General features: G+C 45.5%; 1 protein-coding gene and 2 long non-coding RNA genes across 4 annotated transcripts; 1 reads left to right on the plus strand and 2 right to left on the minus strand.

The window, feature by feature from the left end:
- Positions 1-10308: 10308 nt before the first annotated feature.
- Positions 10309-14461, minus strand: LOC149119609 (uncharacterized). Its single transcript, XR_016228174.1, has 3 exons — positions 14198-14461; positions 10839-10955; positions 10309-10524 (listed from the first exon to the last, which is right to left on the minus strand). It is a non-coding gene; the product is annotated as an uncharacterized LOC149119609 (long non-coding RNA).
- Positions 14462-16605: 2144 nt separating this feature from the next.
- LOC149119610 (uncharacterized) lies at positions 16606-20294 on the minus strand. Its single transcript, XR_016228176.1, has 2 exons — positions 20180-20294; positions 16606-17066 (listed from the first exon to the last, which is right to left on the minus strand). It is a non-coding gene; the product is annotated as an uncharacterized LOC149119610 (long non-coding RNA).
- Positions 19759-58799, plus strand: GNL3L (G protein nucleolar 3 like). Of its 2 annotated transcripts, XM_008272661.5 has the most exons (16): positions 19759-20464; positions 22431-22560; positions 33092-33132; positions 34948-35055; positions 35674-35790; positions 36448-36531; positions 37048-37183; positions 38428-38531; positions 43818-43962; positions 46497-46584; positions 47093-47267; positions 47357-47499; positions 47830-47966; positions 49651-49778; positions 53805-54024; positions 56087-58799. In XM_008272661.5, the coding sequence occupies exons 2-16, from the start codon at positions 22542-22544 to the stop codon at positions 56167-56169; spliced, it is 1728 nt and encodes a 575-aa protein (XP_008270883.3). In that variant the 5' UTR covers positions 19759-20464; positions 22431-22541; the 3' UTR covers positions 56170-58799. The 2 variants fall into 2 exon arrangements, with proteins under 2 accessions (XP_008270883.3, XP_051683095.3); XM_051827135.3 differs by lacking the exon at positions 22431-22560 and having other exon boundaries at positions 20313-20464.
- The last annotated feature ends 12221 nt before the right edge of the window (positions 58800-71020 follow it).

Raw genomic sequence — 71020 nt, forward strand, 5'->3', positions numbered from 1 at the left:
CTGAGCCACAGCACCAGCCCTGCTTCCATCTTTCAAACTGTTTCTTGATCCCTGTTGCTTTGTCTTTATTGCTGTTCTCTATCTGTTCCCCATACCTATCTTGTTTTAAAATCTATTTACTTTAAAAAGTCTCATGCCATTCTTTGTCCCCATCTGTCTGAGCCTTCCTCTGGCCACTTTGAACAACTTAGATTGGAATTGGGCTGGTAGATAATGTGGAGCTATAAAAGGGTTCAGGAGGAAGAAGTAGGCCTAGCAAGAGGCGAGTGGCAGGGTGTGGAATTTCATGGCTCTGCCAAAACCTCCTGAAAGACGTGGCCTCTGAGGTCAAGGTTAACATAAACCCCCTCAACTTAGGCTCTTGAAGAAAGACAAAGAATGCTGCATTTATTGGGAGGACCAGGAAGGGGGGTATTTTTTTTTTTTTTTTTTAGTGAAATTCCATCCGGAAGCTGGAATCCAGAGCATTTCCTGTTGTAATGTTTCTTCCAGACTTGGAGAGTCTGAACTTGCCACGTAGCATGTGCACTTCATGCATATATTTTTACAGCAGAATGCAGAGACACATACAGAATCCTCCACCCTTACAGCCCCAGACATGTGCAAAGACATAAAGACACACAGAGAATCACGGACTGTCAGATAATCAGCAGACGCAGATAATCAGCAACATGGAAAAGCACATAGACTCACCCACTGACCGAAACGCAGACATGCACAGGGACACTGAGAGACCACAAGTTTACCCCCTCACAGCTCAGGGACCTGTGCAAACAGATACAGAAAAACAGCTACGCAGAAAATCATCCAGCCAATTTCCCTTTGAAAAACTGTTCTCTTTCAGTCTTCTATTTTTGTATAAACAGAAGCACAGTAGAGCATCGTGTGTAAATACACACATTCAGAGATGTGTACACAATCATATACAGTCACAAATATCCAAAGCCACAGAAAAATCAAACATAACCATTGCTTTGCTGGAAGTGCAAAGGTAGCCAAACTCCCTCTGCCCCCAAATGACAAGCATGCTGCTCCTCTGGCGCCCCTCTCTCTGGGAAGGCACTGCCAGGCGTTCAAGCCAGAAACCTGACAGTTAAGAACTAGACAGAAATAATCTGAAAGTCTGGGTAAGACTTTTTTTTTTCCTAGAGAAATATAAAATGACAAAAATGGTTAGGAACAAGTAGAGAACTTGAATAGACTACAAATATTAATGAAACTGAAATAGTAATCAAGGACCTCCCCTTCCCCTCAGATCCAGGCCCAGATGACTTCACAGGTGCATTGTGCTAGAATCTCAAAGAATAGTTAATTCTCTCTCTTTATTTTTTTAAGGGGCTGGTGCTGTGGCATATTGGGTTAAAGCCACTACCTGTGATACCAGCATCCTATAAGGGCACTGGTTTGATTCCCGGCTGGTCCACTTCCGATCCAATTCCCTACTAATGTGCCTGGGAAAGCAGTAGAAGATGGCCCAACTGCTTGGGCCCCTGCACCCACATTGGAGACCCAGAAGAAGCTCCTGGCTCTTGGCTTCGGACCAGCCCAGCTACAGCCATTGCAGCCTTTTGGGAAGTAAACCAGTGGATGGAAGATCTCTCTCCCTCTCCCTCTGTCAAACAAATAAATAAATCTTTTATAAAGGCAGTCTGACAGAGGGAGAGGGAAAGAAAGAAAGATATTTTGTCTGCTGGATCACTCCTCAAATGGACACAACAGCCAGGGCCAGGCTAGGCTGAAGCCAGGGGCCAGGAACTCCATCTGGGTCTCCCACATGGGTGGCACGGACTCAAGTGCTTGAGCCATACACTTGTGCTTCCTAGGCACGTTAATGAGGGGCTAGGTCAGAGATGGGGCAGCTAGGATCCAAACTGGTGTTCTGATATGTCCCATGCAGCAGCTTAACCCACTGTACCACACCACTGGCCCTTATTTCTCTTCTTATATAAGTTATTCTAAAAAATAGACAAGGAAAAAAATCTGTCCAGCTCATTTTATTAGCCTAGTATAACCTTAAAATCTTTCTAAAAGATTATTTTATTTGAAAGGCAGAATGAGGTGGGAGAGATATCTTTCATCTGCTGGTTCAACTCCTCAAATGGCCGCAACAGTTGGGGCTGGGCCAGGCTGAAGCTGGGAGCCTGGAGTTCCATCAGGATCTCCCATGTGGGTGGCAGGGGCCCAGGCACTTGGGTCAGCTTCCGCTGCTTTCTCAGGTGCATTCACAAGGAGCTGCATTAGAAGCAGGGCATCTGGGAGTCGAACTGGTGCTCCTATACAGGATGCTGGCATCACAAGTAGTGGCTTAACCTGCTGCACCACAATGCTGGCCCCTAATCTTGAGATACTGATTCTCCAAAGCCAGGAGCCAGGAGCTTCTTCCAGCTCTCCTACTCAGGTGCAGGGGCCCAAGCCATCTTCTACTGCTTTCCTAGGCCATAGCAGAGAGCTGGATCGGAACCAGTGCAGCCAGGAGACTTGAACTAGCGCCCATATAGGATGCCAACACTGCAGGTGGGGGGCTTTACCTGCTACAGCACAGTGCCGGCCCCAAGAAGGGAAATTTCTTAACTTAGTAAAGGTTAATCCCCAAAACTTACAGCATATTTTATAATAGTTGGAGAAATTTAAAATACATTTAAGATTGAGAATAAGAAGAATCACATTAACTACTAGTTAACACAGAATTATAAATCTTTTTTTTAACTGGAAGTCTTGATTCATACTATAAAGGAAGAAAAAGAAGTAATAGATGCAAAGACTGCAAGAAAAGAAATTTTAAAAAATTCAACAGACATACTTTTAGAATTAAGAAGACTTCAGCAAGGATGCCAGATACAAAATCAGAGCATAAAAACCAATGGTGGCCGCCGCGGCTCAATAGGCTAATACTCCGCCTGTGACGCCGGCACACCCGGTTCTAGTCCTGGTCTGGGTGCCAGATTCTGTCCTGGTTGCCCCTCTTCCTGTCCAGCTCTCTGCTGTGGCCCAGGAGTGCAGTGGAGGATGGCCCAAGTGCTTGGGCCCTGCACCCGCATGGGAGACCAGGAGAAGCACCTGGCTCCTGGCTTCGTTCAGCGCGGTGCGCCGGCCACAGTGTGCCGGCTGCAGAGGCCATTGAGGGGTGAACCAACGGAAAAAAACAAAACAAAACAAAACAAAACAAAACAAAACAAAACAATGGCATCTGTTTACCTTACCATTAAAAAATTAGAAAAAAGTAATAAAAATAAAATTTATCACCGGTCAAAATATAAACTTTCTAAATGTGAGAATAATTACAGACACAAATCACACTACATAAGAAAATGCTTTTAATATATTAACGTACAGGGGCTGGCGTACAGGGGCCAGTGCTGTGGCCTAGTGGGTAAAGCCGCCGCCTGCAGTGCCGGCATCCCATATGGGCGGCTGCTCTACTTCCAATCCAGCTCTCTGCTATGGCCTGGGAAAGCAGTAGAAGATGGCCCAAGTCCTTGGGTCCCTGCACCCACGCAGGAGACCAGGAAGAAGCTCCTGACTCCTGGCTTCAGATTGGCACAGCTCTGGCCATTGTGGCCATCTGGGGAGTGAACCCGCAGATGGAAGACCTCTCTCTCTCTGCCTCTCCTCTCTCTGTGTAACTCTGACTTTCAAGTAAAAATAAATAAATCTTAAAAAAATTAATGTACAGATTAAAAAAGAAAATAAACTGTGACAACACTGACCAAATATCTTTCATATCAATAAATGTAAATTGTCTTAACTCACATATTTAAAGAAAAATATTCCCTCATTGGATCACCAGGCAAAACCCAACTGCTGGGAGGTGGAGGGGATCCCAACTGCTGTCTTCAAGAGGGTCAACTAAAATGAATTGATTCAGAAAGATTAAGAAGACAAGAATGGGCAAAGGTGTACTGGTTAAATGCAAATAAGGAAAGCAAAGATTGCAATGTTAATGTCTGACAAGTTAGGAACGCAGAACAAAAAGTATTAATTGACTGTCAGTGTAATGAAAAAAAAGAAAGACTGGGGAATGGTTACTGATTGGAGGAGATAGGATGCCTAAATACAAGTTAACCTGAACTGGAGCCTGAGATAGAAAAAAGATACTAGTGGAAAAACTGGTGAATGTGAATAAAGTCTGGAATTTAGTTAATAGTAATATACCAATGTGAATCTCTTAGTTTTGACAAATGTAGTTATATAAGGTGTTAACCCAAGGGACAACCAGGTGAAGGGTATGTAAAAACTGTACTATTTTTTGCAACTTTTCTGTAAATCTAAACTTATTCCAAAATAAAACATTTGCTACAAAAAAAAAAGGATTGAGAAAAAAGAAGGATGAAATCACGATGAAGATACAAAGTTATACATATTTTTGTACCAAATAAAAAAACAACTTACACAAAACAAATGGTAAACAATATAAGGAAAAATAGATAACAGATCGAAACATACTAAATTGGGAGAAATTTTACTCATCTTTCTCATTCTGAAGTAGGCAGGCATACAGGTTAAAATTGATCAGATTTGTGAACTGGAAGACCACGCCCCTGTGTGACCTCATGCTCCTACCTGATGCCTTTGCCACGCCCCTATGTGGCCTCATGCCCCTACCTGGCCACACCTGGGTGCCCACCAGCCAATCAGGTTAATTAACCACTCCCCTTTGGAAGTGGGTTAAAAGCCAGCCACGTTGTGGCCTGGCCTGCTCTTTTTCCCTGGCTTCTTGCTAGGAAGGGGCTTGCTATAGCCCCGTGCCTCCGGGGCGCATGGCCTCCGGGCCATGTGCTCTAGGCTTCCTGGCCTAGATGCTCATCCACATTGCTGGTTCCTGGTGCTCGGTATGAACCCCCATTCACCTCTCTCTCCTAAGTAAAGCTCTCACTCTCCTATGCATCTTTCTCACTAAATAAAAGCTTAAAACGTACCATGCTGCCTCATTTATCTGTGCTGGTATTTAGAATTCATCTCTAAATATTAGGCAAGAACCCTCTTGGGCTTATTAATATCGGGGATTTAGTAATAAGCCTGTGGTGAAATCGTAAGGCACCCCAAATTCCGGTAGTACAAGCCGGATAGCATTTCTAGGGAACTTCAAGGGGCCACATTTCAGGGTAAATTTTAGGGGGTCTTCTCCAATTTCAATTCTTGGGCAGTTCAAAGGAACACAAAACTTGGTAAGAATTCCAAAATCAATATTATGCCTAGAAGAAAATCTCAATAAATTCCAAAAAGTAAAAAAAAAAAAAAAAAAAAAACTTTTAGACAAATTTATCTGATCACAACTGGATGAAATGAGAAATCAATGTAAACTGGTTCTACCATATGAATATGCAAAACTCTCAAAACATCTCTTGGATCAAAAGGGAAACTCAAACCAATGTTGTTGAATGTCTAGACAATAATGAGAGTGAAAACATTACATATCATAATGTATGGAAGCAGCTAAAGCAGTGGTCAGAGCAAGTTCATATCCTTAAAATAAAAAAACATTAAATCAAACAGCAAACTCAAAAATTTAGAGAAAGAAAAGCAATAAATTTAATGGGAGCAGAAGCAAAGAATTAAAAAGAACAAAAATAGAATAAAGAAGCTGGAGAACATTTAGATAACAGTACGACTAATAAATAAGTGAGCAAATGATTGGAAAATAAATATATAAATTATTAATATGTTTAAATATTAATGTAATCCATAAAACGTACAAATATACAAAATAAGGAATGAGAAGTTGGACATAATCCTAGGAAGAGGCCATTTTAAACATAAAAGATTTCTTGGAAGCCAGCGCCGTGGCTCAATAGGCTAATCCTCCACCTTGCGGCGCCGGCACACCGGGTTCTAGACCCGGTTGGGGCGCCGGATTCTGTCCCGGTTGCCCCTCTTCCAGGCCAGCTCTCTGCTATGGCCAGGGAGTGCAGTGGAGGGTGGCCCAGGTACTTGGGCCCTGCACCCCATGGGAGACCAGGAAAAGCACCTGGATCCTGGCTCCTGCCATCGGATCAGCGCGGTGCGCCGGCTGCAGCGGCGGCCATTGGAGGGTGAACCAACGGCAAAGGAAGACCTTTCTCTCTCTGTCTCTCTCTCTCACTGTCCACTCTGCCTGTCAAAAAAAAAAAAAAAGATTTCTTGGGGTGAATGTTTGACACAGTGGTTAAGACATTCCTTGGGACACTTGCATCGCATATCATAGTGCTTGAGTTCTAGTCCCAGCTCTACTTCCAATTCCAGATTCCTACTAGTGTGCATCCTGTGTGGCAGCAGAAGCTGGCTCAAATGCTCACGTTCCTGCTGCCCACATAGGAGACCCAGATGGAGTTCCAGGTTCCTGGCTTTGGCCTAGCCCAGCTGCAGGTGTTGTGGGCATTGGGAAGTGAACCAGTGGAAGTAAAATCTCTCTCTCTGTCTCTACTTTTGTCTCTCTGCCTTTCAGTTAAAAATAAATTAAAAAGTTTTTGAAGATTAAAAAAAAGGGCTTCTTCATACACCTCTATGCAAATTGTTTTAAATACTGGGAAATGGATAATGTCTCAGGAAAACACAATATACTAAAACTGACCCTAAAAGAGAAGATTCCATATAGATCAATTTCCTTGAAAGAACAGAGAAAATTAGAGGGCTATCCATTCCCTAAAAGCACCAGACCAACATTCTTTCACAAAGGGAAGTCTATGACGCTGGTGCTGTGGCTCACTTGGTTAATCCTCAGCCTGTGGTGCCAGCATCCCATTTGGGTGCTGGGTTCTAGTCCTGGTTGCTCCTCTTCCGATCCAGCTCTCTGCTGTGGCCCGGGAAGGCAGTGGAGGATGGCCCAAGTGCTTGGGTGCCTGCACCCACGTGGGAGACCAGGAAGAAGCACCTGGCTCCTGGTTTCAGATCGGCGTAGCTCCAGCCGTAGTGGCCATTTTGGGGGTGAACCAATGGAAGAAGACCTTTCTCTCTGTCTCTCCCTCTCACTGTCTGTAACTCTGTCAAATAAATAAAATAAAATAAAAATAAAAATAAATAAAAAACAACCAAAAAAGGGAAGTCTATTACACTAAACAACAGATAATCCCAATGCTATTTTTATTTTCCCAGATAAAGAAGGAACACATCAAAAGCTTTTTATGAACTATGACACTCATACCAACATCTGACAGATTCTACAAGAAAAATAAAACCACACTGAATCCTTGCTTATAAACATCAATGCAAAAATCTTAAATAAAAATATTAGCAAGTGTCCATGACTGTGTGGGATTTATTCCACAAATGCAAAAATCATTCAATGTTAGGAAATCCATTGATACAATCTAACATATTATTAAATTTATAGAAAATGGTATCTCCAGAGATACCAGAGTCACTTGATATAAATCAACACCCATTTTTTATAAAAACATTCAATAAAAGAGGAATATATGGATATATGGTTTCTTCCTTGTGGAGATATTCTCTCTCTCAACAGATAGAGTCATCCTCAAATCTAACATTTTTTAAAGATTTATTTATTTATCTTAATTTCAGAGTTACACACAGAGAGAAGGAGAGGCAGATAGAGAGAGAGAGAGAGAGAGAGAGAGAGAGATCTTTCATCCGTTAGATCACTCCCCAATTGGCCACAACGGCAGGAGCTGTGTGTGGATCTGAAGCCAGGAGCCAGGAGCTTCCTCTGGGTTTCCCACGTGGGTGCAGGGGCCCAAGGACCCAGGCCATTTTCCACTGCTTTCTTAGGCCACGGCAGAGAGCTGGATTCAAGTGGAGCAGCTGGGACTTGAACTGGCACCCATATGGGATGCTGGCACTACAGGCAGCAGCTTTACCCACTACGCCATAGTGCTGACTCTATGAAATCTAGCATTTTACTTAATCAGGAAACACCAGCATTTATATGCTAAGGTCAGAAGCCAGGTGCAGGTATTGCTCTCTTCACTATACTTTTTAAAAGATTTATTTATTTATTTATTTATTTGAGGGAGGGAGGAAGGGAGAGAGAGAGAGAGAGAGAAAATCTTCCATTTGCTGGTTCACTCCCCAAATATTTTGGCCATATTTCCAAGCCAAGCCAGGAGCCAAGAATTTCATCCTGGTTTCCAATGTAGATGGCAGGGACCCAAGAACTTGATCCATTATCTACTGCTTTCCCAGGTGCATTAGCAGGGAGCTGGATTGGAAGCAGAGAGCCAGAACTTAAGCTGGCACTCCAAAAGGAGATGCTGGCATTGTAAGCAGCAGCTTAACCTGCTGCACCACAATGCTAGCCCCTCTTCACTATAATTTAAGAATGTATTGGAGGTAGCAATCATGGCAATTAGAAAAAGAGAGATAATAGAAGTCTGCAATTGGAATGGAGGAGGTAGTGATCAGTATTTGTAGTTGGTAAGATTGCATAGCCAGTGGGTGGGCATAGTGGGTAAAGCTACCACCTGTGACACCGGCATCCCATACAGGTGCTGGTTTGAGATCCAGCTGCTCCACTTCTGATCCAGCTCCCTGCTAATGCACGTGGGAAAGCAGCGAAAGATGACCCAAGTCCTTGGGCACCTGCATGCACATGGGAGACATGGAAGAAGCTTCTGACGCTTGGCTTTGGACTGGCCTAGCTCTGATCATTGTGGCCATTTGCCAAGTGAACGAGCGGATGGGAGATTCTCTCTCTCTCTCTCTGTAAACTGTTTTTCAAATAAATAAATAAGTCTTAAAAAAAAAAAAAAGGAAAAAGATTGTATAGCCAGAATACATAAACCAACTTCAAAACTAGACCAAACCACAGAATTCAGTAAGGTAGCAGGATATAAAATTAACACAAGTATGCATGGATTTCAAATTTTTTGCACCAAAATAAAACTTACCATTTACTGAACTAAATAACATTTCAAGTAAAGGAAACCTTGTAAATAGAGAATCCTTACTATGCACGGGCTCATTGAGGACAATAAGGGAGATTAAGGACAGAGAAACCTTGCAGCAGGCGACAGTGGGAAAGTTATGCTGATCTACAACATGGAAATAACTCAAAAGATTAACTTCATTTTAAAAATTTATTTATTTATTTGAAAGGCAGAGTTACAGAGAGGCAGAGAGAGAGAGAGAGAAAGAGAGAGAGGTCTTTCATCCACTGGTTCATTTCCCAAATGGCAGCAATGGTCGGAGCTGTGCTGATCCGAAGCCAGGAGCCAGGAGCTTCTTCTGGGTCTCCCACGTGAATGCAGGGGCCTAAGCACTTGGGCCATCTTCTACTGCTTTCCCAGGCCATAGCAAAGAGCTGGATTGGAGGTGAAACAGCTAGGACTAGAACTGGCAACCATAAGGGATACCAGCACCACAGGTGGTGGCTCTACCCACTACACCACAGCACTGGCCCCAGATCGACTTCTTGATGCAGACAAATCGAGCGGATCCATGGCACGGCTGCTGAAGCCTGTGTATAGAAGGCCCAGGAAGAAAACCTTTGTCCATTTTGTATCTCCGCCTCTCATCTTTCTCTAGTCCCATTTTTTCTATCTTTATCTACAATAAACTCAAGCACATACATGTAAGAAAGCTTGCATATATAGCAGCAATCTCACTAGTCTACTATAGTGGACTCTCTTTTTTATTAAGTGAAATAGAAACTGAGTCTAAGTACTTTAGGAATAGAGTGATGGTTGCCAGGGCTAGGGGAGGGGGCAATGAGGAGTTACTGTTTAATGGGGACAAGAGTTTCAGTTTGCAAAGATGAAAGAGTTCTAAAGATGGATGGTGATGGTTGTACAAAAATGTGAATGTAATGCCACTGACCTGTACACATAAATTGTTAAAGTGGTAAATTTTGTTAAGAGTATTTTACTACAGCAAAATTTTTTAGGTCAAGCAATAAAGAGGTGAGACAGAGAGAGAGAGAGAGAGAGAGAGAGAAAGGTTTTCCATTTGCTTGTTCAGTCCTCAAATGGCCATAACAGCAGAGCCAGACACTCTATCCAGGTCTCTCATGTGGATGGCAGGGGCCCAAGCACTTGGGCCATCATGTGCTGCCTTCAGGGACATGAGCTGGAAGCTGGGCTGGAGATAGAGCAGCCAGGATTCAAACCAGCTGATATGGGATGTTGGTGTTGCAAGAGGCAGCTTAACCTGGTGGGCCACCGTTCTGGCCTCTAAACTTACATTTTAGTTCCATTTCCACAAACTTTCTGAAGTTCTCTCACAATATGGAAATCAGTCAATTAGAAGATACCATACTTAGTCTAGGGAAAGTAAGACTCCATGTATTATAACAACAAAAAATTTGGAAACAACAACCGTAACAAATGTCTAAAATATTTTTTTAAAGATTTATATATTTATTTTAAAGTCAGAGTTACACACACACACACACACACACACACAGGACAGAGAGAGAGAGAGAGAGAGGTCTTCCACCAGCTGGTTCACTCTCCAGTTGGCTGCAACGGCTGGAGCTGTGCCGATCCGAAGGCAGGAGCCAGGAGCTTCTTCTGGGTCTCCCACGCGGGCACAGGGGCCAAAGGATTTGGGCCATCTTCTACTGCTTTCCCTGGCCATAGCAGAGAGCTGGGTCTGAAGTAGAGCAGCCGGGATTCGAATGGGAGCTCTTATGAGATACTGCCACCACAGGCAGAGGCTTTATCTGCTATGCCACAGTGCCAGCCCCTGTCTAAAATATTTAAGAGTAACATTTACATTTAAAAATTGTATTTACTTGCACTTTATTTGAGAGAGAGAGAGAGAGAGAGAGAGAGAGATATCAATTTTCCATCAACTGGTCCAGCAACAGCTGGGGCTGGGCCAGACGAAAGCCAGAAGCCCAGAACTCTATTTGGGTGTTCCATGTGGATGGCATGGATCCAAGTACTTGTACCATCATCTGTTACCTCTTAGGATGCACATTAGCAGCAAGTTGGACTGGAAGTAGAGATGGAACTTGTTCCTAGACACTCAGGTGTGGGATGTGGGCCTCCCAAGCTGTGACTTCACCATTGAGCCAAATGCTTGTACCAAGGGAACAAAATGAAAAGGCACCCATTAGACGGCAAGACTCAGTCATAAGGAGGTCAAATTAATTTATGAATTTAGCATAAATCAATTTTTAAATGACTTTTTTTTAATTTGAAGGGCAGTGTTACAGAGAGAGTGTGGGAAACACAGAGAGACATCTTCCATCCACTGGCTCACTCCCCAAATGGCCACAACAGTCCAGGCTGGACCTGTAAGTGGAGAAGCTGGGACTTGAACTGGTGCTCATCACTGGGATGCCAGTGTCACAGGCAGTGGCTTAACCTGCTGCATCACAATGCTGATCCCAGTTTTTTTTTCTCTTTTTCTGAAACTAGACAAGCAGATTCTGAAGTTCATATGGAACACCAACAAGCAAGCATAACCAGGACATCTCTGAGAAGCAAGAACGACTGATGATGGAGGATCACTGCCACGATCATGCTCTGTAAAAACCAAAATGAAGGGGCTAGCATGTGGTGTGGCATGGCAGGGTTAAGCTGCTGCTTGTGATGCTGGCATTCCATATTTGAGTGCTGGTACTCTGCTTCTGATCCAGCTCCCCAATAATGGACCTGGGAGGCAGCTGATGATGACCCAAATACTTGTACCCTGGCTACCCATATGGGAGACTCGGATGGAGTACCTGGTTCCTGGCTTTGGCCTTGCCCAGACCTGGCTGTTGCAGTCATTTGGGGAGTAAACCAGTGGATGAAAGATCTCTCCTGCCCTCTCCCCCTTTTTCTCTTGCTCTGTTCTAGAAAGAAAGAAAGAAAGAAAGAAAGAAAGAAAGAAAGAAAGAAAGAAAGAAAGAGGGGAGGGAGGGAGGGAGAGAGAGAGAAAGAGAGAAAGAAAGAAAGAAAGGAAGAAAGATGAACATTTACGTACTTAAACTTAAACATATCTGTGAACAGCTGGGAGGTTCTACAATTTGGACCAGGTTCTGTTTATCTCAACTATACTAGCTCATGTGTTTGTAGTCATTTGGTATCAGTTAGAATGACCAAACTCATTTACACATGTCTCTTACATCCCTCCAGCAGACTAGCCTGAGTATGTCCCCGTAGTCATGGCAGGGGTCCAACAGAGGAAGCAGAATCTAAGAGTTTTTTTTTCTCTGCTCCTGTTAAATTTGCTATTATCCTATTTGTTAAAGCAAGTCATATGGCCTTCTCTGGGTCAGGGTGAGAGGGCACTACCAAAGGGTGTAGATACAGAGATGCAAGAAAAACTGGGGTCATTAATGCCATCTGTCACAAAAATTATGACCCCAATCTAGAATTCATAAAGGGAAATAAAGATAAATTTGTTCACAGAAATATAAAATTTGCTTGGGAAAAATCCATTAGCAAAGTCAGAAGAACGACAAACTGAGAAAAAACACTGACAATTGATATCAATGACAGAGGTCTAATCTGTCTAATTACATAATAAGGTTCTAGAAACCAAGTAAAAGGCCGGCGCCGTGGCTCACTTGGCTAATGCTCCACCTGCTGCTCTGGCAGCCCGGGTTCTAGTCCCGGTTGGGGCACCGGGTACTAGTCCCGGTTGCTCCTCTTCCAGTCCAGCTCTCTGCTGTGGCCTGGGAGGGCAGTGGAGGATGGCCCAGGTACTTGGGTCCCTGCACCCACATGGGAGACCGGGAGGAAGCCCCTGGCTCCTGGCTTCGGATCGGCGCAGTGCCGGCCATAGCAGCCAGTAGGGGAGTGAACCAACAGAAGGAAGACCTTTCTGTCTCTCTGTGTCTATAACTCTACCTGTCAAATTAAAAAAAAAAAAAGAAGAAACCAAGTGAAAGCCAACAGTCCAACAGAGAAAGAGACAAAGGATGTAAATAGATAGCTTGTAGAAAAAAGTATAAATGTGTCCCTTAAATATATGAAAAAAAAATGTTCAACCTTACTTATAAGAGAAATGTAAATTGAAACAATGACTGTTGAAAGTTGTGGTGCAGTGGGCTAAGCTGGCTCTTATGATGGCCACATCCCATATCAGAGTGCTGGTTCGACTGGTTCGAGTCCCAGATACTCTGTTTCCAGTTCTACCTCCTGACAATGCATCCTGGGGGGCAGCGGATGATGGCTTAAGTGCTTGTGCCCTGCCCCCTCCATAGGAAAGCTGGATATAGTGCTGGGCTCCTAGCTTCAACCTGGCTCAGCCCTGGCTGTTGTGGGCATTTGGAGAGTGAACCAGCAGATGGAAGATATCTGTATTCCCATCTTTTCTTTTCTCTCTCTCACTCCGCCTTTTAAGCAGATGAAAATAAATTTTAAAAAAATTAAAACACCGACACACGTCATGCAGTGGCATAGCTGGTAAAACCACTGCCTGCTGTGTTGGCATCCCATATTCATGCCAGTTTGAGTCCCAGCTGCTCCACTTCTGATCCAGCTCTCTGTTATGGCCTGGAAAAGGAGTAGAAGATGGCCCAAGTGCTTGGGTCCTGCATCTGTGTGGGAAATCTGGAGGAATCACCTAGCTCCTGGCTTTGGATTGGCACAGCTCCGGCCTTTGCAGCCATTTGGGGAGTGAACCAGCAGATGGACAATCTCTCTCTCTCTCTCTCTCTCTCTCTCTGCTTCTGCCTCTCTGTAACTCTGGCTTTCAAATAAATAAATAAATCTTTAAAAAAAGAATAAAAATGGTTAAATTCCCAATTCTCATTAAGAAAATGAGGCAGATGTATCAACGTACAATTTATCAATGATATCAATGTATCACATTGTCAAATATTCAAGAGTCTAACAATACACTTTTTTGTCTATGAGGCTGTGTTGAAACAGACACCTCTATACAAGGTTGGTAGAAATGCAGAATGGTGGGGGCCAGTGTTGTGGCATAATGGGTTAAGCTTCTGCCTGCAACACTGCTGGCATCCTATATGGGCTTCCGCTTCCGATCCAGCTCCCTGCTAATGTACTTGGAAAAGCAGAGGAAGATGGCCCAAGTCCTTGGGCCCCTGCCACCCACATGGGAGACCCAGATGAAGCTCCTGGCTCCTGGCTTCAGCCTGGCCCAGCCCCAGCCATTGAGGCCATTTGGGGGTGAACTTGCAGATGGAGGATTCTCTCTGTATCTCCCACTCTTCTGTCTGCCTTTTAAGTAAATACAATCAATCTTAAAAAAAGAAATGTAGAATTGTATAACATCTACGGAGGGCAGTTTTGACAATACCATCAAAGTTACAACAGCAATATCAGCATATGGAGCTAGGCATTTTGTATAGCCATTAACATACCTCTTGGGATCCTCTTATCCAATATCAGAGTACGTGGGTTTGACTCCTGGATCTGCTTTGGACTCTAGCTTCCTGTTAATGTACCCCCTGGGAGGCAGCAGATGATGGCTCAGGTGATTGGGTCCCTGCCACTTGAGCAGGAAATCCATGCTCCTGGCTTTATCCTAGCCCAGCCCTGGCTGCTGCAGGCATTTGGGAAGTGAACCAGTAGACAGAAGATCTTTCTTTGTGTCTCTTTTGTGCCTTTAAAATAAAAACAAATAGGAAACATCAGCACATGTATGAAACAGTTATTCATTGTTGCATTGTTGGTGATACCAAAGACTAAAAATACCTGAATTATGTCAATACGAGACAACAGTCCTTAATGAAGAGATTGTACATCCACATAATGTAGCACTTTGAGGAAGTACTTCATGTGTTTTCTTAGAGAAGCTTTCTAAGTACTGGAAACTCTCTAATGTTCTGCTATGGACAGACCTTCAGGATGCATTAAGTGAAAAAGGAATCTGTATAACAGTATGTATAGTATGGCACCTTTTGGATAAGAAAGGCTGAAGGTAGAATAGGCTATACCTTTCTATCTGTATCGGCATAAAGACTCATTAAAAGAAGACAAAATAAAGTAATAAAAGTGATACTTGTGGAAGGTTAGTGTGGGGGCAACTAAGTACAGTGGACAAGAGTGAGTGAGATGTCTTAAAGTATAATGTTTAATAGTTTTGATATTCAAAATGTCATGTATTGTCTATTAGTAAATAAAAATATTCACAATAGTAATAAAAAAGCAACTAGAAATTAAAGTATACAATTCTGTATAAGTACCTTGAGCTAACTGACTGCTACTGGAGCTCCTAGTGTACAATTCTAAAAAGAAAACTTTAATAAAGAGCACAGAGAGATGAACTGAACAAATGAGATATCCAATCTTGTATGGAAAGAGTTGTTATTGCAGCATCAACTTCTTTTCCTCAAGTTGATCCATAAAATCAGTGTGATACTAATCAAAATCCCAGCTGGGTTTCTGTAGACCTTGATAGACTCATTTGAAAATGTATGTGGCAATACAGCTAAGACCACCTTAAAAGAAGACTAAAGAGGCAGAAACGTCCTGACAGTATGACACATTACAAAATATTAAAACCAAGGTGGAATTAGTACAAGAACAGAAATAGACCTGTACATATTACATATGTGCATATCATAAAAGGTATATGATCAAGGTGATATGGTAACTCAATGGGAAAATCTTTAGTATTTGAAGTGGGAACCTTGGTTCACTATGTGGAAAAAAATCAAAATGTATCTCTCTTCATGCATGAGAGTGGATTTAGATGGATTGAAACCTAAATTTAAAAAGATCATACCATATAGTTAGTAGAAAAAATATTAGGAGAATATCTTTGTGACATAGAAGGGTGAAGAACTTTTGAAATAAAACTCCCAAACCAAAAACCACAAAGCAAAAAATTGATCAATTTTATTTCACCCAAATGAACAATTTCTGTTCAAAGAAAGCTGTCACGGGTCAAGTTAAATGAAAGGATATTTGCAACTCTTTTTTTTTTTTTGACAGGCAGAGTTAGTGAGAGAGAGAGAGAGAGAGAAAGGTCTTCCTTCCTTTGGTTCACCCTCCAAATGGCCACTATGGCTGGTGCACTGCGCCGATCTGAAGCCAGGAGCCAGGTGCTTCCTCCTGGTCTCCCATGTAGGTGCAGGGCCCAAGCACTTGGGCCATCCTCCACTGCCTTCCCGGGCCACAGCAGAGAGCTGGACTGGAAGAGGAGCAACCGGGACAGAATCTGGCGCCCCAACTAGGACTAGAACCTGGGGTGCCAGCGCCGCAGGCGGAGGATTAGCCAAGTGAGCCGAGGCGCCGGCCGCAACTTTTGAAACCAACTAATGGCTAGACTATAAGGAACTCCAGTAAATTAACAGGAGAAACAGGAACATCAACGGAAAAATGGACCAAGCAAGCAATTTACAGAAGATGTGTTCAAAACACATATGAAAAGACATTCAAAAATTCATTAGTAATCAGAGAAAAGCAAGCTAAAACAAAACAAGATATCATTTTATACCTGTTAGGAAGGCGGAAATTAAAAAGTTGGAACATGTTGAGTGTTAATGAGGATGTGGAGCTACAGATATCTTCATGCATGGATTTTAAAAATTCACTGCACCAAAATAAACTCATGTTTTAATTCCATTTTTCTTGAACTTTTTGATGTACTCTTGTACATGGTGAAAGAAGTGTGGACTGGTACAGCCATCTTCAAGAACCATCTAGAAGTATTGATGTTCTTAGTCAAACTAAGTATATGCACACTTTATCATTCAGTCATTCTGTTCTTGGGCATATGCTCCCAAAGAAGTTTTTTTTTTTTTTTCAAAGAAGGCAAGAAAACTTTGTTTTGTTTGTTTGTTTGTTACTTTTTAAAGGTTTATTTATTTTTATTTGAAAGTCATAGTTGCACAGAGAGAGGAGAGGCAGAGAGAGAGAAAGATCTTCCATCCGATGGTTCACTCCCCAGATGGCTGCAACGGCCAGAGCTGCGCTGATCCAAAGCCAGGAGCCAGGAGCTTCTTCAGGGTCTCCCACGTGGGTGCAGGGGCCCAAGGACTTAGGCCATCTTCTACTGCTTTCCCAGGCCATAGCAGAGAGCTGGACAGGAAGGGGAGCAGCCGTTTCTCGAACTGGCGCCCATATGGGATGCAGGTGCTTCAGGCCAGGGTGTTAACCCACTGTGCCACAGTGCTGGCCCCGGAAGAAGTTCTTATAGAGGTCAGTGAGGGGACATACACCAGGACGTTCACTGAAGTGTAATTTGTGGTATTGAGGAGCTGAAGGCAGTGATGCTGCCCATCACTGGAGAAAGAATTCAGAGAAAATGCTGTCAAGGTATACTAGTTATGATGAGCAATTAGAAGCAATGGATTAGAAGTATACACATTGATATGCATAGACCTTAAAAACACAAGGATAAAAGAAAATGAAACAATGAATGAAAATAAATGAAAAAAGTAATAAGTAGAACAACCTATTGAGTTCCAGTTCAAGTCCTGGCTATTCCATTACTGATCCTGCTCCCTTCTAATGTGCCTGAGAAGGTAGCAGAAGATGGCCCAAGTACTTGGGCCCCTGCCTTCCACGTGGGAGACCCTGATGGAGTTCCATCCTGGCTTTGCACTGGCCCAGCTCCAGCCATTTGGGGAGTGAACCAGTGGATGGAAGACATCTCTCTCTCTTTCCCTCTAACACTGCTTTTCAAATAAGTAAATAAATCTTTTTAAAAAGTATTTATTTATTTGAAAGGTGGATTTACAGAGAGGAAGAGGCAGAAGCAGAGGCAGAGAGAAGTCTTCTATTCCCTGATTCATTCTCCAAATGGAAACAATGGCAAGGGCTGTGCCAGATCCAAAGCCAGGAGCTTCATTCAGGTCTTCCACCCAGGTACAGGGACCCGAGCACTTGGGCTATCCTCCGCTTTCCTAGGTGCATTAGCCAAGGAGCTGGATGGGAAGTGGAGCAGCCAGTACTCAAACCAGTGCCCATATGAGATGCTGGCACTGCAGGTTGGGGCTGTAACCTTCTGAGCCACAGCAGTGGCCCCATAGCAATTCTTAATTTTAATTGTGTCTAACTCATCACTTTCTTCCTAGTTTTTATTGATATGAAAGATTTCATTACAGTTTTTCCCCTTATAGTTTGTGCACTTAAGATTTTGTTTCAAAAAACCCTTCCTGGTTGGTAGATTAAGTCACTGCATCCCATATCAGTTGTCTGAGATCAGAGGCAGAAATGTCTTTTTTTTTAAGATTTATTTGAAAGTCAGAGTTAGAGAGAGAGGGAGAGACACAGGTCTTCCATTTGCTGGTTCACTCCTCAAATGGCCACAACAGCCAGGGCTAGGTTAACTGAAGCCAGGAGCTTAATCCTGAACTCCCACATGGGTTGCAGGGGCCCAAACACTTGGGCCATCCTCCACTGCTTTTCCTACGCTCATTTGCAGGGAGCTGGATTGCAAGTGGAGCAGGCAGGACTCGAACTCGCATCCAAATAGGATGCTGGCATCACAGGCAGCGGTTTTACTTGGTAAGCTACAACTCTGACCCCCTCCTTCAGCTTCTGATCCAGCTACCTGCTAACACGCACCCTGACAGGCAGATGATGGCTCAAGTACTTGGGTCCTTGGTACTACGTGGGAGATATAGATGGAGTCTTGGCTCCTGGCTTCAGCCCAGGCTGGGCTGTTACAGGCATTTGGGCAGCGGATGGGGGTGGGGATTGATCCAGTGGATGAAAGATCGTTGTTGCTCTGCCTTTCAAATAATAATAATAATAATAATAAACTTTTAAAAAAGTATGAGAACACAAAGGATAGGAAAAAAAAATTTAAAGGTCTTTCCCTAGTCAGTTCACAAAGAGATTTTCCTGTACATTTTATATTAACTGTACAGCTTCATAGTCCAATCTCTTATGTGGAATAAGTAGGGACCCAGTTTTTTTTTTAAGATTTATTTGAAAGTCAGAGATACAGAGAAACAAGAGAGAGGAGAGAGAATCTTCTACCTGCTGGTTCACTCCCCAAATGGCTGCAATGGATGGGGCTGGGCCAGGCCAAGGCCAGGAACCAGGAGCTTCATCTGGGTCTCCCATGTGGGTGGCAGGGGTCCAAGTACTTGGACCATCTTCATTCTTTCCCAGGTGTATTAGCAGAGAGCTGGATCAGAAGTGGAGCAGCTGGGACTTAAATTGGCACCCATATTGGAAGCTGGCACTGCCTGATGGAGGCTTAACCATCTATGCCACAGCTCTGACCCCCTGTTTTATTTTTCTTCTTATGCTGAGCCAAATTTCCCAATGCTATCTCTGAACCGTTCATTTCCCACCGTTTTGTGGTGAAAACCAGTAAACTCACCCACTTAACATTTGCTGAAGCCTGCTTTGTACCAGTCTTGTGTTGGCTGGTTCTTATTGAATGCTCTAGACCTATGGTCCCTGCTCTCAGAGTTCCTTCTCCTGTGGAAATACAATCACGGAACTACAGTACAGTATCAAGTGACACCTGCTACCTAGCACAGGCAAGGAGCACTGAGTTTCCAACTCATCTGGGAAAGTCAGGGAAGGTTTCCAGGGAAGGGCAGGGGAAAGGTGAAGGTGCTCTGGGCTGGCTTGGGGTCCAGAGGAATTTTGTGTCTCTCCGGGGTGAGAGGTTAGAAGCCTTCCATGGATGTAGGGACACTAAATTCTAGATATGCAAGGGACAGAAGGGCAGTGGAGGGTGTGTGTGTGTGTGTGTTTTCAGTTCAAGTGGAGGAACATACCTTTGGGATAAAGCCCTTTTCCACCCTGTACCCCACTTTAAGGTTTAGGCGTGAGGTAAAGGAAGGGCTGGAATTAAACCATCAGGAAAAATACATTTTTTTCCACATTAATATTTTACTACTTTAGGGGAAGACCTCATTCCCCAACCAGGTCAGGAGTTCCTCGAGATGCAAGTTCTGCAGAATCCCTTACGTGTCCCCGCTCCGGAGACAGAAACACATTCCCTCTGCAGATGCTGATCCGGGACCGACGGCGGGAAGGAGGAAGAGGGGAGCGCGAACAGGTGGGAGAGGCTGCCAACCGTTCCAGCTCCTACTCGAGTCGCGCCTGGCCATGAATCTCAGCTGCTGCAGAGGGAGTAGCTGGCTCAGGGCTGGGAACAGCTAACGGATCCACTTCATGTGGAGAATACTCCATCAGACATGTGACCCGGGCGGCCATTTTCTCACACGCTGCCCGTCGCCATCTTCCAGGCAGACAAAGACACCAACCCCCACTCTCGTCTGAGGCAGGCAGGGTGATCGCTTGGTCACTACGATTTGGAAATATCCAAATCCAACCCCAGGCAGCGGCTCGCACACAAGATTTCCGTCTTGCAAATACGATAAACGACCCCACAAGTCACCCACCGCTTCCCCTCGCCACTCGCCCACCTTCCTCCTTCCCCCTCCGCTATTTCCTTACGGAGCAGCCAGGAGGCGGGGCTGGCGTGGGGGTGAGGAAGGGACCGGCGGGCGCGAGCCGTCAATCCGAGGCTCCGCCCCCCGCGTAGGGCGCACAGAGGGCGGAGACACGCACACAGGGGCGGGGCTACGCACAGAGGGCGGAACCGTGCGTCCTGAGCGTGGGATCCGGAAGTCGGAGTCGTGCCGCATGAGCGTTGTCGCCTGCGCCAACCGTGTGCTACACTGTGTGTCGGGCCCCCGCAGGAAGTATAGGTAAGAGACTACTCTTCTCTTTTCCCGGCAAGGCTACAAGGCCTTTGTATCTGAAGTGAATCCAGAGATGCCCGTTAGCCTGAAGCAGAGAAGTAATAGCCGGCCCCCTTCCAGGGCAGAAGGGTCCAAAAAAAGGGCAGGGATTGCTGTACACATGGAGACGCGCCAAACTGGCATCTCGGCGGGTAAAGGGGCAAGGCTCCACCCCGTCTAGAAAGATGTAGACTCCGGACACAGCGTGTTGAGAGGCTCAGATCTTATTTTGTGTGGAAGACCGTCTTTCACCCTCTGGCCCGCAGGACACTGGGGCACCACTCGGCATTCCTCTGATGTAGACAGGAGGCAAGGCTGAGCAGTGCAGACCTCCTGCACTAAGACACCGATGCGCTTCTAGGTTCCCCATCCATCAGGACAGATGCTGTGATGTATTTCCCCTCACCTCTTGCCCTCCCCAACCCTACTAATTCAGAGGGGTGCAGAAATGTCTACTATACAGAGAGGGAGGCAGCCTCCTTGGTGTAGAGACTCAGAGACCTCCTGGCGTCTCCGTGACTCCTGAAGAATAACTCGGTGACAGAAGCCCCACCCTCCCTCCTGCGGAATCCTTAGATCACCCCTCTCCAAAGTGGTTAGAGGCACAAGTCTCAGCTGGTGACCACGCTGACTTCCCCCTCCGCCTAGGCTTTGTGGAGAGTAGACCCAACCCTTAACCTGTAAAGAGATGATGTTTTAATAAATTTGTATTAGGCCCAACCCCAAAAGTGCCCATAGCAAACAGGCAGATCTGCTCCTGGAGGCTTCCCCTCACCACCAGGGCCCAGGCTAACTCTTCTTTTGAGGAAGACACAGAACCATCTCTCCAAGATTTATAATCATCAGCTATAGTATGGGAGAGACTACACAGGAGCAGAGAGATGCAGCTCCCCTTCTCTGTGATGTGGAGAGGCAGCACCATCACTGATGGTCCCACAGGGAGGTGCATCTGGACTCTCCCCTTACCAAAGTAGAGGAGATCAGACTTGCTTCTGTCCTCTTAGGGTGAAATCACAGACATTCCTACCCCCAAGAGTAAGGGGCAATCCTTTGAACTTTGGCCTCTCAGTCCCTCTCCCATGGGGAGAACCAGATCCCTAGTTCCTTCAGTGTTAGTGTGTTGATTTCAACCCACATAAAAAGATGCACAGATCATCCCAGCCCATGTCTCATGGAACAGTCCAGAATAGACCCTTGCAGGCAAGGTGCTGACCCCACTTACTCAAAGCTTCACAGTTTCACTCTTTGTGTGGCCCTAATGTCACCTCATGGTAGGATCAGGTATATCAGTCTTGCCCCACAGCCCTTTCCAGTGTGAAGAGACCCAGGACTCCTCTCTTTAATTTAGAAATATAGGGGCCTGTGCTTCTCTCCCATGCAGCAGAGATGCCACAGCCAGTGTGCTAGTTTCCCTAGGTTCTCTCCACCCCAGAGTAGAGGAACATGTGGCAATCCTCACCCCACTTATCACGGTCCAGAGCCAAGCCACACATGGAGGCACAGATTTTTCTTCCTCTCCTCCAAGATTATGCACTGAGCACAGTCTGTATAGACATAGAGTTAAGAAGCCCTGTTTGAGGCCCCTTTTCCTTAAGATAGACACTTTGTATCTATTCTTTCTCTCCCGGGGTAGATGAGACCCAGGACCCCCTACTTGGGAGAAGAGATACTAGTGTCATTTCCTGTAGAAACAGATGAGGCTTCGAGCCCCTTCCTGCTTGGTGTGGAGGGGTTTAGCACTATTCTCTTACCTAGGGTATAAAATACATGGTGCCGAGTGGTTAAGGACCAAGGATCCAGTCTGACACGTTGAGGCCCTGACTCCACCCAGAAAGAGAGGCTCAAGCACTCGCTCTAGAATAGCCCCTTTGCCCCATTTCTGTGATTGTTAAGGCTTCTTCATCATCTTTTTTGATATTTTATTTTCCTTTAGGGATCTTGCAAAGGGTCTGTGGCATTGTGATTTCCACGTCTGTCTTCAAATCACTTCTGGCAGGAAGAAAGAGGACAGATCTGAAACCTGCCTGCTTTCTAGCTGGTCACCATGATGAAATTTAGACACAGTGAGTTTCCTTTACCACCCCATTGCATCTTGTGCTTTTATCAGATATTCATAGTATTTCATAGCACCTTTTTTTTTAAAAAAAAAAAAGATTTATCTATTTGCAAGGCAGAGTTAGGGACAGGGAAAGAGGGGGTTGGGGGAGAGAGAGGGAGAGACCTTCAACCTGCTGGTTCACTCTTCAAATGGCTGCAATGGCCAGGGCTGGGCCAGGCTGAAGCCAGGAGCCTGGAATTCCATCCTTGTCTCCCACATGGGGTGCAGGGTCCCAGGTTCTTGGGCCATCCTCCGCTGCTTTCCCAGGTGCATTCGTAGGGAGCTGGATTGAAAACAGAGCAGCCAGGACTCAAACTGGCACCCATATGGGATGCTGGTGTTGTAGGTGCCAGTGTAACCCACTGTGCCACCACTCTGGACACCTTGCAGCAACTTTCAAAGATTGTTTAGTATGTTCTAGATCACTTAGTCTGGATGTTTTACCTATCGTATCATTGCTGTCCTCCTGACTTCCTTGTGACGTCATGCTCTCTTTATCCCCCATGCCCATTTTACAGATGAGGAAAGCAAGGTTAAATGACTGAGGCTAATAGTAGTAATTACTGTCACGCTGCCTGTAACCCTAACATGCCCTAGCACTTTTTTTTAAAGATTTGTGTATTTTACTTGAAAGTCAGAGTTACACACACACACACACACACACACACACACAGAGACAGAGGTCTTCCATCCGCAGGTGGCCGCAACGGCCAGAGCTGTGCCCATCCGAAGCCAGGAGCTTCCTCCAGGTCTCCCACATGGGTGTGGGGACCCAAGGACTTGGGCCATCTTCCACCTCTTTCCCGGGCCACAGCAGAGAGCTGGACAGGAAGTGGAACAGCCGGGTCTCCAACTGGCACCCACATGGGATGCTGGCGCTTCAGACCAGGGCATTAACCCGCTGCGCCACAGCGCTGGCCCCACCCTAGCACTTTTTAAAAGATTTATTTATTTATTTGAAGGGCGGAGTTACAGAGAAAGAGAGAGAGGCAAAGAGAGGTCTTCCATGTGTTGGTTTACTCCTCAGATGGCCACAACAGCCAGGTCTGGGCTGCATTGAAGCCAGAAGGCAGGAGTTTGTTCTGGGTCTTCCATATGGGTGCAGGGGCCCAAGCACTTGGACCATCTTCTGCTGCTTTCCCAGGTGCATTAGCAGGGAGCTGGATTGGAAGTGGAGCAGCTGGGAATCAAACAGCACCCATATGGGATGCTGGTATTGCAGGTGAAGGTCTAACCCACTATGCCACAATGCCAGCCCCCTAACATTTTATTTATAAGTTGCACCTTTACCTTGGTACTGTAAATTGTATCTATGGTTAAAAGTAGGGACTGGAGCCAAATAGGGTTTGAATCTCAGCAATCTGCTTTATAATTTATGGGGCCTCAGGCAAGTTGTTTAAGTCCATCCTCTTTACCTATAAAGCTGAGGTAGTCATAGTATCCACCTAATAGCAGTGTTGTGAGGATTTAACGAGTTAAAAGAGGTAAAAAAATACTTAGAAACCCTGTCTGACACATAATAAGTGCTCTGGAAGTATAAATATTGGCTTTAAAAAGTCAGACTTGGGGCTAGCGTTGTGGTATAACAGGTAAAGTTGCCACCTGTGATGCCGTCATCCCATATGAACACTGGTTTGAGTCCTGGCTGATCCACTTTTGATCCAGCTCCCTGCTGATGTGCCTGTGTAAAGCAGCAGAAGATGGACCAAGTGCTTGGGCCCCTGTCACCCATGTGGGAAACCCAGATGAAGCTTCTTGCTCCTGGCTTTGGCTTGAGTCTGTCCTGGCTGTGGCCACTTGTGGAGTGAACCAGTGGATGGAAGATATCTCTGTCTCTCCCTTTCTCTGAAACTCTGACTTTCAAATAAAATGAATGAGTCTTAAACAAAAGTCAGACTCTTCATTTCGATTTGGAATTGAGCCCCTCAGAGAAAGCTAATATTCTGCGATCAAACTGTTCTCTGACCCATCTTGAACTTTGGATTTTTCTTACCTGTAAAACAGACCAAGTGGACAAATGACTTTCTTTTTTTGCCTTCAGGACTCTTCCTCCTGTCCGCTTCATTCTTCAACTGGATACTTGTTGCTAATTTTTCAGATTTCAACTTTATACATCACTTCCTCAGGGAATCTCTCCTTGTCCACTTCCTTCCTGGGTTTCCAGTCTGTGTACCCCCAGGGTCCGAGGCTACTGACACAGCATGATTGGGTCTGTCTCCTCACCTACTTTGTATTCATCATTGTGTCCCAAGGGCCCAGCATGACCAGACAAGTTTTATTAATTTTCATGCTTACTGTGTGCCAGGCACTAGAGTATCTAAGTCAGTAGAGCTGACTTAATCCCCCCCTCCTTCTACCCTGATATTTACAGCCTAGGAGAAGACAAATGGGATACACATTCTTCCCTGTACAAAAGAAAGGTGAGGATCTGAGGGCAGAACTATTTCCATATTTCCCTGCCTTTATCCTACCATGGACCACATAGGAAATAATCTTATTTGGCTAGCACATTGGGTAGCCTGGGTGAGATTAGCACAACCTAGTGGTTCCAGATTCTGTATGAATGATGGCCCTGCCTATCAGGGGCTTGGTAAAAGCCAAATATTTTCTTTATACAATCATAAGAAATTTCATCAAGAGTCATACTATTTAATAGTAAAAGCAGATAATTACTTTTATAAGTAAAACAAGAAAAATGAACAAATTAATTATATTTACTCAGTAACATATGATGCTGGATGATCATATTGATGATGATAAAAAAGACAAACTGGTTAAAGTAGGATATATGAGGGTACTTCAAAACATTTCTAGAAAATGGAATTAAAAGATAAGTTTATTATGGTATAAAAATGTTGAAATTCAGGCATAGTTTTTTTCATAATATGCATTTTCCATGGCCCTTTGATAGATCCTTATACCCTGGGATTTCAAACTTAAAAAAAAAATCTATTTGAAAGCCAGAGTTACACAGAAGAGGCAGAGAGAGAGAGAGAGAGATCTTCCATCTGCTGGCCCACCCCCCCAAATGGCTGTAGTGGCTAGGGCTGAGCCAGGCCAAAGCCAGGAGCCAGGGGCTTCATCCAGGTCTCCCATGTGGGTACAGTAGCCCAAGGACTTGGGCCCTCTTTCACTGGTTTCTTAGGCGTGTTAGCAAGAAGCTGGATCAGAAGTGGCACAGCTGGGACTCAAACCTGCGCCCATATGGAATGCAGGTGCTGCAGGTGGCAGCTTCACCTTTTGTGCCACAGCGCTGACCCTGGATTTCAAACTTTTTGGACCTATTACAATAAACTTACATTTTAATTCCATTTTCCTACCATCATAAGCATGAATAAGAATTCTGGCAGTTTAAAAAATGAGGAAGTATTGTATGGAAAGAATATTAGAGGGAAAGGTCTTCAAGGTTTGTTAAGTGAGAAAAGCAAGTTGCTGACAGGACTGTACTATGTTACTTTTTATAGGAGAAGATGGGAAGAATTAAGAATATTTGGAAAAGAATATGTGATATGTTTATACATATTTATTTATTTATTAACGATTTTATTTATTTATTTGAGAGCTAGAATTACAGACAGTGAGAGGTAGAGACAGAGAGAAAGGTCTTCCATTGATTCACTCCCCAAATGGCCACAATGGCCAGAGCTGCGCCGATCCAAAGCCAGGAGCCAGGTGCCTCCTCTCAGTCTCCCACGTGGGTGCAGGGGCCCAAGCACTTGGGCCATCTTCTGCTGCTTTCCCAGGCCACAGCAGAGAGCTGGATTGGAAGAGGGGCAGCCAGGACTAGATAGCACTCATATGGTATGCCGGCGCCGCAGGCGGAGGATTAACCCACTGCACCACGGAGCCGGCCCCTATATATATTTTAAATGTAGTGACATTTTAAATTCAGTTTTTCTGCAAATATTTAATCATTTATTATTTTTTTTGAAAGGCAGAATGATACAGAGTAAGAGGTCTTCCATCCGCTGGTTCATTTCTCAAATGGCACAAGAGCCAGATCTGGGTCAAAAGTCTGGAGCCAGGAACCGTCTGGGTCTCCCACATGTGTGGCGAGGGCCAAAGTACTTGGGCCATCTTCATCCTTCAGAGCAAGGAGGAGCAAGGGGAATGTGGCTCTACAAGAGCACAATTATAATGCCAGACTGTGGAATATTAGCCAGACGGGGGGAGAGCATGGTGGATGATGAATAAGGAACTTAGCAGATGGTTCACGTTTCTAGGACGTTAGACAACTGATGATAGGAGAGGGGGTTCTGAGACTGCTTTCAGACTGTATTCAGAGGTGATGCCACCAGGTGTAGCCATAGGAATGGGTGGGTGATCTAGATAGAGTGTAGATCCTAAGATGTCAAGGAAGTGAGAAGCATAGGTTGTTGGAAACGTTGTCCAATGATCTCCAAAGTCATCCAGTTTGGTGATGGCCAGAGTTAGGTTGAAAGTAAACCTCTATAAAATACATCTTTTTTTTTTTTTTAAAAAAAGAAGAAAGTAAATCTTAGAGGGGCCAGTGCTGTGGCGTGGCAGGTAAAGCTACTGCCTGCAGTGCTGGCATCCCATATGGGCACCAGTTCGAGTCCCGGCTGCTCCACTTCCCATCCAGCTCTCTGCTGTGGCCTGGAAAAGCAGTAGAAGATGGCCCGAGTCCTTAGGCCCTTGCACCCACGTGGGAGACCTGGAAGAAACTCCTGGCTCCTGGCTTCGGATTGGCACAGCTCTGGCCATTGCAGACATTTGGAGTGTAAACCAGTGGATGGAGAACCTTGTTCTCTCTGCCTCTGCCTCTCTGTGACTCTGCCTTTTAAATAAATAAATAAATAAATCTTTTTTTTTAAGTAAACTTCTGAGCCAGTTGCTTGAATAAATGAGGAAAAGTGACTTATATATGTACAACAGGCATAGATGTGTGGCGGGGGCCTCAAAAGAGGAGGGTTTTACTAAAAATAATTTTCCCACTTTTTTTCCTTTCTTTTTCTTAAAAGATTTATTTACTTATTTGAAAGAGGGAAAGACAGAGGTAGAAAGAAAGATCTTCCATCTGTTGGTTCACTCCCCAAATGGCCACAACGGCCAGGGCTGGGCCAGGTTGAACCTAGGAGCCAGGAGCTTCATCTGGGTCTCCCACATGGGTGCAGGGGCCATCTTCTGCAGCTTTCCCAGGTGCATTAGCAGGGAGCTGGATTGAAAGTGGAGCAGCCAGCATGCGAACTGGCACCCATATAGGATGCCGGCACTGCAGACAGTGGCTTAACCCAGGATGCCACAGCGCTGATCCTTTTTTCCTACTTTTTAATGGGAGAGAAATAGTCTCAGTTGGAGAGTACCTCCTCTACCTGCTGGCCCCAAGCATGTTCCAGAGAAAAGAACAACTTTAGGGGCCAATGTTGGCATAGTGGGTAAAGATGCCACCTGTGGCACCGGCATCCCTTATGGGCACCAGTTCAAGTCCCGGCTACTCCATTTCTGAAGCAGCTCTCTGCTAATGCACCTGGGAAAGCAGTGGAAGATGGTCCAAGTTTTTGGGCTCCTACACCCACATGGACTATCTGGATGAGGCTCCTGGCTCCTGGCTTTGGCTTGGCCCAGTCTTGACTGTTGCAGTCATTTGGGGAGTGAACCAGCAGATGGAAGATCTTTCTGTCTGTGTCTTCTCCTTCTCTGTAACTCTGCGTTTCAAATAAATAAATAAGTCTTTTAAAAAAACTTCAAAAAACTTATTTATTTGAAAGACAGTGACAGAAGTCTCCCATCTGCTGATTCAGTCGCAAGCACTTGCAACAGCTAGGGCTGGGCCAAACTGAAGCTGGGAGCTGGGAACGCAGTCTGGGTCTCTGTGAGTGGCAGGGACCCAAGTACTTGAGCTATCACCTGCTGCCTCTAGGGTGTGCATTAGCAGGAATTGAAATCAGGAGCAGAGCCAAGACTTGAACCCAGACACTCAGATACAGAATGTGGGAGTCTACAACCACCTTTTGTGAGGCCTGCAAGTGAGGCTTTGTCTTTGGGAGAGCCAAGTCTCAAGGCAGTAGATTGGGGAATTGCTCTCAGGGGAGAGGTTGATAAAATAGGGGAGTGCTGGTCACCCAAGTGGGTGTTTTCTGAGGACCTGGTGGGATGTTTGATGTAGGGGCAGGGGGAGGAGTAGAAGGATGAAGTAAGTGCATTGGTGGGTGTACGGGGACAAGGGATGACGGGTGAATGAATGGAGAGAAATCTTTGGGTATTGATGTGAGAGTTAGTTGTTTCAGGCTCAGGGATGGCAAGTGTTGTTTTTTTTTTTTTTTTGCCAAGGGCCATTTGGATGTTTATAGCATCATTTATGGGCCATAAAAATTATCAGCTTAGGGGCTGGCGTTGTGGTGTGGCTGGTCAAGCTGAAGCCTTAGGTTCGTGCCTGGCTGCTCCACATCTGATCCAGCTCCCTGCTAATGGCCTGGCAAAGGCAGTGGAAGATGGCCCCAAGTGTTTAGGCCCCGGATAGCTACAGGAGTTGGGCCCCTGCACCCGTGTGGGAGACCGGGAAGAAGCTCCAGCCTCAATATCTGCCGAGCTACGGCTGTTGTGGCCATCTGGGAAGTGAACCAGCGGATGGAAGACCTCTCTCTGTCTCCCTGCCTCCGCCTCGTTCTAAGTTTGCCTTTCAAATAAATAAATAAATATTTTAAAGAATTATTAACTTAAAAATTAGCCTGCTTTAGATTTATTGAATTTCAGGTTCCACCTATAGTTGCCTTTGCAGGGCCAGGCCAAATGATTTCATAAGCCTTATGCAGCCTGCAGTCCAGATGTTCCATGCCCCTGGCTAGATGATGATGGTAGATGCAGATATTGATGCTGAAAGAGTTTTTTTTTAAGATTTATTTATTTATTTGAAAGACAGAGTTACAGAGAGAGAGAGAGAGAGAGAGGGAGGGAGGGAGGGAGGGGAGTCTTCCATCTGATAGTTCACTCCCCCAAATGACCATAACAGCTGGAGCTGGCCTGGTCCGAAGCCAGGAGCTAGGAGCCAGGAGCTCTTGAGTGTCCCTGTGGGTGCAGGGGCCCAAGGGTTTGGGTCATCTTCCACTGCTTTCCCAGATGTATTTAGCAGGGCACTAGATCAGAAGTAGAGCAACCAGTACTTGAATTGGTGCCCATATGGGATGCTAGCACTGCAGGTGATGGCTTTAACTGCTATGCCTTGGCACCAGCCCCACTGAGACAGGTTTCAAATAATTCTTCAAGGTCTTGTAGCTATGTAGTTGCTGAGCCAGAATTAGAATGTAGGTCTGCCAGCTACAAAGGGTAATAACTGTTTTCTTTGAGCGCAGTTGAAAAGCTGTTAAATGATGACTAACTGCACCCTTCCCTTCTTCCCCCTCCCTCCTTCCCCTTAGCTTCTTCCCTCTGAAATAGATGCTTTTCCCCTTTCTAACTAATATATTTTCTTTCCCATTTGCTGGTTCACACTTCAAATGTCTGCAACACCTGGGGTGTAGGCCAGGCTGAAACCAGAAGCCAGGAACTCAGTCTGGGTCTCCCATGTAGGTCACTTGAGCCACTTGAGCCATCATGTGCTGCCTCCCAGGGTGCCCATTAGCAGGAAGCTGGAATTGGGAGCAGAGGCAGAGCTTGAACCTAGGTACTCCAATATGGGATGCATCTTAACTGCTGTGTCAAATGCCTGTCCCACCAGTTTATTTTGTATGTATTATTTGTTTCCCCTTATTTGTTTATTTTTAAAAGAATTATTATTTATTTTATTTGAAAGAGTTAACATAGAGAAGAAGAGGGAGAGAGAGAGAGAGGTCTTCCATCCACTGGTTCACTCCCCAATTGGCCACTACGGCTGGAGCTGTGCCGATCCGAAGCCAGGAGCCAGGAGCTTCCTTCAGATCTCCCACGTGGGTGCAGGGAACCAAGGACTTGGGCCATCTTCTACTGCTTTCCCAGGCCACAGCAGAGAGCGGGATCGGAAGTGGAGCAGCTGGGACTCGAAGGGGCGCCCATATGGGATGCTGGCACTGCAGGCGGCAGCTTTACCCACTATGCCATAGCGCCGGCCCCTTCCTTATTATTTTAAATGTTATTTATTTTAAAAGAGTTAGAAATTGAGAGATTTTCCATTCTGCTGGTTCACTCCCCAAATGGCTGCAATTGCCAGGGCTGGGCCAGGATGATGCCAGGAGTCTCCATGTGGGTAGCAGGGCCCAAAGATTTGGGACATCTGCTGCCTTTCCCAGGTGAATTAACAGGGGTCTGGATCGGAATGGAACAGCTGGTCTTGAACAGGCACTCCTATGGGTTGCTGGCATCACAGGTGGTGGGTTAAACTGTTGCACCACAACACGAGCCTCTATGGTCCTTTCTTAGTATGTGTTACAGTGCTTAGCCACATTTCCAGCTTTCTGTTTTAATGCTTTATTTGTTTGAGAGAGAAAGGAAGCTTCCATTTTCTGGTATGCTTCCCAAAGCCTGCAATTGCTCCTCAGCTTTGACTGAAGCTAGGAACTGAGAATTCAATGAAGGTCTCTCACATGGGTGGCAGGAACTTGGTCACTTGAACTATCACCATTGCTTCCTAGGGTCTTCGTTAGCAGGAAGCTGGAGTCAGGTGCAGAGCTGGGAATTGAATCCAGTTACTCTGGTATGGGATGCAGGCATCCTAACTGGTGACCTAAACCTCTAGGGCAAACACCTGCCCCAGTTTTCTTTTAATAAATTTAATAGATTTTCTGCCTGCCACCATTTGTTTTCTTTAGCTTAAAATGGTTATTCTGATTTAATTTTTATTTTTACTAGGCATTTTACCAGAAAGGAAGTACAGGTAATAATCTTTGCACATCTGAAAATGTCTTTATTTCATCTTCACATAAGAGTAATCTATTTGCAAGGTAGAGGAACTTGGCGTGGAACACAGTTCCTTTTCTTGGAGTCTTATAATTGCTTTTCTTTTGTCTCAAGTGTGTAGAGTTACAGGTTTGAGAAGGCCGTCTGCCTCGTTCTTGTTTTTTAGAAATTCCTGCTTGGAAGCTTATAAGGTTTTTCTTTATTCTTGGAGTTCAGAAATTTCATCAGTTTGAGGAACCTTCATCTGTTATTTAATAAAAGTATTGCTTCTCACTTGGGGCCTTTTTTTTTTTTTTACAAATTCCTGTTATTTAGATATTAGTTCTCGTGGGTCCATTTTATATATATTTTTGAAAATTTTCTCTTAGTTTCCATTTCTTTTATTTTCATTTTATTTGAAAGGCAGAGAGACAAAGAGAGAGACAGTGACTGAAAGAGATCTTCCATCTACTGGCCCATTTCCCAAATGCTTGCAACAGCCAGGGCTGGGCCAGGCTGAAGCCAGGTGTTCTGGAACTCAATCTGGGTCTTCCACATGGGTGGGGGGGACCCAAGTACTTGAGTCATCACTGCTGCCTGCCTGGATCTGCTGTAGAAAGAAGCTGGATTGGGGGTGGAAGAGTTGGGACTTGAGGCACTCCCATGAGGATGCAGATATACTAAGAGGTGTCTTAACTGCTGTGTCAAATGCCTATCCCCATTCCTTTGAATTTTTGTTCTGTTTTCTTTTTTTGTGTGTGCTAAGTAAGCTCCTCTCTTTGTCTTCTAGCTTATTAATTTGATGGTTACATCTCTTCTGTTTTTCACTACATGTATTGCATTCTTATTTGCTATCAAGTTTGTGGAATCTTCTTTTTTCTCACATAATTCCCTTTAAGTATCTTCTTGAGTTTCCTGAAAGCTTTGCAGTAACATTTAAATTCTGTCTCCTACATTAACTTTGCTTCAGTGTGAACCGCTTGAGGTGATTGTGGAGCTGGTTCTCTGGTAATATCAAGCCGCTCACATACTTGTTTGTATATATCCTGATCTTCCAGGGCCGCCTCTCTCTCTCGGAATTCCTTTAGCTCCCTTTGAAGGTGGTGAGAATTAAAAAAAAAGCCATTCTTTCCAAAAAAACTTCTTACTGAAATTGGGAGAGGCCTCTTAAGTTCCTGGGCTTTACAAGGCGTAACTGGACACGCAGCTGCTTTCTCCTCCTGTGCTGGAGACACAACAATTTAGCTGAGTAGTCAAGTTCCTTTAGAGGCAATGGCTTTAGCATGGTCACCAGGAAGGGGCAGTTCTTTCCCCACACGCTGAGGGCATTTACCCAGGCCTAGGTGTTGGGACTCCGCTGAGCACTTTCTCGTGCTTCCAGTTCCCTTACGTCCGCCTGGGACTGCATTTACTGACTTGCCCCCAGTGGGAAGCTGGCAAGGAAAGAGGAGTCACAAGCACATATTCAGGTCACTCTTCATAGAACTGCCTTAAGAATTGTTGGAGTTTGCTCCAAACATAACTAGTACTTCTTCTCATACCAGTGTTTCCATCTGGTTCTCTGCCTTGTGTGGATCTAGACAGACATAGTGTCTGAGGTTTCCTAGGTTCTCAGAGTGGTCTGGCATTGATTTAGGTATCAATAAGTGTTGGGTAGGTAGATGATGGCTCTTTCCTTTCTTTTGCAGAAAATAAAAAGCCAGGTAAAGGTTCCAAAGGCTGCAAGAAGGTAAGTTGGCTGTGCCCTCAGATGAGGTGTGCCCACTGGGGGGTAAGGTCAGAGCACATCAGAGTCAGCATAACTGGCTTGCCCCCTCTCTGGGTGGCTGCAGCAGAGAATCAGCACCATTCACTAAGTTTCCTCCACAAGTCATATGCTGCTTTGGGTTTGACTTGCTTCGATTGGGATTATCATCATCCCCATTTAAAGATTTATTTATAATTTGAGAGAGAGCGAGCAAGCCCTAGTGTGTGGTGGTTCACTCCCTGAATGCCTGCAATGGCTGGGGTGGACCAGACCACAGCCAGGAGACTGGAACTCAATCTGGGACTCCCACTTCGGTGGCAGGATACACATGAGCAGGAAGCTAGAATCAAGTGGAGCCAGGACTTGATCCCAGGTATGAGATGCAGGCATTCCAAGTGACATCTTAACTGCTGTGCCAAATGCCCATCTATCCCCATTTTTTAGATGAAGGAACTAAATCTCAGTGAAAGTTTGGTTCCAAGTAACACAGCAGGGACTTGAGTCTGATTCCCAAGTGCCTACCTCTTATGAAGGCGGGGGTGGTGGTGAAAGCATCATCTTTGCCCTAGTTCCTGGGTGCCTTGGTCCTGTTGGGAAAGATGTGAACAAGGAAGCCTTGTGCTAAAGTGGTGAGAAGTAGGTATGGCCCAGAGAAGGCTTGGGTTCCTGGATGTTAGTATGAATAAAACTTCCCCAAATTTTTTTAAAAGGATTTATTTATTTATTTGAGAGGCAAAGTTACAGAGAGGCAGAGAGAGAGAAAGGTCTTCTATTCGCTGGTTCACTTCCCAGTCTGCAATGGCCAGAGCTGCGCTAATCTGAAGCCAGGATCTTCTTCTGGGTCTCCCATGTGGCTGCAGGGGCTCAAGGACCTGGGCCATCTTCTACTGCCTTCCCACGCCATAGCAGAGAGCTGGATCAGGAGTGGATCAGCTGGGACTCGAACCAGCAGCCACAAGGGATGCTGGCACTGCAGACCAGGGCTTTAACCTGCTGTGCCACAGCACTGGCCTCCTCCTCAACTTTTTTTTAAGGATTTTATTTATTTACTTGAAAGTCAGAGGTACAGGGGTGGGTGGAGTGAGAGAGCGAGAGATGACATCCACTGGTTAACTCCCCAAATAGCTGTCACTCCTGTGGCTGGGCCAGGCTGAAGCCAGGAGCCAGGAGCTTCTTCTAGGTCTCCCCTGTCGGGGCAGGGGTCTAAGGACTTGGGCCAGCCTCTGCCACTTTCCCAGGTGCATTATCAGGGAGCTGGACTCTAACCAGCACCCATATGGGATGCTGACACTGCAGGCGGCTGGCTTTACCTGCTGTGCCACAGTGCCAATCCCATGCTTCCCCAGCTTTAACCCATCCTCCAGAATCACCTGCAGTGCTGCTTAGAACATATAGCTGGCCCCATCCCAGAGTTTCTGATTCAGTAGATGTGGCATATCTCATAATGTGCATTTTTGACAAGTTCCCAGCTGCTGCTGCTCCCAGTTTGATGATGATTTGTTCAGACAGTTTTTCCACTGGCCTTGGGAAACTTTCCCAGCTACTTTTCTGCCTACCCCTATTACTTACCTGGAGTTCTTTAGTTAGTCTGTGACTGGCTGGGAGAAGGAGGATCTTCTAGCAGCCAGATGGGCAGATTTCTGGGAACAGAGCCCTTGTAGCCTACTCCTTACCTCTATTTCTTCCCCAGCAACTACACTGATCTGAATTGCTTTAGCCTCTGCCTCTCTGGGGGTGGGCTGATGTCCATAGGTTCATCAGCTCTGTTTTATTTCTTTTCTCTTGTGTGTCCACCAGCCTGCAAAGCGCAGTGGTAAGAAAGCAACCCACGAAGTGTCTTCTGCCTCCCAGTTTGTTCGCTCCAATGATCACGCCAGTCGTGAAGCTGAATTAAAGAAGAAAAGAGTAAGCTCTCTCTTCCTTGGAGGAGAGGGAGGGCCGGGCTTGAATGCCAGATCTCTGGAAGTGTTGGGTGGAAGGACAAAGGGTGGACTTGTTAGGGTTCTCGAGACTGTTTGTGGAAGGGAGAAGAGAAGGAGAGTACCTGGGTACTGGATGTAGTGTCGCCATTTGCTCCTCTGCCTCTCCCTGCCCAGACCATTGCTGTCTGCCTTATGCTTCCACTGTAGTGGAATTCTGAGCATTTAAGACCATGCTTTCCTTAAAGCCCTCCAACGGTCTTGCTCATCATCTCCCTCCTTCCTCTTTGACCTCTTTTACTGCTCTTTCCTCTTCTTGCTCTTTCAGTGAGAGTGCATCTCAGGACTTCAGCCTGTTTCCTCCTCTGCCTAGACTGCATTCTCTCTCTGCTTCACATAGCTTGTTTATTTTCTCTACCACTCTTTCCTTCCCATCCTCCCTCTTTCTTTGTCTCAGACCCTGTTTTCTGCTGTCATGCCTTCCCTATCCTTGAACCCCTGCACCTCACACCTCTAACATGTCATCCTGTTTCCTCTGAGTGACACCTGTCCTGCAGGCTGCGGACCCAGTCAGCTGCAGCCCTACTGTGTGTTCACTTGTTAGGTGGAAGAGATGAGGGAGAAGCAGCAGGCTGCCCGGGAGCAGGAGAGACGCAGACACAGGACCATGGAGAGCTACTGCCAGGACGTCCTGAAACGACAGGAGGAGTTTGAGCGCAAGGTAAGAGGGCAGCCCTTGCCCCTGCATAGGACTGCTGTGGCTTTACTCCTAAACAACTCTGGCTGCTGTTCTGTGACAGGGAAAGAGGAAAGGTGTGTTAGACTGTTTTCTGTTACTGTAACAGAACACTTGGGACTGGCTGATTTTTAGAGGAGCTTGAACCTAAAGACTGAAAATGGTGGTTGGGTCAGGGGTCTGGAGAGGTGTGACTAGGGGATGGGATGAAGAGAGAGGGAGTGAGTGTGAAGGGAAGATTGAGATACCCACAAGCATATGTGAGAAGATTTCATCTTCTAGGGCACCTTGCTGCCTTTCTGTATATTCTTGTCATATACTTGCCACCCCAGACTCCCTTTTCTAACATAACGTAGTTTGCCCCCGTCTCATGTCCTGCATAGGTTGTTTTTCTCACTTACACTTTCCTTTCACCCCTGTGCATGCTCAGCTTTGCAGCTGGTGCTCAATACGCACATAGGCAGATGTGCGCCATGTGGGTCTGTCCATTCTTTTTCCAGCTCCCAGCTTTGTTGGTTGGTCACAGAGTTACCTTGCAATGGGCTGAGACTCACGTGGCTTCCATGGTGTCTTGTGGTTTCCAAAGCCCTGCCCTCTCTTCTCCTCCCTTGGACCATTCTCCTTTTTCCCCCCCTCTGTTAGGAAGAAGTTTTGCAGGAATTAAATATGTTTCCTCAGCTGGATGATGAGGCTACGAGGAAGGCTTATTACAAGGAGTTCCGTAAGGTATTGTGATCCAGTTCTTTCTTTTTTTGATTTATTTATTTGGAAGAATTACATAGAGGATGTACGAGAGAGAGAATCATCTTTCCTTCTGCTGGTTACTCCCCAAATGGCCTCAACAACTGAGGCTGGGACAGGCCAAAGCCAGGAGTCAGGAGCTTCTTCTGGAACCTCCCGTGTGGGTGTAGGGACTGTAGGGACCCAGGCACTTGGACCATCTTCTGCTGCTTTCCCAGGCACATTAGCAGGCAGCTGGATTTGAAGTGGGGCAGCCGGTTCTTGAACTGGTGCCCATGTGGGATGCTGGCATCAGAGGTGGCAGCTTTACCTGCTATGGTACAATGCTGGCCCTGGGAATCGAGTTCTTAAGGTCCTTTGGGGAGGGCCACAATCAGTTCCCATTTCCTGTCTGTATTGGTTTGTTTTTGCCTGATATGGAAACCTTTTCTTTCACAGGCCTATGTGACTATACCCTCGTGTGCTTTCCTGCTTTTAATCCCCCTGTCTTCTGCACTACAGGTGGTGGAATATTCTGATGTGATTCTGGAAGTGCTGGATGCCAGAGACCCTTTGGGCTGCCGTTGTTTCCAAATGGAGGAGGCTGTCCTTCAGGCAGAAGGCAATAAGAAGCTGGTCCTGGTCTTGAACAAGATTGGTAGGTGTGCCAGAACTGGGTAAGGCAGGAAACGGATCAAGCCTTCTTGAAGGCTAACTTGAATCACACACTGCAACCCAGCAACTCAGTGGCACTCATAATAGTCATGCAAGATAGGAATTCTTGTTCTAGTTTTTCAAAGCCAGGAATGTTGTCTGAAGGTCCGCATGCCCATGTACACAGTGTGTAATACCAGGTGGGAGCAGAGTCAAGGGGCAAAGGCTGTCTGCCTTTTAGTTCCCTGTTCTTGACATTTTGAGCTTTTTCTGTGATTGCACAACCTTGGAGAGCTCTTCTCTCCCTAAGCTGGTTCCCAAAGATGGGCAGAAGGGCACATGTGTCCAGGAGGCACTCACAGGGTTCACTGACATCTGGGTCTTGTCCTACCTGGCCACCTGTATTCACTGAGGTATTGGACAAGTCATATCACTTCTGAGAACTCACATTTCTCAAGTGGTATAATGGGCCATCAGTGTCCTAATCTCACAGGATTTTTAAAAAAGATTTATTTGTTTATTTGAAAGAACAACAGAGAAAGAGGGAGAGACAGGTATCTTCCATCTGCTGGTTCACTCCCCAAATGCCCGCAACAGCTGCGGCTGGACTAGGCTGAAGTCAGGAGCTAGCAACTCTACCTGGGTCTCCCATGTGGGTGGCAAGGCCTCAAATACCTGGTCCATCTTCCACTGCCTTCCCAGATGCATTAATAGGAAGCTGGATCAGAAGTGGACCAGCCAGGAGTCAAACTGGCACTCCCAATATGGGATGCTTGTGTTGCAGGCAGTGGCTTAACCTGCTATGCCACAACACCAGCCCCAGCCAACCTCACAGTATTGTGAGAATTAATGATAAAGTGCTTGGTACACGCAAATTTACTTTGCAAATGGCAGTAATTCTTTTTAGGGTTATTCTTGACATTTGGCCCAACCTAGGGTGATCCAGGGAGATGATGGGAAACTGTCTTTCAGAGGCCTCTGGCACTCTGGGTACCCTGACGTGGAAAGAGGGTACGTGGGACCAAACAGTTAGTGGATTTTTCCCGATGTAACAGCATCCTCATTAGGGAGAGCCAACTGGTCCCATAGACCAGGCTGTGTTTTCTAATGCCAATCAGGACTGACAGGGCTCCTGGGGAGACTTGTTAACAGGAGGTAGGTCTAGCTTTAGGTATGTGTAGATGCTTTGGAGTGAGCTGGGGAGGTGTTGTGCTGCTTAACCTCTCTACCTGATCCAATTTTCCCGAGACCTGGTACCCAAGGACATTGTGGAGAAGTGGCTGGATTACCTTCGGAATGAGCTGCCAACTGTGGCTTTCAAGGCCAGCACTCAGCATCAGGTCAAAAACCTGGTAAGACTGGGGCTGATACATTAGCCTGCTTCATGGTAACTTGGGGTTATGGTTGAGGGTTCAAGACTTGGATGGTGACCTTGACTCCTTTAGTAATTGAATTTGGACTTCAACTTTGAGTTATATTCTGCTACTGGGTGATTAACTTTTTTTCTTATATCTTTGACAATTTTTTTCTTACTGGATGACTTATTATTTGTTTAAAAGATTTATTTGCAAGGCTGAGTGATGGGTCAGGGGAGAAGGAAGAGAGATCTTCTATTTGCTCGTTCACTTCCCAAATGTCTGCAACAGCTGGGACTGAGCCAGGCCAAAGCCAGGAGCCAGAAATTTCATCCAGGCTCCGCATGTGGTTGACAGAAACCCAAATACCTGGGCCATTGTCTGCTGCCTTCCCTGGAGCATTAGAAGGGAGCTGGATTGGAAGCAAAGTAGCTGGCATTCAAATATGTGATGTGGGTATCTGAAGCTGTGGCTTTACTTGCTGCACCACAATAATGCCTACCCCGGCGTTTCATTTCACTCCTTCCTATAGTGTCACTCTAGGAAAAACTTTGTTTTCAGCTATGAGGACCTTGCATACTGTTGATGGGAAATTTGGAAAATACAGTTTACTACTTATTAACTTCAAAACAAAAAATAAAGAAAAAAAACCTCAGGGCTGGTGCTGTGGCATAGTGGGTTAAGCCGCTGCCACCTGCAGTGCCAGCCTCCCATATTGGCTCCAGATCTAGTCTTGGCTGCTCCATTTCTTTTTTTTGTGTGTGTGTGTGTGTGTGTTTTTTTTGTATTTTTTTTTTTTATTTGACAGAGTTAGACAATGAGAGAGAGAGAGACAGAGAGAAAGGTCTTCCTTCTGTTCGATCACCCCCCGAATGGCCGCTACGGCCAGCGCACTGTGTCGATCCGAAGCCAGGAGCCAGTTGCTTCTCCTGGTCTCCCATGTGGGTGCAGGTGCCCAAGCACTTGGGCCATCCCTCACTGCCCTCCCGGGCCACAGCAGAGAGCTGGACTGGAAAAGGAGCAGCCGGGACTAGAACCCGGCGTCCATGTGGGATGCCAGCGCCGCAGGCGGAGGATTAACCAAGTGAGCCATGGCGCTGGCCCATGGCTGCTCCATTTCTGATCCAGCGCCCTGCTAGTGCACCTTAGAAAGCAGTGGAAGATGGCCCAAGTCCTTGGGGCCCTGCGACCATATAGGAGACCCAGATGAACCTCCTAGCTCCTGCTTTTGGCTTCGTCCAGCCCTGGCCATTGCGGCCATTTAGGGAGTGAACCTGCAGATGGAAGACCTCTCTTACTCTTGCTCTCTCACTCTCTTTCTCCTTCTCTCTGTATTTCTGCCTTTCAAGTAAACCTCCATTCCTTTTTCTCTTTAAAACAAATCACATTACTTCCTAATTATAACATTACTATAGAATATATTTTTGCTATAGAATATTAAAATATTACAGAAACTTCAAGGGAGAGAAATTGGGTGCTAGGGGACATTTTTTCTGCTTTGCACCAAATGTTAAACTTACTAAAAATTAGAAAAAATAAGATTAACTATAACTTAAATACCCTTTCCCCAATATTCCCTAATTCTGGTCTTCTTTATCCATACCCAGAAGTAACAACCACTGTTGCCTTGGTATGTGTTTTTTCTGTTTTGTACATGCATAGGTCTTATATAAAGAAGAAATACTATTTGTAGGTATTATATGAATTTACTTGAAAAAGTTCATGGAAATGACATTAAGAGATAAGTTTATTTTGGTGCAAAAACTTGTATTCTTGAAGATTTATTTATTTGAAAGGCGGAGTGATAGAAAGGGAGAGAGATCTTCCGTCTACCGCTTCACTCCCCAAATGGCTACAATGGCCAGGGATATTATTGGCTGAAGCCAGGATCCTGGAGCTCCATCTCAGTGTCCCATATGGGTGGCGGGGCCCCAAGTAATTGGGCATTCTGTCACTGCTTTCCCAGATGCATTAGCAGGGAGCTGGATAAGAATCAGAGCAGCTGGAACTTGAACCTTTAATCCAATGGAACTGGCACTTTGTTATAGGATGCCAGCTTAGCTCATTATGCCACAACACAAGTCCTGCAAAAAATTATTTAAAAAAATTTATTTATTTGAAAGGCAGAGTTACAGAGCAAGAGAGAGTGAGGGAGAGACAGATTTTTCATCTACTGGTTCATTCCCCAAATGGCTGTGATGGCTGGAGCTGAGCCAGTCTGAAGCCTGGAGCCAGGAACTTCTTCCAGGTATCCCACATGAGTGCAGGGACCTAAGCACTTGGGCCATCTTCCGCTGTTTTCCCAGACCGTTAGCAGGGAGCTGGATCAGAAGTGGAGCAGGCAAGACTTGAACCAGTGTCTATATGGAATGCCGGTACTGCAAGTCGCAGCTTTACCTGTTACACTGTAATGCTGGCCCCCTAAAACTTCTTGAAATACATAAATACAAGATGTGTGCATACTTTAAAAAGTTCATAAAAACTGTATTATTAAAAAAGATTGCTGGCCGGCGCTGCGGCTCAATAGGCTAATCCTCCACCTTGCGACGCCGGCACACTGGGTTCTTGTCCCGGTCAGGGCGCCGGATTCTGTCCCGGTTGCCCTTCTTCCAGACCAGCTCTCTGCTGTGGCCAGGGAGTGCAGTGGAGGATGGCCCAAGTGCTTGGGCCCTGCACCCCATGGGAGACCAGGAGAAACACCTGGCTCCTACCTTTGGATTAGCGCAGTGCGCTGCGGCAGCCATTGGAGGGTGAACCAACGGCAAAAGGAAGACCTTTCTCTCTGTCTCTCTCTCTCACTGTCCACTCTGCCTGTCAAAAAAAAGATTGCATGTATATCAATTTTTTGCACCAAACTAAACTTAATATCTCATTCTAGTTTCCATGAACCTTTTTTTCTTTTTTATTTATTTATTTTTTAACAGGCAGAGTGGACAGTGAGAGAGAGAGACAGAGAGAAAGGTCTTCCTTTGCCGTTGGTTCACCCTCCAATGGCCGCCGCGGTTGGCGGGCTGCGGCCGGCGCACTGCGCTGATCCAATGGCAGGAGCCAGGTACTTATCCTGGTCTCCCATGGGGTGTAGGGCCCAAGTACTTGGGCCATCCTCCACTGCACTCCCTGGCCACAGCAGAGAGCTGGCCTGGAAGAGGGGCAACCGGGACAGAATCTGGCGCCCCGACCGGGACTAGAACCCAGAGTGCCGGCGCCGCAAGGCAGAGGATTAGCCTAGTGAGCCACGGCGCCGGCCAAACCTTTTTTTTTTTAAGATTTATTTATTTGAAAGTCAGAGTTACACAGAGAAGGAGAGGCAAAGAGAGGTTTTCCATCCGCTGGTTCACTTCCCAATTGGCTGCAATGTCTGGAGCTGTGCCGATCTGAAGCCAGGAGCCAGGAGCTTCTTCCAGGTCTCTCATGAGGGTACAGGAGCTCAAGAACTTGGACCATGTTCTACTGCTTTCCCAGGTCATACCAGAGAGTTGGATTGGTAGTAGAGCAGCCGGGACTTGAACCCGCGCCCATATGGGATGCCGGAACTGCAAGGCGACGGTTTTATTGGCTATGCCACAGTGCTGGCCCCTCCATTGATCTTCTTTTTAAAAAAATATTTATTTGGAAGAGTGACAGAGGGAGCCATATCTTCCATCTGCTGATTTATACCCCAAATGCACACAACAGCGGGCTGGGCCAGGATGAAGCCAGGAGACAAAAACTCCATCTGGGTCTCCCACATGGCTGGCAGGGCCAGGTACATTAGCAGAGAACAGGATCAGAAGTGGAGCAACTGGGACTCGGACCTGTGCTCATATGAGATGTTGGCATTGCAGGCTGTTCTTAACCTGCTGTGCCACAACGCTGGTCCCTCCATGAACTTTTTGAAGTACCCTCATACAAATCCTTCTGTGGCTGGCTGGCTTTTTTCCCCTTGGGGATATTTCTATAGAAGTGTACCTTGTGGGTACTGAATAACATAAATTTAGTTTCTGGTTTTTCTTTTTTCTTTTTTTTAAGATTTATTTATTTATCTGAAAGTCAGAGTTACGCAGAGAGAAGGAGAGGCAGAGAGAGAGGGAGAGAGGTCTTCCATCCGCAGGTTCACTCCCCAGTTGGCCGCAACAGCCGGAGCTGCGCCGATCCGAAGCCAGGATCCAGGAGCTTCTTCCGGGTCTCCCACGTGGGTGCAGGGGCCCAAGGACTTGGGCCATCTTCTGCTGCTCTCCCAGGCCATAGCAGAGAGCTGGATCTGAAGTGGAGCACCCGGGTCTCAAACTGGTGCCCATATGCGATGCTGGTGCTTCAGGCCAGGGCGTTAACCTGCTGAGCCACAACTCTGGTTTTTCATCATTATGGCCAGTGTGTATACAAATTCCTGTGCCTGTGTTTTCCTGACACCTGGGCAGTTTTTTTTTAGGTTGTGAGATCGGGAGTGGCTGGGTCATGGGCTTTATGCTTTTTTACATTTTTCCTACACACTGCCAGATTGCTCTCTGTAATGGCTGTAGCATGTATCTTTCTACCAGTGCAGTAGATGAATGTGGGAGGGTGCCTCTTTCCCTATGCCTTTGCCAACACTTGAAAGCATTAAATGTCTAAATCTTTGAGAAACATGATATCTCATTTACAGTTTTTGGTCTTATTGATGGCAAGAATGTGGTAAACATCCTCTTCTCACAGCTGTATTTTATTTTATTCTACTTTAAGGATATACCTTTTGAAACGGTTTCTTATTGCTGGCTATTTAGGTTAATTGCAGTTTTGTGATATTAGAAACCATGCTGGGGTGAGTAAGTAAGGGAAGAGCGTAAAGATATTTTGGGCATTGGAGGTGGAATCAGGAGTAAAGAGATGGAAGCTGGAATGGCTTGTCCTGTGTGAGAAATCAAGGGAATGTAGGCCTCGGGCCAGGGGCTGTCATCCCTGCACAGGCAAGGAGAAAACAGGCATCCTGTTGTGCACATTAGGGCATTGAGGCCCAGAGAAGGGAAGCAGGCCTTGTCTGGCAGAAGTCTGTGTGAGGTAGAGCAGGAACTGAAACCTGGCCTGTCCAGATGCAGCCAGCATGTCCCTATTGTAGGAGGAAAGAGACATGTGTTGAAGCAGAGGTAGGGACAGAGAAGACTGGAGAGGCAAAGATAGCAGAGGGGAGCAGGGAAGTAGCAGGGGTTCCTGGCCTATGTGAGAAGCCCTTTGTTCCAGACTAGTGAAAGTTTCCTTGGAAGTCCAGAATCTGGGCTCAGACTACATCTCTTACCTGATGCTTTTTCTGTGATATCCCCTGTCTTCCAGAATCGTTGCAGTGTTCCAGTAGAGCAGGCTTCTGAGTCACTGCTGAAAAGCAAAGCCTGTTTTGGAGCTGAAAACCTCATGAGGGTTCTGGGGAACTATTGTCGCCTTGGTGAAGTGCGTACCCACATCCGCGTGGGCGTTGTGGGTAAGGCCTGGCGAGCAGTCATGGCACTCAGATTCTTCCTCCAGCAGGGACTTCACTGGGAGAAAGGAGCCCGAGAACTTGGTGTTGCCATTTTGAGGAAGCAGGGCGTGGTCCAGGAGGGGTTTTGTGATTTGTAATTTGGATCACTGGGGGTGGGAGAATCTCTGCTGTATTTTCAATGTTAGAACCATGGACCAAATGTGGTACCAAGCCTGGAGTTGGCCCCCTTATCCTGTCAGAGCTGTGTGGGGGGGTGACCACCTACCTTTTACAGATGGGAACACTGATCTCCCGAGAAGGGGAAAGATACTGTGGAACTCAGCCCTGTGTGAGACAAGGCAGAGCTAAGGTGCAAACCTGGACCTTTTCAGAACCCAGGGTATTGAAGGAGGGCTCGGGAGGCAATAGAGAGCTTGGGAGAAGCAGAGGAAGATCATCAGGGAGAGAAAGTGAAACCAAGAGAGACACTGGAGAAAGCTGTGCACTGAGAATGTATAGATGTGCAACCCTGAGTAGACCCAAAAGAAGACACAGAAAAAGAACTGGGATGCTGGGAGGCAGAGTTGTTAGAGAATTGAAAGAAGATAGAAATTTAAATGGAAGAGGCCTGCAGAGAGAGGGGGATATAGTCAGCAAGAAACACCAAACGGGACTTCAGGGCAGACACATGTGTGTATGGATACCTGCTGAGGAACACAGAATTGAGACCCTCTGTGTGAAGAGAGGCAGACATGTGCGCACAAAGAAAGAATGATATAGTCAAGGATACAGACAGGGAGAGAGGCTGTTGGAGATACACGTAGAAACAGGCCAGAACAAAGAAGTGGACACGGGAATGCATACGTAGACCTAGGTGTACTTCCTGAGCCACACATACCTAGATCTACATGTGGGGAGATGTGTACAGACTGGGGGGAAGTACGTTTAGTGATATCAGTCTAGAGGCAAAACACACACAGGGCAGTCTTTCCCCTACCCAGTACCCAAGCTCTGCTCCCCTAAAGCAGATAGAGCCACAGGGAGATACACACATGCCCAGGTAAATCGTGTATTTTGAGTCACTGAGAGAGACAAATACACTGACATGTCTATGATGAGACAGATGAGGGGACATCAAAGCACTCAGTGAACATGGAATTAAATGATAAGTTTATTTGGTTCACAATTTTTTTGAAATCCATGCATACAAGGGGGTCTTCAAAAACATCATAAAAATGTGTGCTATGAGAAAGCTGCATAGATTTCAATTTTTTTAATTTTTAATTTTTGTTTGAAAGAGTAACAGAGAGTGATCTCATAAAATGCCTGAAATAGCAGGGGCTGGGTGAGGCTGAGCAGGAGCTAGGAATTCCAACTGAGTCTCCCATGTGAGTGGCAGGAACCCAAATATGTGAGCCATCATCTTTTGCCTCCCAGGCGTATTATCTGGATTGGAAGCTGGACCACAAGGTAGGAATAGCCAGGACTTGAACCAGGCATTCCATGTGAGATACCAGCATTGCAAGTGGCATCTTAACCTGCTGCACCACAAACCTGCCCCTAAAATTTTTTCTTTTTCACTAAAGTAAGTTTATCTTTTAATTCTGTTTTTCGATGAACTGTTTGAAGTCCACTCATATATGTATAAAGGGGGAAATAGAGACATACAGAGAGAATGTTAAGGAGACAGAGAAAGAAACAGTAGAAAAAATACAGAGGAACATAGACATAGATAAGCATATAAAGAGGAATATGAACAGGAAGAGATGGACAGGAATTCCAAAAGAGGCCGAATTGGCAGAGTGGGGAGAGTCAGAGGGAAAGGACAATGGCCAGAAGGAAAGAGACAAGCCAGAAAAGAAGGGGGTGCTTAGACACAGACACAGATAGAGAAACAAAGATAGGATGGGTGTGCAGACTTGGTGGGAGAATAAAGGGAAAAGGCAGTGCTATTTAGAATGAGAATCAATCTCTCTGTCTTTCTCTCTTGGTCTTACACACACACACGTGTGGAAACTCCCATGCATGAGGTAGACGCAGGCATAGATGGAAGAGAGGATGTATATATAAATTAGCACATGCAGAAAGAGAACAGAGTTAAGAGACCCAGTGAGGGGGAAACACACAAGGACAGGCTGAGAGCCGCTCAAGGTACGCAAATAGAAGAGCGGCATACTGGCAGATAGCTGCACAGGGACTGGCTTCTGGAGCTGAGCCCCAGCCCAGGGGAACTACACACCACTGCAGATGGTCCTCTGTCTCAGTCACTTGGCGATGTTCACCTTCTGTTGGCTTGTGTCACCGAGGCCTTGCGTCGAGTGGCTCTCTATGGCCACGTGTGGGTGGGAGGTGGGTGTCATATCTCAAAAGAGGGATATGTCTACCCAGCATGCTCCCAAATGAAGGAGAGACATAGAAAGGCCCTGCTGAGGCTTACTCAGGGCCTGGGGTCAGGGGAAGGCAGAGGCCATGGCCTAGTCACTGCCCCTGCCTGGGCCTTCCTTACATGGGCTAGCCTGAATGTTCCTGAGGACCCTTTCTGCCCTACGTTGCAGGCCTTCCCAATGTTGGGAAGAGCAGCCTGATCAACAGCCTGAAGCGCAGCCGTGCATGCAGCGTGGGAGCTGTTCCTGGGGTCACCAAGTAAGCACCTGTTTGCTCCCATGCTTCACAACACCTTGAGCCTTCCAGTCCACTCAACTCCCATACCTTTGGCCCCTGTCCCTTTCCTTATCATGGCTCATCTTTGATTCCTCTCCCTAGTAAGGGACTCTTACTGACAGCCCTCCTTTACCTGACATACCCTATGACTGGGCCAGGCACCCATCGGGATGCTTCCCCCATAGCTCCTTGAAGCTTCTGCCATGCATTTTGAGCTACTAATGAGTAGCTCCACTGCAGCTGAGGAGTAGCAGGTGAGGCTTAAGAGTCAGAAGCTTGCCCAAGGTCCTGCAGCTCAGTCCCCAATGACAGAGGCTGGATTAGAATCCATCGCAGGTCTGTAGGGTCCCATAGTGTCCCAGCCTGATGTCTCTCCATCTTCTGTAACACACCATCCCCTCTTTCTTTACCCCTGCCCAGGCCCAACTTTGACAGTGGCACCTACTGGATGCCAGGTACATGCAGGCCTTCTTTCTTCTTTCTTGCCCAGATTCATGCAAGAGGTCCATCTAGACAAGTTCATCAGGCTGCTGGATGCTCCAGGCATTGTCCCGGGACCCAATTCTGAGGTGGGCACCATCCTGCGCAACTGCATCCACGTGCAGCAGCTGGCAGACCCCGTGACCCCGGTGGAGACCATCCTTCAGCGCTGCAACCTGGAGGAGGTACGTAGCAAGGCCCCCGGCTGATGCCTTACCCCACCCCAAGGACCCTGCATCCTTCTCAGGACTTCTCTCCTTCCTCCCTTCTCCAGATTTCCAGCTATTACGGCATCTCTGGGTTCCAGACCACTGAGCACTTTCTGACAGCAGTGGCCCACCGCTTGGGAAAGAAGAAGAAGGGAGGCATATACAGTCAGGAGCAAGCAGCCAAAGCTGTCCTGGCTGACTGGGTGAGGTGAGGAAGGGGGGGCCAGGGAAAAAGGTGAGGCTTTCTGTCATCCATCTCCATAGATCTCCATAGAGGGGCTCATCTGTGTTCATTGAAGCTGCTGGGGCAGCCTTACTTCCGGGGTCCCAGGGCAGTCAATGGCCAAGGTGTCATATCATGTCTTGCTCTGGACCGTGTACCCAGTGATTACCCAGCCACTCAATTCCTTGCTCAGAAGCCAATGTCAGTTTTCTTGTCCCTCACCAGTTTCTGCCTTGAAACTCATCCTCTCTTTGCTTGGGCAAATTTGCTCTCTCAGTGACATCTCTGCCAATCTCTCCCCACCTCCCAATTTAGTGGGAAGATCAGCTTCTACACACCACCACCACCGACCCATACTCTGCCCGCCCACCTCAGTGCCGAGATTGTTAAGGAGATGACTGAGGTCTTTGACATTGAGGATACGGAGCAGGCCAATGAAGATACCATGGAATGTAAGTGTGGTGGGTGGGTACACTTGATTTTGCCCTAGTGGAGTCACATAGACCTGACAGCAAATCCCACATTTGACCTCTCCCTTCCCTGATCCCACTCAGGCTTCAGGGCAAGTTGTTTAGCAAGCTCTATGCTTACTTAATTTCTTATCTAAGGTGGAGATTTCTACTCTGGATCATGGGGGTTGTGGTGGTTGTGTGTTTTTGGTAGATAAGAAAGAAATATGCAGATATCTTATGCTCGTTGAGGTGTTCCAGAAATGTAAGGCTCCATTCCTGTCCTTGGGACCTGGAGTAGACATTTTAAAAAACTGTTTCTCTGATGTTTCCCTAGGCCTTTTCATAGCCATTTCAGGTCAGTTCCTAGATTTTCCCTCTTATCTCCATTTGCAGGTCAGATATCCAAGTCATAGAAAGGCATTTTGTCACTGGCGGGTTAAGGTGGCCTTCAAACCAGCTCTTGAAGACTTAAGAGTAGCTAGGTGGATTCAAATCCAAGATTTGTTTCTTATTAGCTGTGTGATCCTTCACTTCTCTCTCAATGATATCATCTGTAAAATGGTGACAATAGCACCCTCCCCAAAAGGTAGAAGTGAGGATTTATTTAATATGTAAAAGACACTTAAAAAAACAGTACCTGGTGTATAGTAAATAAATACTCAGCAAATGTTAGCTGTTACTAAGATTATTTGCTGGAGTTCAGAGGCATGCCTTTCAGAAACTCCTGGGGAAATTTGTCCCATTCAGACACTACCCTCTGCAGCTCTGCCTTGTGGCTCCTACTTCCTTGTCTGCCCTAAAGAAGGGTGGGCCTTTCTCTGGGCCTGTCTGTAGACACTCTGGCCTAGTTGAGAAAGCTCTGGATTTCTGCTTTGAGTTTCTCTCTAGGGCCACTGGGTCTTTCAGTGTCCTTGCATTCCAAACGAGGGAAAGAGGACTTGCCTGCTTCCTAGTGCATTTCTCATGTGGCGACAGGCGAGTTGGTCCCCCTTTCTGAATGAGTTACCCTTTGTGTCAGCCAGTGATTGAGAGTGGGTAGAGCTCATGTTCTGATGATGACGCTTGTCCCTGGCTGGATGTGAGGTCAAGAGGGACTCCTTTGCTGAGAGTGCTGAAGATGGAGACTTGGCAGTTGAGAGAGGGTGAGGGAGAGATGAGTGGTGAAGATTTCCCAGAGGGGTTGGCCCTAGGGCTGGATCTGATCTTGAAGGGTGAGTAGGGATGAGAGGGGCCAGGGGAGGGGTGGACTAAGGTGTAGAAGCAGGCTTGAGCGTAGCATGGGCACAGGGTAGTGGGCACACCTAACAGTAGAGGCCAGCCCTAGGCAAGGGGCCAATGGGAGGAGGGGGAGTCCCAGTGGCTACCATTTACAGAGTAGCAGTGTGGGCCAAGCATCGTAGATGCCCCCTGCCATGTTGCACAGCAGCGCTGGGTGAGTAGCCTTATGGAATCCCCATTTTTCAGATGAGGATGCTCAGGCTCCAAGGCTAGCTCTCAGTAGGCGAGTGTTTTACTGCAGAAGCCATGCCATGCTTTTAATACTTTGTCATGTAATCTCTAGTAGGAATGAAAAAGCCACCAAGTGCCCTGGGTAGCACCCATATATCCTTTCCACTGGGGGTTGATGAGGGACTGGTAGCAGGGACAGGTCAGGGCCCTGACAGTGGTGTTGCTTATGTTAAAGGTTTGGCCACAGGAGAATCAGATGAACTGTTGGGTGACACAGACCCACTTGAAATGGAGATCAAGTGGCTTCATTCTCCGATGGTGAAAATAGCAGATGCCATTGAAAATAAAACCACCGTGTACAAGGTACCTGTTCTGTTTCTTCCTGGCAGCCCTTCACTCTGTCTAGGGCTCTGAGAAATGGTCCCTGCCTTCTGCCTGGCTTCCATGAGGTCGTGAGACATGCGTGGTTCACTCATTCCCTGAGGGATCCTGGGTACTTGGCACGGTGCATCATTTGCCAAGCAACGACAGTTCCAGGCGGGAGGCACACTCGCTCAAGCAGCTTTCCCAGGCCTATTCTAGCCCATAGAATAGGCATCATTGTCTGCTCTCCTGGTTGTCCAAGTTGCAAATGGCTTTTTTTTTTAAAGATTTATTCATTTATTTGAGTTAGACAGAGAGAAGGAGAGGCAGAGAGAGAGAGGTCTCTCCATCCTCTGGTTCACTCCCTAATTGGCCACAATGGCTTGGAACTGCGCCGATCTGGAGCCAGGAGCCAGGAGCCAGGAGCTTCTTCCAGATCTCCCACACGGGTGCAGGAGCCCAAGGACTTGGGCCATCTTCTACTGCTTTCCCAGGCCATAGCAAAGAGCTGGATCAGAAGTATAGCAGCCGAGACTCAAACTGGTGCCCATATGGGATGTCGGCACTGCAGATGGTGGCTTTACCCGCTACACCACAGCGTTGGACCCCCTGGATACTAATTTTTTTAAAAAAGATTTATTTATTTGAAAGAGTTACAGAGAGAGAGGGGAAGAGACAGAGATGTCTTCCGTCTGCTGGTTTATTTCCCAGATGGCTGTAATGGCCAGGGTTGTGCCAGGAGCTTCATCCAGGTTTCCCACATGGGTACAGGGATCCAAGCACTTGGGCCATCTTTTGGTGCTTTTCTCAGGCCATCAGTAGGGAGTTGGATCAGCAGTGGAGTAGCTGGGATGCAAACTAGTGCACATATGGAATGCCAGCATCCTGGTCAGTGGCTTTACCAGCTGCACCACAATGCTGGCCCCCTGGATACAAACCTTTAAAAATACGTAGTTTAAACTTATTTTCATTTACTTGGAGGACAGAGGAACCCAGAGAGACAGAGATCTTCCACCTGCTGCTTCACTCCCACAACAGCTGGGGCCAGGACCCCAAAACTCTATCTAGGTCTCCCAGGTGGGTGGCAGAACCCCAAGCACTTGAGCCATTCTCTGCTGCCTCCAAAGGTGCACATTAGCAGGAGCTGGATCAGAAGAAGAGTCAGGACTTGAACTGGCACTTTGATATGGGATGCAGGCATTGTAAGCACTGACTTAACCTGCTGTGCCACAGCATCTGCCCCTGGATCCAAGTTTTCTTAAGTACCCTCCTATATAGATACAAGCAGATGCAGCTAACTTTTAGTTCAAGCAATACCATGCTATTCACGTTGTTGTGTACTTTGCTTATTTTACTTACAAATTCATCTTGGAGCCTGTTTCACATGATTATTCAAAGGGCTGTCATTTTTTTTTTCATGACTATATGCCTGGAAGGATTTCTTAAGCAAGGGAGTGACATGGTCAGATTTGTATATTACAACAGTCATTCTGGTGGCTGGAGTAAAAAATCAGATTAGAAAGAAAGGGGCCAGGGAGTGGGCATTTACCCAGCAGTTAAGGTACTTGTGTCCTACATCAGAGTGCCTGGATTTGATTCCTGGCTCTGATACCAGTTTAGACCCTGGGAGGCAATGGTGATGGCTCAAGTACTTGGGTTCCTGCCACTCATGTGAGCGATGTGGATTGAGTTTCCTGCTATGAAACTCAATTAATTGTAGGCATTTTGGGGAGTGAACAAAAGGATGGGAACTCTGTTTCTGTCTGTCTGTCTGCCTCTGAAATAAATTCGAAGAGAGCAGGAGAGAGGATGTGAAGAAAAGAGGGATGGGGGAGAGGGAGAAAGGGCAGTAGTGGAGATCACGGCAAAAGCAGGGAGTTCAGGGAAGAAATTATAGTCTATAGTGAGTCTATAAGAGAAGGTGGGGTCTGAACTCTGACAGTGGCAGGAGCCACTCTGTCCCATTCTCACATAGTTTCAGAGGTGTCCTGTTGCTTAAAGGAATAACATCGTGAAGTTGTGTGTTTTAAGTTCACTTTCCCCCAATAATACCTCTCACTAAACCCATAAGCCCCAGAACATAGCATTTTCCCTCAAGAACCTGTACTCTCATCAGGGCCACACCATTGCACAACTCTGAGAGACACCACTTAGGGACACTATATCATGAATGGTGTCCCCATCCCTATCCCAGGTAGTACAACGTGATTTAAAAAATTTTTTTATTTATTTGAAAGGCAGAGGTACAGAGAGAGAGGGAGAGAGAGACAGAGAGGTCTTCCATCTGCTGGTTCTCTCCTCAAATGACTACAAAGGCCAGGGCTGGGCCAGGCTAAACCCAGGAGCTCCATTCAAGTCTCCCACATAGAGGAGGCAGGGACCCAAGCACTTGGGCCATCTTCCACTGCTTTCCCAGGTGTGTTAGCAGGGAATTGGATCAGAAGTGGAGCACCCACCCAGGACTCGAACCAGCACCCATATGGGATGCCAGTGTCACAGATGGTGGCTTAACCTGCTGCAACCACAATACGGGCCCTGGTACAGTGTGATCTTTGATTAGATCCACCCATCTTGGCTTTTCCCTGTGATAAGATAGTGAGTGGTCATACATATGGGTTCTGGAGCTAGGCTGCTTGGGTTCTGATTTCCTCTACTGCCTACCAGCTGTGTGACCTCAGGTACCCCATTTGCATAGTATTGTTACAAGGTGAGTTAATACAAATATATAAATGAGATAATACATGATGTAAATGAGATAATACATGACTTAATGGAGATATGTTCTGCAAAATGGATCATTAGGCAATTTTCTCATTGTGTAAACATTATGGAGGGGACTTATACAAACTAAGACAGTTTATGGCATTGCTTGGTGATAAATCTTATGGGATCACCATGTACATGCAGTCCATTGTTGACCAGAATGTCTTCCTGTGGCTCATGGCCAAACATATGTGTTTGTTGTGTGTGTGTGCACATGTGCTCACAGTGGTGCCTGGTACACAGTGAGCTTTCTGACAATAACGGCCGCTACTACCCACTTGTACCTTTCACTGCTGCCAGATAGATCCCCTTTTTAGTGCCCAGGTATGCTGTGTACTTTTCCAGTGTTCAGTCAGGAATGACTCTCCCTGTCAGTTGTATGTTGACCATGCCATTGCCCCCAGCCTCTCAGTCACTTGGCCTTCATGTCTCTAGTGGGCAGTTACTATTACCGTACTCTGACTTGTGGTATACATTGTTCTATCCTCTGTAGCCTCATTGTTCCATGAGGCTGGGACTGAGTGTGATTCATTTCTCTGTTCACAGTGTTGCCCCATATGGAGCTGGGCACAAAATAGATATCAGGAAACATGTTAAATTGAGTAGGACTTTGAAGGGGCATTGCAATATCAGTTATTATTTTTTTTATTTTATTTTATTTTATTTATTTATTTATTTATTTTTTTTTTTGACAGGCAGAGTGGACAGTGAGAGAGAGAGACAGAGAGAAAGGCCTTCCTTTGCCGTTGGTTCACCTTCTAATGGCCGCCGCGGCCAGCGCGCTGCGGCCGGCGCACCGCGCTGATCCGATGGCAGGAGCCAGGAGCCAGGTGCTTTTCCTGGTCTCCCATGGGGTGCAGGGCCCAAGCACCTGGGCCATCCTCCACTGCACTCCCTGGCCACAGCAGAGAGCTGGCCTGGAAGAGGGGCAACCGGGACAGAATCCGGCGCCCCGACCGGGACTAGAACCCAGTGTGCTGGCTCCGCAAGGCGGAGGATTAGCCTAGTGAGCCGCGGCGCCGGCCAATATCAGTTATTATTGATGAAGTAATTCTTTCATTTTATTCTTGTAAAAGCTATACAGGCTGCCTGTTATCTAGTCCATTTGACAGAGGCTGAGAGCAAACTCAAGCGTGCTCACGTGTGGTGGAACCAATGTTGAAGTTCAGTTCTGCATGGCTCCAGGCTCTCTGTTTGTACCCAGGCCTGTCCCTGCCTGGTCTGCAGAAGTCTTTGGAGGTTTGTTATCTTCTCTCTCTGCAGATTGGAGAGCTCACTGGGTATTGCACTAAACCAAACCGTCATCAGATGGGGTGGGCTAAACGCAATGTGGACCACTGCCCCAGGAACAACAAGGAGTTGAATGCCTGCCCAGTGGACCGCCGCCTGATGCTGCAGAAGATCATGGAGACCGACCCCCTGCAGCAGGGCCAGGCTCTGGCCTCTGCCTTGAAGAATAAGAAGAAGATGCAGAAGCGTTCAGGTGGGGACACGTGGCCATTGCTGTGCTCCAGAATGGGCCTTCCTGGGGCTTTGAATAGGGGCTTTTGAAATGAGTATCTCTGTGTGTCCGACTCCAGGCAAAGCTTAGGGGGCAGAGATGGTTTAGGAGGCTCAGCTACTAGCACAGTAGTTCTCAAGCTTTACCCTGCTTCAGAATTGCCTAGAGGGTTTCTTCAAACAGATTTCTGGGACCATCCCCCAGTTTCTTACCGAGTAGGTTGGAGGTGGGGCCTGAGCGTTTGTAATCTTAGCAGGCTCCCAGCTGCTGCTGATCCTTTGGGGAGCACAGTCGGAGAACTGTTGGCCTAGTCTGCAGGCCAAATAGACACACGTATGACGTGACTTCTAGGTGTTAGGCAGCTTGCAGGCTTATATAATTTTTGCTTTATCAATAGGCAATATATTAAAAAACCAAAAGGTACAAAAAGACAAATCTCTCTCATAACCTTTCTCTCTCATCCACTAATCATCTATCCCTCCCGCCATGGGCAATCAATTAGTTCCTTTTGTCTTTTCTTAGATAGGCAAGCAAATATGAGGACACTTTGAAAAGTTCAGTGAAAGTAGAATTAAAAAAAAGATAAGTTTATTTTGGTGCTAAAAATAGTTGAAGGGCAGATGTTTGACCTATCAGGTAAGTCTCTGCTTAGGACACCCACATTTCCTGTCAGACTCTCTGATTCAAGTCTAGCTACTTTACCTCTGATCCAGTTTCTTGCTGATGCGCACCCTATTAGGCAGCAGCTAATGTCTCAAGCATGTGGATCCCTGCCACCCACGTGAGAGACTCAGGTGGAGTTCCAGGCTCCTGGCCTTGGTGTAGTTCAGCTCTGGCTATTGTGGGCATTTGGGGAGTGTCTTTTCCAGATATAAAAAGGAAAATAAAAAACCAAAAAGCCATGCATAGTGTTTTCATGATAGACATTTCCCATGAACTTTGAAAGACTCCTTGTATGCGTGTATTTTGAATTATTTTTGCACCAAAATAAACATCTTTCAATTCCATTTTACACGGACTTTTTGAAGTATCCCAGTATGTATATTCTTTGTTTTCTTTTCCAACACAAATGCTAGTCTACTGAGGCCATAGTTTTGTCCTGTTTTTCCATTTCATATATCTTAGAAGTATTTGCACATCAGTCCACCAAAGGACTTCCTTTCTATTGTGTAGCTGGCCTATCCGGTCGTTATTGTATACTTATCTTCACTAACTCATTGCAGAAGTCTTACCATCATTTGAGAAGTGAAGCAACAGACCTAGACACATTTAAGATAAGGCAACTAGTAACTGCTAGAGGCACAGTGCAAGCCTAGCATTATTTGATTTTCTCAGGCCTATTCTTTGAATGAGGCTCTTTTTTGTAACCAAACATTCACTCTTTGCCTGGCTCCACACTGAGTCCTGGAAATCCAGAGATGAATTGCCCTTGAACTTTTAGTCTTATTAGGGAGTTGGGTGGAGACAAGAAAATGAACATTGGTAGCACACAATGATCACTGATGACCCAGCAAGCACAGTGAGGAAACTTAACCTACTCTGGGGATGATGGTTGTATGGGGATGATCAGAGAAGGCTTCCTGGAGGAGATAAAGCCCAAGGGAATACTGAGGAGCAACAGGGTATATCTGGAGAATGGGAGATGTGAGTAGGGATCATTTAGGCCCATAGCTCCTCCCGTGCTCCTGCCCCTTTGCTGGGAGACCTTTGTTTTGAAATTAATGGCAGAGTGCTAAGTTCAACACAGTGAAAGAAAATAACTGTTTTGGGACTTGAAAAGACACAAGTACTTAGAACACAGTGCGTTGAACCTTGAGTTAGAAGCTGTGTTGAAGTGGACGTTTCACAGATAGACAAATGGGTCTACCTGTGAGGTTGACCAAGGCTTCCAACAGCTCATCAGTTGTTTTGTTTAGTATTTGGGGGATAAATGAGTCAGTTTAGGTGAGCTTGGTGCAGACCAAGGTAGATGTGGGCCAGCTCTGCAAGGCTGTCTATTGGCAAGCCAGCCACCAAGAGGTTGCCTGTATTTCTCCATCTGCAGATAAAATCGCCAGCAAGCTGTCTGATTCCATGATGTCTGCCCTCGACCTCTCTGGCAACGGTGATGATGGTGCTGGTGACTGAGCGGCTGATCTCACTCCTCTCCCCCTCCAAGCATCACTTCCAGTGGGATGGGGAATACAGAGGAAATAGTTTGGTTCTCCTCAAAGCACCTGTGTATTAAAAGAACCCATCCCACACCCGTGTCTCCTTCCCCCACTGTTGCCTTTGTTCTCTCTGGTAAACAAAAGTATCCCAAGTGTCTGGAGCTGCCAAACAACCCAATACCCTTTATTTAACTCCTATCCTCTTACCAGAGAAGTAAATGTCAGCAGAACCCAGGTAGCTAACAATTTCTCCCCCACCTTCAATCTTGGAGTCCTACCCTGTATGTTGGCCTGGTGTGCAAGCTGATCCCCACTCCCCAAAAACCCTCTCAGATAGCTGAACATGCAGCCAGGGCCAAGGCTGCTGGGAGCCCTGGTGGTTCCTGGGAAGGGAGTGTGTCTATGACAGCCTGCCGTGGGCTTCACATAACACATCCGCCTTCTAAGTCCACAGGTCTTTGCCTGGTTAACAGTGCGGGTGGGTGGAAGGAGTGATGAGCCTTTTCCGTTGCTGGAAGGGTCTGGGGATAGGATAGAGGAAAGAAGAGAACATATGAGCCTGGCTGATGCTGAAGTGTGGCAGGTACTACCTCACTTGTATGAAGAGAAAGGCAGCTGCTGATAGAGAGGCTGGGTGCCTTTATGGGCAAGCCCTGTCTGGGCAGGCTGAATTGGAGGGATCCCTCTAACTGAAGTTCCCTGGCCGGGCCGTACTCTTGTGTGACTATGTCTGATCCAGTGCCAGCACTTGAATTCTGTGATTCAAGAGGGTTATAGTACCATTTATTCACACCCTGTGTCCTCGAGGGGCTGCTGTATTTGGCAGCATAACAGCTAATTCCTTTTTCAGTTTTTGGAGGCCACCCTGATGAAGTATAATTGGCTGCCTTGTCTGGGAGAACCTGTCCCACCTGGACAAGGGCAGTGGCCAGGGGCCTTCAGAAAGCGACTAGGGTTGATGATGGCAGCTGAAACCTAATCTTAACTTTACCAGAGTTCTTCAGGATTGTACACGTGGCTTCAGTTCCTAGAGGCCTACCTGAGCTGACAGATTTGGAAGGAGTGGGCATTGTATTACTGCAGTCTTTGCCACCTACCTTGCACACCATCCTTAGACCATGTCTGCATTTTAGCCTTGCCTTTGCTTCTTAGCTTGGCACTGCATACCCAGATCTTAGGAGGGAAACGACATGACAGGGGCTAGAAAGCCAGTGGCTGCAGGCTGTTTGGGCAAGACAGTGCAGACGCTTTCATTCAGGGATAGCCGAGGAGAGAATTAATACTGGTTGGGCACAAGCTGCATCAAGCCTTGGGAACCCGTTACCTGCTCTATCCTCCGATACAGCTCTGTCATCCCCATATGAAAAATAAACAGGCTCAGAAAGTTGACAGGCTGCACCCAAGATGACATATTAAGGGGTGATGTCAGAATTATAATACAAATGTGATTAACACCCTATGCAGACTCTTTCCTCTGCATTGTGCTGCCTCTTTAACATTTTAACAAAGGAACACTGATTAAGTACCTAATGTGTGCCAGTTTCTGATACCAAGTCCTTGAAATGCATTTTCTCTTTTTTGCTTTAAAACCCACTTCACAATATTTCATTATCAAAATCTGGTACATTACAATGTTACAATCAAAAATTAAGATTCCAGGACAGCTAAGGTCACTGTACTATCATATGACATTTCATAATTTAACATAAAATCTTGACTACTAGGAAGTGCTCGTAAGTACTAGAAATAGAAGGAGCTAGATGAGTAAGAAACAGCACGAGAATGTAATTTGGGCAAAATCAGAGGAACTGAAATAGTCATACTAGGATAAGACTTTGGGGCTCTAGATTCTCTGAAAAAAGCTGTTTCTTGAGTCTTCTTTCTTAAAATAGTAAGGTATAATTTACATACAGTGAAGTTCACCCTTTAAGTTCTGTGAGTTTGAATAACTTCATACAGGTGTGAACCACTTCCATGATCAAGATAGAGAATAGTTGCATCACCCCCAAAACTCCTCAAGCAGCCCTTTATAGTCAACTCCTATCACATACTGTCAGATTCTGGCAACAATGGACCTGTTTTCTGTCTTTAATTTTGCTTTAGCATGAATGTCATATAAATGGAATCATATACTGTATAGGCTTATTTTTATGCCTTTATGTATTTAAATTTTTTAAAAAACTTAAAGTCACTGATGTATAGTTCTATAAACTTTGGTAAATGCATCAGTTTATGTCACTACCAATATAAGCTACAGAACAATTTTATTAACTTCCTCCCACCAAGTTAATTCCTGCTACTTTATAATCAAAACCAGTCCCCTACACCTAATAACCTGGCAATGACTGATATTTTTGTCTTTATATCTTTGCCTTTTGAAGAATGTCATATAAGTGGAATTGTACAGTATGTGGCTTTTTGAGAGTAACTTTTGCTAAGAATAATGAGTTTATGGTTCATCCATGGCATTGGGTGTATCAATAGTTCTTATTTCTGACTTGTACTCGTTGTGGATTTACTACAGCTCTGTTTCCCAGTTAAGCACCTTTGGGTTCTTTCCAGTTTTGGGTGATTATGAATAAAGCTGCTATAAACATTTGTATGCAACTTTTTGTGTTTTAATTTCTCTAGAGTAAATACCTAGAGTTGGATTGCTGGGATATATGGTAAGCATATGTCTAACATTCTAAGAAACTGCTAAACAGTTTTTCAGAGTGGCTCTAACATTTGACATTCCCATCAGTGTATGAAACTTTCAGTTCCACATCCTCTCTAGCACTTGATGTTGCCAGGTTTTTTTTTTTTCCTGACATTAGCTATTCTAATAGGTATGTAGTGGGATCTCATTGTGGTTTCCATTTGCATTTCCCCAATGACTAATGATCTGAGCATATATCCATGTGCTCATTTGCCATCTCTGTCATTGGCAAAGTGTTCAAGTCTCTTGCACATTTTGTATTGGGCTGTTTTATTGCTGTTGTGTTTTGAGAATTCTATGCTGAACACACATTCTTTATTAGATATATGCTCTAACAATTTTTTTCCTCAGTCTGGCTTGTCTTGTCATTCTCTAAACTGTCTTTTTTTTCTTTATAGAGAAGCTCTATTGGTAAGTTTATTTTTATTTTTTAAAATTGTGATAAAATATGCAACCATAAAAGGTAAATATTTTGTAAAAGTAGAGTTAGTTATATCAAGTACATTCACATTCTTTTACAGCTGTTACTACAATTCATCTTTTTTTTAAAGATTTATTTATTTATTTGAAAGTCAGAGTTACACAGAGAGGAGAGGCAGAGAGAGAGAGAAAGAGAGAGAGAAGGGACTTCCATCTGATGGCTCACTCCCCAGTCGGCTGCAATGGCCGGAGCTGCGCCAATCCAAAGCCAGGAGCCGGGAGCTTCCTCCGGGTCTCCCACGTGGGTCCAGGGGCCCAAGTACTTGGGCCATCCTCCACTGTTTTCCCAGGCCATAGCGGAGAGCTGGATTGGAAGTGGAGCACCCCGGTCTCGAACCATCGCCCATATGGGATGCTAGCACTTCAGGCCAGGGCGTTAACCCACTGTGCCACAGCACTGGCCCCCTACAATTCATCTTAAGAACACTTTTCATCTTGTATAACTAAAACTCTTGCTTACTAAACAATAACCCTCATTTCCCCTTCTCAACACCCAACAGCTGCCATTATACTTTCTTTCTCTATGAATTTGACTACTGTAGCTACCTCATATAAATGGAATCAAACAGTATTTGTCTTTTTGTGACTGGCTGATTTCAGTTAGCATGATACCTCCAAGGCTCATCCATGTTACAACTTGTGTCAGAATTTCTTTTTTTAAGATTGAGTAATATTCCATTGTATGTATGTGCCACATTTTGTTTATCCACTCATCCAGTGTTTGATATTTAGGTTACTTCTACCTTTTGGCTATTGTGAATAATTTTACTGTGAGCATAGATGTACAGATAACTCTGAATCACTGCTTTCCATTCTTTTGGGTATATTCATATACCCAGAGTAGAATTGGTGGATCATATGTAACTCTATTTTTAATTTTTTTGAGCAGCTTCCATACTGTTTTTCACAGTGGCAGTGCCAGAGTGCACAAGAATTCCAGTTTCTATATATCAACACTTGTTATTTTCTAATTTTTTTATAATAATCATTCTAATGAGTGTGAAGTGGTATCTTAGTATGGTTTTGTTTTACACTTCCCCAATGATTTATAGTGTTGTGCATCTTTTTTAAAAGGTGATTTTTTTTTTGACAGGCAGAATTAGAGAGGCAGAGATAAAGGTCTTCCTTCCCTTGGTTCACTCCCCTAATGGCAGCCATGGCTGGCGCTGCGCTGATCTGAAGCCAGGAGCCGGGTGCTTCCTCCCATAAAAAATTAAGAAAAAAAAAAAAAAACAACCAGCGCTGCGGCTCACTTGACTAATCCTCTGCCTGTGGCGCTGGCACCCCAGGTTCTAGTCCTGGTTGGGGCACCGGGTACTAGTTAGTCCCGGTTGCTCCTCTTCCAATCCAGCTCTCTGCTGTGGCCCAGGAGTGCAGTGGAGGATGACCCAAGTGCTTGGGCCCTGCACCTGCATGGGAGACCAGGAGGAAGTACCCGGCTCCTGGCTTTAGTTTGGCACAGCGCCGGCCGTAGCAGCCATTTGGGGGGTGAACCAATGGAAGGAAGACCTTTCTCTCTCTCTCTCTCTCTCTCTCACTAACTCTGCCTGTCCAAAAAAAAAGTTTTTTTACGTATTTATTTGACAAGCTGAGGTAGAGACAGAGAACAAGGTTTTCCATCTGTTGGTTCACTCCTAAATGTTTGCAATGGCTGGAGCTGAGCCGGTCTGAAGCCAGGAGCCAGGAGCTGCCTCTGGGTCTCCAACGTGGGTGCAGGGGCCCAAGACTTGGACCATCTTTCACTGCTTTCCCAGGCCATCAGTAGAAAGCTGGATCAGAAGTAGAGCAGCTGGGACTCGAACCAGTGCCCATATAGGATTGCAGTGCTGCAGGCAAAGGCTTAGCCTACTGGGCCACAGCACCAGCCCCATGGTTTCTTTCTTTCTTTTTTTTTTTTTTTTTTTTTTTTTTGTGACAGGCAGAGTGGACAGTGAGAGAGAGAGAGACAGAGAGAAAGGTCTTCCTTTTGCCGTTGGTTCACCCTCCAATGGCCGCCGCGGCTGGCGCACTGCGGCCAGCGCACCGCGCTAATCCGATGGCAGGAGCCAGGAGCCAGGTGCTTTTCCTGGTCTCCCATGGGGTGCAGGGCCCAAGCACCTGGGCCATCCTCCACTGCACTCCCGGGCCACAGCAGAGGGCTGGCCTGGAAGAGGGGCAACCGGGACAGAATCCGGCGCCCCGACCGGGACTAGAACCCGGTGTGCCGGCGCCGCTAGGCGGAGGATTAGCCTAGTGAGCCGCGGCGCCGGCTCTTTCTTTCTTTTTAAATTTATTTTTTGAGAGGCAGGGAGATGGAGACAGAACACCCCCATCAGTTAACTTAGATACCCGCAAGGCTGAAGCTGGACGAGGCTAAAGCTAGTAAGCTTGGAACTCAATCCAGGTAGTCCATGTGGGTGGCAGGAATGCAGTTGCTTGAGCCATCACCATTGCTTTCCAGGATCTACAGGCAGGAATTAAACCCAGGCACTTGAATATGGGAAGTGGATGTCTTAACTAGTTGGCTGAATGCCCACCCCTTGAACATCTTTTCATGTGCATTAATTGGCTACCTGTTTATATTCTCTGTAGAAATGTCTTTGCTCTCTTTGCCACATCTACTGCCCCAAAACTGGAGAACTTTGCCACCATGTAGGAGACCTGGATGGAGTTCTGTGGTCCTCCTGGCTTTGGCCTGTCTCAGCCCTGACTATTGCTGGTGTTTGGGGAATGAACTAGCGGATGGAAAAATCTGTCACTGCTTTTCAAATACATACATATGTACATAAGTAAATCTTAAAAAAAATTAATTGTCCAGGAGTTAGTTTTTAGCCTAGAGGTTAAGCTGCTGGTTAAGATGCTTAGATCCCGTGTATGGTGTAGCAGTTAAAAGACACCGCTTGGGATACTGACATCCCATATTGGAGTTCCTATTTTAAGTCCAAGCTCCTTTGCTTCTTATCCAGCTTCCTGGTAATATGTACCCTGGAAGGCAGCAGGTAATGGCTCAAGTATGTGGGTCCCTGCCACCCATGTAGAAGACATGGATGGAGTTCTGGGCTCCTGCCTTTGACCTGGCCCAGCCTTGGGTGTTCCAGACATTTGGGGAGTGAGCCAAAGAATAGGTGATCTTTCTCATCTGTCTCTGTCTTAATAAGAATTTTTAAAAACATGCCCACATTCCATAGGTGTACATGGATTCAATACTTGGTTCCAGCTCCTGACTCCAGCTTCCTGCTAACACAGATCCTGGGAGGTAGCAGTGATGGCTCCTGCCACCTATGTAAGAGACTAGGATTGAGTTTCTGACTTCTGGTTTTGGCCTGTTTCTAGCCAGCATAGGCTATTACTGGCATTTGGGGTGTGTACCAGTGAATTTGAGCTTTTCCTCTATTACTTTTGAATAAATTAGTGAATAAAATTGAAAAATCCATGTAATGTGTGGGTTCATTTCTGAAATATTCTTTTTCATTGATGTATTTATACATAGATGTATTTATATGCCAGTGTCACATTTTTTTTTAAAGATTTATTTATTTTTACTTGAAAGTCACAGTTACACAGAGAGAGGAGAGAGAGAGAGAGAGAGAGAGAGAGAGAGAGAGAGAGAGAGAGAGAATCTTCCATCCGCTGGTTCACTCCCCAGATGGCTGCAATGGCTGGAGCTGCGCCAATCTGAAACCAGGAGCCAGGAGCTTCTTCCGGGTCTCCCACGGGGGTGTAAGGGCCCAAGAACTCGGGCCATCTTCCACTGCTTTCCCAGGCCATAGCAGAGAGCTGGATGGGAAGTGGAGCAGCCGGGTCTTGAACCGGCACCCATATGTGATGCTAGCACTGCAGGTGGCAGCTTTACCTGCTGTGCCACAGCGATGGCCCCTCACATGATTTTGATCATTGTAGCCTTAAAATAATTTTTGAAATCAGGTAGTTCTTTTTCAGTTGTTTTGGCTATTTGGGGCATTTAATATTTTCATGTGAATTTTAGAATCATCTGTTTTTACAAAAACTTGCTAGGATTTTGAATTAGAATTAACATTGAATCTATAGATCAATGTGGGGGAGAATTAACATCTTAGTAATACTGAGAATCTGGCTCTCAAACAAGAAGTATTTCTCCATTTATTTAGGACTTCTTTAATTTCTCTTGGCAGTATTTTTTGGTTTTATTCATTTTGTCTTTATTTAAAGGCAGAGTGAGAGAGTACGAGTGAGAGTGTGCATATGTGAGAGAGGGAGTAACTTCCATTCACTGGTTCCCTCCCCATATGCTTGCAACAAGTGGGGCTGGACAACGTAAATGCCAGGAGCCTGGAACTCATTCCTGGTTCCCCATGTGAGTGACGGGGACCCAACTACCTGAGCTGCCTCCTAGGGTGTGCATTAGCAGGAAGCTGGACCGGAAGTATAGCGGGAATTTGGATGTAGGCACTCCAATAACAGATGCAGGCATCCAAGGGGTGTCTTAAGTGCCATGCTCCTGTAGTTTTAAATGTGTGGAACTTTCACATTATTTAGACATATCCTTAAGTAGTTAATTTTTATATAAATGGTATTTTTAAAATTATTTCCAGTTGTTCACTGTTAGTATATAAAATATAAGTGATTTCTATATGTAGATAGTGTATCCTGCAACGGGGCTAATCTCATGTAGTTCTGATACTTTTTTCTAGGTTTTATGGGACTTTCTACATTGATAATCATGTCTTCTGTGGTTAAAGATGGTTTCACTTCTTCATTTCTAATGTTCATGCTTATATTTCCTTTTGCCTTATTGTGGCAGCTAGGACTTCTATTCTCTACTGAGTGAGAGTAGCAGGCAAGTATTTGTCTTTTTGTGACTTTAAGGGGAAAGTATGCTCTCTTTGACCATTTGGTATGTTAGTTGTGTGGTTTTTTTATTACCTTTTACCAGAATGGGGTATGAAGGATTTGTTTTCATGATTGGATATTGGATTTTCTCAAATGCTTTAATCCTATTGAGGTATCAACATAGCTTTTCTGCTGTAGTTTGTTTTTATGGTAAATTACACTGACCTTTGAAAAAAATATACACATTAGTTGTTTTAAAAAAATTTATTTATTTATTTGAAAGGCATTTAGAATGAGAGAGAGACCTCGATGTTCCCATTTGCTGATTTACTCCCCAAATGGCTGCCATGGCCAAGGCTGGGCCAGGCTGAAGCTAGGAGCCTGAAACTCTGTCCACGTCTCTCAAATGGGTGGCTGGTGCCCAACTACTTGGGCAGTCTACTGCTACCTTCCCAGGTGAATTAGCAAGGAGCTGGATTGGAAATGGAGTAGCCTGGAGCCTAGAAACCATGCTCAGCTTAAACCCTCTGTGTCCTCTGATCATGTAGTAACAAACCTTGCCTGCATTCCTATGATTAAATAATTTTGTCATAATATCCTTTTAATATATTGTTGGATGTATATTAGTTTCCTGTTGCTGCTGTAACTCATTACTACAGACTTAATGGTTTAAAATATCACAAATATATCATTTATAGTTCTAGAGGTCAGAAGTCCCAAATGGATTTCAATGGGCCAAAATCAAAGCACTGGTAGTGTTCCTTGCCTTTTTTAGCTTTGAGAGGCTGCTTAGGTTCCTAGGGTCATTCCCCGTCTCAAAACAGCAGTGTAATATCTCTTCGACCTCTCCTATCTTTACATATAGGTTCTTATTGTTTTATCCCATTTTACAAATATATGCCTTATTTTTTTTAATTTAAGAGAGACAGACTAGACAGACACACATGCTGTACTCTGGTTCTCTCTGTAAATGGCTGGGGCTGGGCTGTGGCCAGAGCTAACAGCTGAGAATTCTATCCCGGTCTCCCACATGGGTGGCAGGAACCCAATTACTTAAGCCATCACTGCTGCCTCCCAGGCTCTGCTTTGGCAGAAAGCTGGAATAAGGATCTAGAGCCGGGAATCAAATTTGGCACTCTGATGTGGGATATGGGTGCTTAGCTGCTAAGCTAAATGTCTGGTCCCAAGAGTCTCTTCCTATTAATTGGTGTTTAGACCATCTACATTAAATGTTATTATTAGTATGGATAGGTTTGAGTCTGTCATCTTGCTGTTGTGTTTTCTATTAGTTCCATGTTTACTTTGTTCATTTTCCCTTTCTTTTGAATTATTATTATTTATGATTCCATTCTTTCTTCTTGGTTTATTAGCTATAACTCTTTGTTTTCTTATTTTACTAGCTGCTTAGAGTTTATAGTATCAGTCTTTAATTCTCCCCTCCTGGCTTTTATACTTACAGATTTCATTGCCTTTAAAAAAATTCTTTTTTATTAGAGAGGGAAGGAGGGAGGGAGGGAGAGGGAGAAAATGAGAGAATGGGGCTGGGCCAAGCCAAAACCAGGAGCTGGGAACTCCATCTGGGTTTTCATGTGGGTGGTAGGGATCCAGGTATGTGAGCCATCACCTGCAGCCTCATAGGATCTGCATTAAGTGGAAGCCGAAATTGGGAGTGGAGGAGTCAGGACTCGAGCCAGGCACTCTCACATGCGATATGGGCATCCCAAGTGATATCTCAACTGCTGCACCAGCCCCTAGCCCCTCTTTATAATTTTTGAGCATTGTGATTATCATGTGTCTTGGTGGTGTTTTTCCTGTTTTTGTGCTTGGGGGTTCATTGATCTTCCTGGATATCTAGGTTTAGTGTTCATCAAATTTGGAAGGTTCTTGGATTATTTTATCAAACATTTTTTCTCTTCACCTGCTTCTCTTCTTCAGGGACTCTATTTACCCATATTAGGCTGCTAGACGTTTCCCCACAGACTGCTAATGCTTTTTTCATGTTTTGGATTCTTTTTTCAGTCTGTTTCTTTTTGGGTAGTTTTTTGTTTGTTTTTTTTTTTGGGGGGGGGGGATGGGGGGTGGGTTGCCATTCAGTTCACCAGTATTTTCTTCTGCATTGTCTAGTGAGCTGGTCACCACTCAGTGTAGTTCCACTGAGACATTATAGTTTTCCCCTATAGAAAATTTGCGTTTAAAAATATTTTTCATTCCTCTGTTTTGAACATAAGGAATTTAAGATAATAGTTGTTTCATGTTCTTCTCTGTTAACTCTAACGCCTTTGGCAGTCCTCAGTTGATTTTGTTTGATTAGTTATTCTCATCATGGATCATATTTTTCTGCATTCCTGGTAATCTTTGATGCCAGGTCTTGTGAATTGTTATCTGTTTTGGTTGCTGGGTATATTTGTATTTCTATGAACTTTTTGAGCTTTGTTCTTCAACACAGTGAAGTTATTCAGAAACAATTTCATCCTTTTGGATCTTTTATATTTGTTAAACAGGTCCAAAGCAGTGCTCCCCTGAGGGCTAATTATTTCCTGCTACTGAGATATGACATTCTGGGACACCATAGCTGATGGCCTGTGAATTAGTTTTTCCATTTTGACTGGTGATAGCAGCCACTGTGTGGATACTAGTTACTGTTCTCTGTAAACTTTTCTGATAGTTCTTCTGCCAGCTTTGGGTAGTTTCTTCCTGTGTATGAAAGTACTCTGAGAATGTGGGAGGAGGGCCTGTGCAGGTCAGTGACACACTGTGCAGCTCTGTCATCTCGGGGACTTTCTTTCTTTCTTCTTTTTTTAAAGATTATTTATTTATTTGAAAATCAGAGTTGCACAGAGAGGGAGTGAGGGAGAGTGTGTGTGTGTGTGTGTGTGTGTGTGTGAGAGAGAGAGAGAGAGAGAGAGTTAGTTCTTCTATCCACTGGTTCACTCCCCAGTTGGCCGCAACGGCCGGGGCTGTGCCTATCCGAAGCCAGGAGCCAGGCTCTTCCTCCAGGTCTCCCACGTGGGTGCAGGGGCCCAAGGCCTTGGGCCATCTTCTACTGCTGTCCCAGGCCATAGCAGAAAGCTGGATCAGAAGTGGAACAGCGGGGACTCGAACCGGCGCCCATATGGGATGCAGGCACTGCAGGCAGCAGCTTTACCTGTTACGCCACAGTGCCGGCCCTGGGTACTCTTTCTATGAACTCAAGGTGCCTTGATCTCTTTGGACTTTCAGGTCTGTCTCTTGAACTCACTGAGTCTACTGCGTGGTGACTCAGCTCCCTCTCTCCAGGTTGTGCACTGGAATCTTTTTTTGAGGCAATTAGCACAGATACTCATGGGGCTCACCTTATTTGTTTCTTATCTCTCAGGGAACGGTGTCCTTCATTGGCTGGTATTCAGTTCATAATAAGCATTCTTCATGTATTTTGTGGGTTTTTTTTTGGTTATTTTAGGTAGGAGTAAAAAATACAGCCCCTATTCATTGTGTACTTCTCTTGTTAAATTTATTCCCGTACATTTTCCTTTTTTTTTGACCTATGATAAATAGAATTTATTTTGTATTGTTTATGCTAATGTATAATTAATATTGTTTCTTCATCACTGTTAAACTTGCTTATTAGTTTTAATAGTTTTTTAAAATAGATTACTTAGGATTTCCTACATATAGGATCATACCATCTGTGAATGCAATAGTTTTACATCTTGCTTTCCAATATGTGTTGTTGTAATTTTTTTGTCCTGACTCACTGCACTGACTAGGACCATGTCAAAAAGAAGGGGTGAAAGCAGACATCCCTGTCATGTTCCAAAGCTTAAGAAGCAAACATCTGATCTCTCACTATTAAGTATGGTGTCAATTTTATGTTTTGTAGATGCCCTTTATTGAGCTGGGAAAGTTCCATTCTACTCTTGGTTTGTTGAGAGATTTTTTTTAAGATTTGCTTATTTCACTTGAAAGGCAGAGTTACAGAGAGGCAGAGGCAGAGGCAGAGAGAGAGAGACAGAGTGGAGGCTTAACCTGCTACACAATGTACACAAAGCGCACAATGGCTAGGGGCTGTATTTTTACTCCCACCTGAAATAACCAATAAGCCACAATGCTGGCTCTTCTTGTTAGCATTGTTTTTTTAAAATATATTTTTATTTTTAAAGATTTATTTATTTATTTGAAAGGTAGAGTTATAGAGAAGCAGAGGCAGAGAGAGGCCACAGTGCCAGCCCTTCTTGTTACATTTCTATCAGTTACTCTATTTATTGTATTTCTCCCTAAATTTTAGTGATTCACATTTTGGAAGGAATGTGTCCATATTTTACAAGTTGTCTAATTCGGTACCATAAAATTGTTGTAGAATTTGCTTATAATCCTTTTCATTTCTTTCTGTGAGGTCAGTAGTGGTGTCCTCTCCACTGCTTTCCCAGGCACATTAGCAGGGAGCTGGTTCAGAAGTGGAGCAGCTGGGACTTGAATGCAATGCTTGTCTTGCAGGCAGTGGCCTAACCCACTGCACCACAATGCTGGACCCCAGCGTTTCATTCTTGATTTTGATAGCTTGTGAATTTGTTTCTTGATTAATTTACCTATAGTTTTGTCGAAAGTTCAGTGTTCTCTTCTGTTTCTCATTTATTGAAGTGTAAATTCAGATTTTTAAAAGATCTATTTATTTGTTTGAGAGGCAGAATTATAGAGAGAGGCAGAGACAGAGATCATCCTGGCTGCTCCACTTCCGATCCAGCTCTCTGCTATGGCCTGAGAAAGCAGTAGAAGATGGCCTAAGTCCTTGGGCTCCTGCACCTGTGTGGGAGACCTGGAAGAAGCTCCTGGCTCCTGGCTTCGGATCGGCCCAGCTCTGGCCATTGCCATTGCAGCCATCTGGGGAGTGAACCAATGAATGGAAGAGATATATATCTCTCTCCTTCTCTCTCTCTCTGTAACTCTGCCTTTCAAATAAAAAATATTTTAAAAAATATTTATTAGAGAGACAGAGGTCTCCCCACCTGTTGATTCATTCTCTAAATGCTGGCTACAGTCAGGTCTGGGCCAGGATGAATCCAGGAGCTGAGAATTCAATCTAGGTCCCCCATGTGGGTGGCAAGGACTCAAGTTCTTGAACCATCACCTGCTGCCTCCCAGGTTGCACATGATACTCACACGAACCCAGGCACTCTGATATGGAATGCAGGCATTCCAAATGTCAGCTTAACGTTTCAGCTAAAGGAACACTACCTAGCACTGTTTACTAAAGACTATACTTTCAGGGCTGGTCCTATGGTGCAGTAGGTTAACCCTCTGCCTGTGATGCCAGCACCCCTTATGCGTGCTGGTTTGAGTCCCAGCTGCTCCACTTGCGATCCAGCTCTCTGGTATGGCCTGGGAAAGCAGTAGAAGATGGCCCAAGTCCTTGGGCCCCTGCACTTGCATGGGAAACCTAGAAGGAGCTCCTGGCTCCTGGCTTCGGATCAGCCCAGCTCTGACCATTGCAGCCATTTGGGGAGTGAACCAGTGGATGGAAGACCTCTCTCTCTCTCTCTCTCTCTCTCTCTCTCTCTCTCTCTCCCCCCCCCATGTGTGTGTGTGTGTAAGTAACTCTATCTCAAATAAATTGATGGATTTTTTTTTAAAGACTGCATTTTTTGCAATCCATGTTCTTAAGACTTTTGTCAAAGATCGGTTAGCTGTGGATGTATGGGTTTACTGCCAGGGTCTGTTTTGTTTCATTATTCTATGTGTCTATTTTTATGCCAATACCATGATGTGTTAGTTACTGATATTTTAACATCAGGTAGGTTGCTTTGGAAATTCAGGGTCTTTTGTGGTTCCATATGAATTTTAGTAGTGATATTTTTAGTTCTATGAAAAATGTCATTGGTATTTTGCTAGAGATTACTTGGAATCTGTAAATTGCTTTGGGTAGTATGGACACTTTAATGCTATTGATCCTAATAATCCATGAGCATGGGATATTTTCCCCTTTCTTTTTGTCCTCTTCAATTTCATTCATCAAGGATTTATTGTTTTTGTTGTAGGAAACTTTCACCTCTTTGGTTAACTTTATTCCTAGGCATTTTTAAAGGATTTATTTTATTTATTTGAAAAGCAGAATTACAGAGAGAGAGAGAGAGCAAGAAAGAGATCTTCCATTTGCTGGTTCACGTCCTCAAATGACCACAATAACGGGCTGGGCCAGGCTGAAGCCAGGAGCCGGGAACTGAATCTGAGTCTTTCATGTGGGTGGCTGGGTCCCAGTTACTCTTCCGTTGCTTTCCCAGACACATTGGCAGGGAGGTGGATGGGAAATCGAGCAGGTGGAACTCAAACTGGTACTCATATGGGATGCTGGTGTGTCAGTCAGGGGCTTAACCCACTGCACCACAATGCTGGCCCTTTGGGTTCTATTTTTCTGTGTTCATGCATGTGGTAGTTTATGTGCTAACTTGGCTTCGATATAGTATTCATATAATTGGCGAAACATTCTAGATGTTTGTGAGAAGGTGTTTTTAACATGAGGTTAATATTTATATCAGCCAACCTTTAGTAAATGTGAGTAGGTCTATTCCAGTCAGTAGAAGGCCTTAATGGAAAAAAAGACTGACTTTCTGTAGAAAAAGGAAATTTTGCCAGCAGACTGCCTACAGATTCAAGCTGCAGCATCAACCCCTTCCTCTGTCTCCAGCCTGCTTCTATACACTGCAGCTTTTGAATGTGTAGCCTCTGCGATCACGTGAGACAGTTCCTTAAATTCTCTCTCTCAATATCTATCATCTATGTATCTATATATCTGTGTATCTATGTATCTGTCATCTTCTGTGTGTCTGTCTCTCTTTCTCTGGAGAAGCCCAACATCCAGTATTACCTCACATTCAGCCGTGGACAAGCA

Source organism: Oryctolagus cuniculus, chromosome X (assembly GCF_051225735.1).
Source record: "Oryctolagus cuniculus isolate XC-2025 breed Fujian yellow rabbit chromosome X, ASM5122573v1, whole genome shotgun sequence".
Lineage (NCBI taxonomy): Eukaryota > Metazoa > Chordata > Mammalia > Lagomorpha > Leporidae > Oryctolagus > Oryctolagus cuniculus.

What these genes read in the sequence shown, in the direction of transcription:
- GNL3L (XM_008272661.5), top strand. An exon ending in CCTGGTCTTGAACAAGATTG is followed by an intron (nt 37,184 to 38,427) that starts GTAGGTGTGCCA and finishes AATTTTCCCGAG; the next exon opens with ACCTGGTACCCAAGGACATT. An exon ending in GTCCTGGCTGACTGGGTGAG is followed by an intron (nt 47,500 to 47,829) that starts GTGAGGAAGGGG and finishes CTCCCAATTTAG; the next exon opens with TGGGAAGATCAGCTTCTACA.